At 47.5% G+C, this 70,566-nt stretch overlaps 2 protein-coding genes, 1 long non-coding RNA gene and 1 pseudogene across 8 annotated transcripts; all 4 read right to left on the bottom strand.

Moving 5' to 3' along the window:
• Nucleotides 1-22,388: 22,388 nt before the first annotated feature.
• LOC133043120 (apolipoprotein L3-like) lies at nt 22,389-27,164 on the bottom strand. Its single transcript, XM_061123979.1, has 2 exons — nt 27,140-27,164; nt 22,389-23,056 (listed from the first exon to the last, which is right to left on the bottom strand). The coding sequence occupies exons 1-2, from the start codon at nt 27,162-27,164 to the stop codon at nt 22,389-22,391; spliced, it is 693 nt and encodes a 230-aa protein (XP_060979962.1).
• A 10,221-nt stretch (nt 27,165-37,385) lies between these two features.
• LOC133043119 (apolipoprotein L3-like) lies at nt 37,386-40,722 on the bottom strand (annotated as a pseudogene).
• A 440-nt stretch (nt 40,723-41,162) lies between these two features.
• Nucleotides 41,163-45,993, bottom strand: LOC133043345 (uncharacterized). The gene is made up of 4 exons (XR_009689688.1): nt 45,926-45,993; nt 45,588-45,648; nt 45,190-45,309; nt 41,163-41,794 (listed from the first exon to the last, which is right to left on the bottom strand). It is a non-coding gene; the product is annotated as an uncharacterized LOC133043345 (long non-coding RNA).
• A 3,178-nt stretch (nt 45,994-49,171) lies between these two features.
• LOC133043933 (apolipoprotein L3-like) lies at nt 49,172-64,678 on the bottom strand. Of its 6 annotated transcripts, XM_061125386.1 has the most exons (6): nt 64,594-64,678; nt 59,430-59,627; nt 57,087-57,127; nt 56,797-56,904; nt 54,881-55,001; nt 49,172-52,208 (listed from the first exon to the last, which is right to left on the bottom strand). In XM_061125386.1, exons 4-6 carry the CDS (start codon nt 56,825-56,827, stop codon nt 51,338-51,340), a joined length of 1,023 nt encoding a protein of 340 aa, XP_060981369.1. In that variant the 5' UTR covers nt 56,828-56,904; nt 57,087-57,127; nt 59,430-59,627; nt 64,594-64,678; the 3' UTR covers nt 49,172-51,337. The 6 variants fall into 6 exon arrangements, with proteins under 6 accessions (XP_060981369.1, XP_060981368.1, XP_060981370.1 ...); XM_061125385.1 differs by lacking the exon at nt 59,430-59,627 and having other exon boundaries at nt 64,594-64,677; XM_061125387.1 differs by lacking the exon at nt 59,430-59,627 and having other exon boundaries at nt 64,487-64,665.
• Nucleotides 64,679-70,566: the final 5,888 nt, after the last annotated feature.

Raw genomic sequence — 70,566 nt, 5'->3', positions numbered from 1 at the left:
TTTAGAGAAAGACCCTGTGAAGCCTCTAGGAAAAAAAGAATAATTCCTTTTACAGTAGGCCACGCCTTCCTAACTTTAATATTTGGCAAGTTTGAATTTTCTTCTTCCAGGTTTTTCAACTCAGTTCAGTGACTGTTTATTATTAGTTATTGTACTATATTATTAATTTTTGAGTTCATCCCATCAGCCAGGCTTTGGGCTAAGCACAAAACAAGCATTGATTTATTTAATTTTCATAACAACTGTGTAAGATGGGTACTGCCATCATTCCCATTTTACAGATGAGAAAACTGAGGAAGACTGAGGTCAAGGAATTTGATCAAGCTCACGTGTACGGTGAATCAAACTCCAGAACCCATGCTCCTGATCACAACTAGTGCTGGGACTTATTTTGCGTGCAATATCTATCTACGAGGTACTGGTGATTTAACAATGAATGAGGCCTTTGATAAGTGAGAAGTTAAACAGACAATGATACATCTACACCATAGAATATGACTCAGCAATGAAAGGGAAGGGGTGGTTGGTACATGCAGCAATCTATGTGACTCTCCAGAGAATTATGCTGATTGTGAAAAGGCAGCCCCCCAAAGTTTCATACTACATGATTCCATTTATATAACATTCTCAAAAAGACAAAATTATGGACATAAAGAGGAGACTGGGTAATGCCAAAGACTATGGAGAGATGGAATTGACAAAGAAGTAGGCTATGAAAGGGCAACATGAGGGATCCTTGAGGAGATGAAAAGACTGTATCTTGATTCCATAAGTGTTGACCTGGCTGTGATATTGAACAGGAGGCAAAAGAAGCAGTATTTGGTACAATAAAAGACAGAAGCCTTTAGTCCCAAAGTAGAGAACTGTCCGGATGCATGCTAAATCTTTTTGAGTATGTGTGTTTGCACATATAGCATTTAAATGTTTATCTGCCAACATTTAAACATTTTGCAAGACGTTACCATTGAGCGAAACTGGGTAAAAGGTACATGGGATCTCCCTCTATTATGTTGTACAGATGTGAAATAGAGTTTCATTTTAAAAAAGAATGAGTGCATTCCTGCCTGCAAGGAGCGCTCCTGTGTAGGGAGTGAGATCCCATGCCACATGCCCAGGTAAATTCTGTATATCATGGTGGGGTGATATGGCGGGCCCAAGAGGGCTTCCAATGCAGCGACGGTGGAGCTGAGTTCTCAAGCATCAGCAGCTCAGAGGGGAGAGCAAGGGCGTTCGAGGCAGGCAGGAGAGCATGAACAAGCAGGGCACCTGGGTCTTCTTTCCCCAAAGTCCCCTCTGGGGGCCACAAGATCTCAGACCATCATTGCAAAAACGCATACAGTGGGCTAGTTGCCACCTTGTATGTACAAATGTGAAGTGATGGACAGAATTATCACCTTAAATTTTTTGTTCAGCCTTTCGTGCCTGCTGAATTATTATCCAGTAGAACCCAATCACAGGAGAAAATGACTCCCTTGTCAAACATCACACCAGAGAGCAAGCATCTTTGTTCAGCCTGTCAAGATCAGCTTTCGCGTTCAATTCAGTAAAAAAGCAGATGTTAATGTTCTTCCTATTAAGAGATAATTTCTTTGTTAAATGCATGGTTTTTTTTTTTTTTGACTTGATAGATCTAATTCTACTTTACATGTAGTAGCAACTGGGTGGTGGAAAGAGTGAGGGCTTTGGGGTCAGAGGACCCTGCATTTGAATCTCAATTCTGCCACTTACTAGCTCTGGTCTTGACCTTCATTCTCCCTGAACCTCTGTCCCCTGATCTCTGCAGTGAGACTAATTATACTAAACAGCCCTTGCAGTACCGAATCCATAGTGAGGATTGATGAGGAAACATTTGCCAAAGAGCCTAGTATAACGCCTGACACATGGTAAGCACTCTATAAATGACACTCATTACTACTAATAATTCTACTTTATGTAGAAATTTAAAAATTGGTACCTTTTACGGTGCTCTGCAAATAATACTATATCTCCAGGGTTTTGTTTGCATCAGTCAGGATAGTCAAGGTTATGCTGTAGTAACAAACAACCCACAGATCTCAGGGGTTTACAACAACAACATTTATTTCTTGCTCACACTACATATCCACCGTGGGTCAGGTGCAATTCTGCTCCTGTAGTCTTCTCTCCTGGACCCAGGATAAGGGAGCAGCCAGTTGCTGGCACATCAGTGGTGGTCATAGTAGAGGAAAATGGTCTTCTAATCAGCATTAAATGCTGTGTGGTTTAGAAATGACACATATCATTTGCATTCAAAACTCATAGGTCAGGGACTTCCCTTGCAGTTAAGTGGTTAAGACTTTATCTTCCAATGCAGGGGGTGTGGGTTTCATCCCTGATTCAGGGAACTAAGATGCCATATGCCTGGGGGCCCAAAAAACCAAAACATAAAGCAGAAGCAATACTGTAACAAATTCAATAATACTTTAAAATATGGCCCACATTAAAAGAAAAATCTTAAAAAAGAACTCATTGGTTAGAACTGGTGACACATTCCCACCGCACTATAAGGCAGGAAGTAGAATCCTGTCTTGTGTCTGGAAGGCAGGGGAGTAATCACAAGAATGTAGCCAACAGCTCTCTGACAACCACAAAGCTTTTGAGAACCACCGCCCTGCCCAGAGGGACAGCTGAACTGGGAAGGAGGCAGGAACCACAAAGAGAAGGTGGAAATACACAGAAGGGTCTTACTCAGCAGGGGGTAGGGGGTGGCTGGCGGCCTCAGGTCAGTGGGCAGGTCTGAGGCCAGAGGAGCTCTGGATGCCTTTCTCATCTGGACCCAACCCAAACGGAACGTGGCCTGTTCTCATCTCTGGGCAAACCAGCCCACCCTGCTGGCAGGTGCGAGTCCCACATGCCCAACACGATGATAAAGCTGCATGCAACCTGCTTCTCTGGCTGTCCAGGACTTCCCTGGTGGCTCAGATAGTAAAGAATCTGCCTGCAACGCAGGAAGCCAGAATTTGATCCTTGGATCGGGAAGATCCCCTGCAGAAGCGCATGGCAACCCCCTCCAGTAGTCTTGCCTGGGAAATTCCACGGACAGAGGAGCCTGGTGGCCTACAGTCCATGGGTCGCAGAGTCGGAAACGACTGAGCGACTAACACTTCACACTTCACTTCCAGTTGTGGGCAAGACGGAGTCACAAAGCAGTATTTCTCTGACTCCACTTCTCCTGTTTTGCTGGGTTCCAGGACCTATTGGATTCTTCTAAGAGTTTGGGGGAGCCCCCAGACAGGGTCTCTTGTGTGCCCGCATCCTGCCCCTGGGGCTCCTTCCCGATACCACCCTGGGTCCCTCCCTGCCCCACCTCTCCTGTAACGGCTAGCGTCAGAAGCAGCCACTCAGCCGGCTTTGTCCTCCTGGTCCCCGGGGGCTGCAGACAAGCGGCTGCATCAGCAACGATGTTTGTGCCGACAGCGCCACCTCCTGTCCCTTCAGAGGCTGCTGGCAAAGTCCGGCGCTCACAAGGCAGCCCCTGCAGGGGGTTCGGCACGAGTCCTGCTATAGGGAAGCTGGGGTGGCCTGCATGGCAGCCCCATCCATTCCCTTTCCGACCCCCATCAACTGTCTTCCAGATTCCTTATCTCGGTCTTCTTCTGATCTTAACGGGTGCCGGGCCTCTGCCTTGAAACCTCTAACCACCACTTTCTTCTTCATCCTCCTCTACCCTTGCTCAGTCTTCAAATGTGAGCCCAAATGCCATTTCTTCAGGGAAGACTTCCTTGATTTCTCAAACTAAATGGAGTCCCCCAGCATGAGATCTTTCCCCTACATGTTGGATTGGCAGGTAATAATGGAGGGACCAAAAGAAGGGACACCCGTTGGTCAAAAGTATTTCCAGACAGCAGATTCTCCATATTGCTCGTGAGACTTGACACCTCGCCAGTGACAAGCTGCTCACACGTCCTTTGCAATCTTCAGGGGAGAGGGGTAGACCTGTCAGATGCATTGGCCTTGGTGAGAAGCCTCTGTGGGTTTCTAGTTTGCCCCCATACCCTAATGCAGGTACATGGACGTGTTGACCTGACCAGCTGGGAAAGGAAACTTCTGTGTCCTGTTTGCCATGGATGACTCACAGCTTCCCTGGATGAGGGACAGCAGCTATTTTCTTGCCAACGGGGAATCTGGCGGAGGCCAGGAAAGGCAAACCCAGTGCTCTGGGGCATGGCAGTTTCCCAAGAGGCCCAAGGTCTCCCAAAGCTGATTGTCATTCCAGCATTGTTCCTACTGTATTTTTAAAAATTGAGGAAACTCGGTAACAATACCCACATTCAGGCATAGGTAGGTAAATTAGGTGTGGGCTGCCCTGGTGGCTCAGCGGTAAAGAATCCACCTGCCAATGCAAGAGACGCAGTTTCGAGCCCTGGGTTGGGAAGGTTCCCTGAAGAAGGAAATGGCAACCCACACCAGTATCCTTGCCTGGGAAATCCCATGGACAGAGGAGCCTGGTGGGCTACAATCCATGGGGTCCCAAAGAGTCAGACACAGCTGAGTGACTAAACAACAACAGGTAAATTAGGGTCCATCCTTACTAGGGAATACTGGTGCCTGGAGGAAAGCATGCATCCCATGGTTGCATGGTTGTCTCCTGGGATCACCTGTCCATGCCCTAGGTGGTCTGGGAACCCATGCAGAGCCTGGGCATCTCTTAGTCACCCCTACCCCTTTACCCTCCAGAGGAATGTTCCTGTGTTTAGTGGCTTAGTCACATCTGACTCTGCAACCCCATGGACTGTAGCCCACCAGGCTCCTCTGTCCCTGGGATTTTTTCAGGCAAGTATACTGGTGTGGGTTTTCCTGCCCTCCTCCAGGGATCTTCCAGACCCAGAGATCAAACCCGTGTTCCCTGTGTCTCCTGCATTGCAGGTGGATTCTTTTACCTGCTGAGCTGTCGGGGGTATGGAAAGAGCAGTTCTGAATCCAGGCTCAGCTATCTTCGACCTGTTATCCAATCTTTCTGTGCCTCAGTTTCTCCATTTGTCAAATGGGGACAATAATCCTGTTTTCAAAGGCCATGTTCCTCCTCCCCCTGTCCCCATGTCCCCAGGATCACTAATCAGTGAGGCCTGGCTGTTATCACCTCTGTAGATCCCAGTCCCCAGTCTGAGATCATGGGTCACTGAGTTATAACCCCACCCTCCCTCCAGTATCCAAGATACGCCCGAAAGGGAAACTGAGCTCACACAGAGTAAGTCCCTGGGCACCAGCCTCAAAGTCAGCCCCACCCCTAGGCTGGCCAACACAGAGGACAGTCCAGGTTCAGAACTGCTGTTCAGACCCAGTTTCAGAGGGTTCAGATCAGCTGGGGTTGCACAGGCCCTGGCACTTCGTGACTGTGCGACCTTAGTTTCTTGTTCACTCTGGGCTCGTTTCCTGCTGCCCCTTCTCCAACCCCAAACCCACTTCATCCCTGGCTCTTGGCTTGCAGCCTGGGATGTAAGAGGTCCTCAGTGATACCATGCATGACCTTTGTTGTTTGGGCTTTTTGTTTGTTTTTGTGGTTTTTTTACTCAAGCACCTCTAGTAGAATGATGCTGGTATAAAGTGGGTTTCCCAGTGCTCAGTGACGATCTAGAGAGGTGGGATTGTATCTAGGTTGGGGTGGGAAGAAGGTTCATGAGGGAGAGGACATACGTATACCTATGGCTGACTCATGTTGATGTATGGCAGAAACCAACAAAACATTGTAAAGCAATCATCTTCTAATTAAACATACTTTTTTTTTTTTTTTAAAGAAAAAGGAATAAAGCTTATTTTATACCCAGGGAAAACAATAAAGTGGGTTTACCCAGCACATTCAAGTTTTGAAAGCAGTCTGGGGCAAGTTTTCACACGATCAAACAGAAAGACTTGGGAAAAGCTGACGGTCTGCGGGACATGCCAGACCATCTTTTCCTGTCACCCTGCAGACCTGAATGGTTCCTGGCTGCCCCGTTCTGTACAAGTCGTGGCTGGTTGAGTGGCTGCAGACACTGAGGTTTCTATGACTTAAACTCTTTGGTGAAGCTGTGAGTACAGATTGAGAGGCTGAGTAGTCATTTCCCACTGCAGTAAAATGATGGGTTAATCCAGAAGGCTACACCCAGTATCTGATTTTTATTTTGGAAGAAATAGTCTCCATGAGAAGCAAAACTCACCAGTACTTACATCCGGAAGAAAAAAATCAGGAGCCCCAGGACCCAAGGCTGCAAAGCGTTGCTGGGCGGTGATGTTAGACACATGTTTATGCGGAGGTTTAACCAGGGAGGAATTTTTAGCAGGATTGTTATGATTTTGGTTAGTGTGTGTCTTGCTGTATCTCGCTGTTCACTTGACCCAGGGTAGGCAAGGCGTGAGCAGGGAAGCTGGAGGGAGAGAGGAGCGGTAGGAACGGCAGACGTATTTGTTTGAAGCAGAAGGTAGACATGCTTTGCTGTAATGGCTGAGAGTAGCAATGACGATGATGACAACTCCACAGAACTCCAGGCGCCTCGACCCGCCTCTCCTCACCTACAAGAGCATTTCAGGTGGTGCTTACATGGGACCACACCGTGATGTGCGTGTGCAATGCCAGAAATGATCCCAGCTGTAGGACAGGAGTGGGGTGGGGCGGGAGAGCCTGACCACCGCCACCTGGCCAAGTGCTCTCTCCCTCCAGTGTGCCAGTCATGAAATTTCATAGGTTTGGAGGCATCTTTCCCAACCCCTCTTTTTCATAAGCCCTGTTAGCTGTGGTGTAGGAACACATGTGGGTGTCTGACCAGAAACAGCTGTACTGATGGTTGTGTCGGATACTCTTTACTGACTGAGTGCATCCAGGTGTTTGCTCATATGCCATTTCCTCCGCTGGAAAAATGTCTGTAACCTGGAAAGATCTAGGTCTTCCTCCAAAGCCCAAAGCAGACAAAACCTACTTAAAGAAACCTTCCAGAGTCCTCCCCGGAGGGTTCCTCCTGGCCAGTATCCTTCTACTAGATTCTGATGACTAGACTGTGGCTTTCCCAAGTACATCCACGTATCCTCAGTGTCCTGAGCAAGACCTAGGCTTGAGTGGGAAGAGGTGAATTGCGTTTTGAATGAAACTAGAAACTAAAAAGCAGGGGTTGTTGGAGAGTGGTGCTCAAATGCACACCGAGGCTCCTGGGAGCCTGTTTACAGGAAACTTGGATTTTTCTGCAGTGGCTTATCCCTGTTTGAACACACATCCTTTTCTCAAGAAACAGAGGAAGCTGAGGGAGTGGTAAGGATTCAACTTGGAAGGGACCAGAGGAAGGAAAGCAAATCCTGTTTCCTGCCTGCTGATTGTGGAGAGCAGTGATTCACTGTGGAAGGCTTGTGATGCTAATTTTTTTTTTTTTTTTTTTGGTCACTTTGCAGCATGTAGGATCTTAGTTCCCTGACTGACGATCGAACCCTTGCTCCCTGCACTGGAAGTGCAGAGACTTAACCACTGGGTCACCAGAGAAGTTCACTCAGGTCTTTATAAGCAGTTACAAATTTAATTTTCTCATCCACTGCAGGAGGGAGGTACCCATTTCAGAAATGAAGACATCAAGGCTCAGGGACTTCACTGGACAAGCCACAGGTGGTCCAGTGGCTAAAACTCTGTGCTCGCAATGCTGGGGGGCCAGGGTTCAATTCCTGGACAGGGAGCTAGATCCCACATACTCCAACTAAGAGTTCACAGGCCATGGCTAAAAATCCCCCATGCAACTAAGACCCAGAGCAGCCAAGTAAATATATAAAAAAAGACAGAAATCAAGGCTCAGAGGAGAAATAACTTATCTAAGATCTCAGAGATAAAAAGAAAAATAGAAGCCCAGGTCTGACCCTAAAGTCCTTTCTTCACCATTCTGATTTATGTCCAAGGGGAAGGGGATGGGAGGGGGGGCTGAAACACCAAGGTCCTAGGTCTCCCTCCCCATAAGGGCCTGCTTCCCTAGGATGGAGGTCATGGGGCACCCTGGACCCTGGAGAGCCTGTGGAAGGACAGGAGGAGCGAAGGATATGATTCTATCAGAAGAGCACTTGGCCATTTGCAATACATTTACTTTTTTATCATGTGATTCTCCTGAGGAGGGGCAGAATTATTATTTTATTATGTAGATAGGGATATAGGCAAAGGCAGGGACGAGACTTGTTCAGATCACACAACAAGTCAGCGAAAGAAGTAAGGCTCAAAAATCATTTCAGACAGGCTCCTGACAATCAGACTCTCTTGCAGGCAACAACCACACACTCTAGACCTGGTACAAAGTACAAAACACAGAAGTACAGAGCTCAAAACCGCCATGCGAGGGCTCAGGAGAAGGAGCAGAGAAGGAAGATTTTGAGGGGAGTCAATAACCATAAATATTCATTGGAGGAATAGTACTGAAGCTGAAGCTCCAATACTTGGTTACCTGTTGCGAAGAACAGACTCACTGGAAAAGACTCTGACACTGGGAAAGAGTGAAGGCAAGAGGAGAAGGGGGCAACAGAGGATGAGCTGGTTGGATGACATCATTGACTCAATGGGCTTGAGTCTGAGCAAACTCTGGGAGACAGTGAAGGACAGGGAAACTTGGTGTGCTGTATTTCACAGGGTCACAAAGAGTTGAACACGACTTAGAGGTTGAACAATGAACAACAACAAAATATGGATTGAGCAATGGGAAGAGGACAAGTTTGTCATTTTTTTGTGTGCTTTCCCTTGAAGGAAGCTGCAGTTCTGAGACAGATAGAAGGGAATGAAACTATGATAGAAAGCCTACTATTTTTCTGGCCCAAAAACAGCCCCAGAGGGCAGAACCCAGAGCAACCAGGACTGTGGGAGGAGGAGAAATGGTTAAAGGAGAAAAAGAAAGGCAAGGCCAAATTCTGTGCACAATTTCTACACTGTGTCTGATGGATCCTTACCACATAGCATTCTACAGACTAAAAGAAGTCTGAGCTAAGATGATAGTTGTCTCTCATCACAGACAAGACAGATTTGCAATTTCAGTCTAACCAAGTGAACTGCCTGCCAAAGGGGAAAAAATTATTATTGGAGGAATATAATTGGCTTGGCCAAAAAGTTTATTCAGGGTTTTTCCATATCATCCAGTGGAAAAATCCAAGCTAACATTTTAGCCAACCCAATTAAAGAATAGGGCTACCCAGGTGACTCAGTGGTGAAGAATCTTCCTGGCAAAGTGGGAGTCACAGGAGACACAGATTCCATCCCTGGGTTGGGAAGATCCCCTGGAGAAGGAAATGGCAACCCATTCCAGTATTCTTGCCTGGGAAATCCCATGGACAGAGGAACTGGTGGGCTACAGTCCATGGGGTTTCCAAGAGTAAGACACGACTAAGCAACTGAGCACACACATGCACACACACACACACTAAAAGAATCCATGGCCTCTTCAAGATAATATTCATAACATCCAGGATATTTAAAAAAATTACTTGACCTAAAGCAAGGAATGAAAACGGACCTTTTCCAGCCATGTGGCCACTGCTGAGTTTTCCAAATTTGCCGGCATATTGAGTGCAACACTTTCACAGCATCATCTTTCAGGATTTGAAATAGCTCAACTGGAATTCCATCACATCCACTAGCTTTGTTCATAGTGATACTTTCTAAGGCCCACTTGACTTCACAGTCCGGGATGTCTGGCTCTAGGTGAGTGATCACACCATTGTGATTATCTGGGTCATGAAGATCTTTTTTGTACAATTCTTCTGTGTATTCTTGCCACCTCTTCTTAATATCTTCTGCTTCTGTTAGGTCCATACAATTTCTGTCCTTTATTGAGCCCATTTTTGTATGAAATGTTCCTTTGGCATCTCTAATTTTCTTGACGAGATCTCTAGTCTTTCCCATTCTGTTGTTTTCCTCTATTTCTTTGCATTGATCACTGAGGAAGGCTTTCTTATCTCTCCTGGCTATTCCTTGGAACTCTGCATTCAAATGGGAATATCTTTCCTTTTCTCCTTTGCTTTTAGCTTCTCTTCATTTCACAGCTATTTGTAAGGCCTCCTCGGTTAACCTTTTTGCATTTCTTTTTCATGGGGATGGTCTTGATCCCTGCCTCCTGTACAATGTCACGAACCTCTGTCAATAGTTCATCAGGCTCTCTGTCTATCAGATCTAGTCCCTTAAGTCTATTTCTCACTTCCACTGAATATTCATAAGGGATTTGATTTAGGTCATACCTGAATGGTCTAGTGGTTATCCCTACCTTCTTCAGTTTAAGTCTGAATTTGGCAATAAGGAGTTCATGATCTGAGCCACAGTCAGCTTCCGATCTTGTTTTTGCTGACTGTATAGAGCTTCTCCATCTTTGGCTGCAAAGAATATAATCATTCTGATTTCGGTGTTGACCATATTGCACTCATCTCACATTTTAGTAAAGTAATGCTCAAAATTCTCCAAGCCAGGCTTCAGCAACACGTGAACCGAGAACTTCCAGATGTTCAAGCTGGTTTTAGAAAAGGCAGAGGAACCAGAGATCAAATGGCCATATCCGCTGGATCATTGAAAAAGCAAGAGAGTTCCAGAAAAACATCTATTTCTGCTTTATTGACTACACCAAAGCCTTCGACTGTGTGGATCACAATAAACTGTGGAAAATTCTGAAGGAGATGGGAATACCAGACCACCTGACCTGCCTCTTGAGAAACCTGTATGCAGATCAAGAAGCAACAGTTAGAACTGGACATGGAACAACAGACTGGTTCCAAATAGGAAAAGGAGTACGTCAAGGCTGCATATTGTCACCCTGCTTATTTAACTTATATTCAGAGTACATCATGAGAAACACTGGGCTGGAAGAAGCACAAGCTGGAATCAAGATTGCTGGGAGAAATATCAATAACCTCAGATATGCAGATTACACCACCCTTATGGCAGAAAGTGAGGAGGAACTAAAAAGCCTCTTGTTGAAAGTGAAAGAGGAGGGTGAAAAAGTTGGCTTAAAGCTCAACATTCAGAAAACTAAGATCATGGCATCTGGTCCCATCACTTCATGGCAAATAGATGGGGAAACAGTGGAAACAGTGTCAGACTTTATTTTGGGGGGCTCCAAAATCACTGCAGATGGTGATTGCAGCCATGAAATTAAAAGACGCTTACTCCTTGGAAGGAAAGTTATGACCAACCTAGACAGCATATTGAAAAGCAGAGACATTACTTTGCCAACAAAGGTCTGTCTAGTCAAGGTTATGGTTTTTCCAGTGGTCATGCGTGAACATGAGAGTTGGACTGTGAAGAAAGCTGAGTGCTGAAAAATTGATGCTTTTGAACTGTGGTGTTGGAGAAGACTCTTGAGAGTCCCTTGGACTGCAAGGAGATCCAACCAGTCCATCCTGAAGGAGATCAGTCCTGGGTGTTCATTGGAAGGACTGATGCTGAAGCTGAAACTCCAATACTTTGGCCACCTTATGCGAAGAGTTGACTCATTGGAAAAGACCCTGATGCTGGGAGGGATTGGGGGCAGAAGGAGAAGGGGACGACAGAGGATGAGATGACTGGATGGCATCACCGACTCGATGGGCATGAGTTTGAGTAAACTCCAGGAGTCTGTGATGGACAGGGAGTCCTGGCATGCAGCGATTCATGGGGTCGCAAAGAGTTGGACACGACTGAGCGACTGAACCAGAAGCAAGGAAAATGTAATCCATTCTCAAAAGAAAAGACTATCAACAGAGTTCAACACTGAATGATCCAGATGTGGGAATGAATAAAGAAAAATTTAAAGGCAGTTATTATAACTATGCTTGATGAGATAAAGAAAATTACACGTGTGTGAAAAGATAGAAATCTCAACAGAAGAATAGAAAATACCAAAGGACAAAAAAAGAGCAAGAGAAAATTTTAGAACTGAAGTATACGGTACCTGAAATTCTAAAATTTAATGTTTGCACTTAATAACAGAATGAAGATGGCAAAGAAAGAGTGAGTTTAAACATAGATTTTAAAAGAAATTATCCAATCTGAGGAAACAAAAGAAAAAAGTTTAAAAAAAAAAAGCCTCACGGACTTGTAGGAAAACATTAAAAGGTATAAAGTTAATAGGTAATTGAGGAATTGGGTTCCCAACTGGAGAGAAGAACAAAAGGAGTGGGGGAAGATATTTGAAGAAATAACGGCTGAAAACTTTTCAAGTTTGGTGAAAGAGCTAAATTTACATGTTCAAGAACGGACTTGTGGACACAACTGAGAAAGGAGAGGGTGGGATGAATGAAGAAAGTAGCATTGACATAGTTACACTCTCATGTGTGAAACTGGAGGTGGAAATGGCAACTCACTCCAGTCTTCTTACCTGGAGAATCCCATGGACAGAGGAGCCTGATGGGCTACAGGCCATGGGGTTGCAAAGAGTCAGACATGACTGAGCGTGCACACACACGTGTGTAAAACAGATACTAGGTGGGAAGGTGCTGTGTAACACAGGGAGCTCTGCCTGGGCCTCTGTGAGGACCCTAGAGGGATGGGATGGGAGCACGGAAGGTCGCCCACAAGGGAGGGGATCTATGTACAGTTAAGCCTGATTCTCGTTGTTGTAAGGCAGAAACCAACTGAACATTGTAAAGCAATTATCCTCCCACTAAAAAAAAAAAATAAATGAAAGCATTGGAGGTGCACTTTACAGAAAAAAACAGAAGAAGAATTTCTGTGAGGGACTTCCCTGGTGGACTCTGGTTAGGACTCTGCACTTTCACTGTCGAGGGTGCAGGTTCAATCCCTCGTTTGGATCTAAGATCCCCAAAGCAGTGTGGTATGGCTAAAAAAACAGTTGTGTGAACCCCAAAAAATATAAGACAGTCCTTCCCCAGACAGTCTAACATTTTCAAACTGGGCTGTGTAACAAAGTGGCTGGTAGTCAGACTACGTCTAACCATACATCATGGGCTGCCCTTCATCAAAGTTGACTTGGAGCCTAATGAATTTAGCCCTCAGAAGCAGTGGCCTGAGATATCACTGAACTGTCCTGAAGGGGACTCAGGGCCATGTGTCCTGAAGAAATATCTTGAACGCTTGGGTTGTGGTCTCATGGAATGTGTCATGCTCTGAATCCACATCCAGTATTTAGTGCATTTGCTCCCATGTCCATGTTTTATGGATCTAGGAATTAAGAAGTTAAGACAAGATGGTAAATTTCATGGTTACACATTATTCAGTTCAGTTCAGTCCAGTCGCTCAGTCATGTCCAACTCTTTGTGACCCCATGAATCGCAGCATGCCAGGCCTCCCTGTCCATCACCAACTCCCAGAGTTTACTCAAACTCATGCCCGTTGGGTCGGTGATGCCATCCAGCCATCTCATCCTCTGTTGTTCCCTTCTCCTCCTGCCCCCAATCCCTCCCAGCATCAGGGTCTTTTCCAATGAGTCAACTCTTCGCATGAGGTGGACAAAGTACTGGAGTTTCATTATAAGCCCATCTCCATTTTTGTTTTCAATGCTCATGATTCTGGATCTTTCTGGGCTAGAGGTTTTAGTACTAAAGAGGGGAATACCTCTGCGAAGGCAGAATAGAAAGTTTTGTTGAAATGCCATATCTGATTCCTCATGCCCCTTGATTTGCAGATAACAATGAGGTTATGGGTCAGATGTGGTAATGACCTTGGTTATCAAGAGAGATTTATACAGTTGCTACACAGGAGGGTGGTAGGAATATGAGTAGAACTCCAGGGATTCCTTCTACTCATGGGTCTCTTCTAGGAATCCTTCTTGGATGACCAGGACAGATGATACAGGTTAACAGAAAACTCCACAGTCTTACTGAACTGGGACCAACAAAGGGCTCAGGCTCCACAGGAGTGAATTTTCCCACAGGAAAGAGGAACACTGAGTGAGATCACCCTTAAGGACTGGTATCAAGGGAGCAGTGCTCCTGGAGACCGGGGTCTCTATAGCACCTCCCTGTTGCCTGCACATATATAATATACATGCAAACTACTGAGAAAGGAGCCCAATGGAGCAGGAGAAGCACTGGAATCGTCCTTCACCCCTGACATCACTGCAAGATGCAGCAAGTGGAGGTGATTCGTGTTTATCTCCAGATGGGGAAGTGAGCAGTGTACTTACTGTTGTGTGTGGGGTGCTTGGACCCAGAACAGGGTGAGGAGAGTCACTTCTGTTGATCTAAGAGGGCACGTGTACATCCAGGAAGCACTAGATCTGGAGCCTCTTGACCTGAGAATTTCTCTCAAGGGTTCAGGTCCCTATTACACATTCCTCTTCCTCATCCTTCAGCCTGACCTATTGGTCCAAGAATACAATCCTCTGACCCAAGTTATTCTGTGTTGTGGGAACTTGACACTGGGATTCCGGGTGCTTGGACCTAAGACCCTGCTGGCAGGGACCTCTGGGACAGACCGTGAGCTCCTGCAGGGGGACCTGTCCTGCTTCCTCTCCTTCCTGAACTGTGCAGGTTTGGGGCTTCTGTCCATTCTCTGACCTGGCCTGCATCCCTCCAGTGCACGCTCTTCTGTGCTCACTTAGCCAGACTCAGTTTCTCTTGCTCAGACACAGGAATGGTTGTACCACTCAGTGCCTGAAACCCTGCCCGGGAGAAGGCTGTGCAGGATGGGAATTCTCCAGGAACTGATGAAGAATTGACAAGGAATGAACTCATATTTCTGAAGGTCGGGCAGGTGATGGCCATGACTGCTGATGTCTCCAGGAAGGAGTGGAAGGGCTGGTTGAAGCCTCGGGGTAACACTGGCTGAGAGGGAGTCAGAGGCACTGAGGAACGTCTTCCAAGGGAGGTTTGGACAAAAGTGTGGAGAAGGCTCTGCAGCACGTGCAGAGGGACTTAGGAGACGTCCTAGGATCAATTCCAGGTCCCGGGTCTCTGGCTTCCTGCCCTGGCTCCAGGTGTGGGAGCCTGTTAGGTGCTCACATGCTCCACACGTGGAAACCCAGAGAGTCAGTGCCCCGTGGAGCAGGCCCGTGGGCGTGAGAGCAACACCCAGATGCTCCCCTCTCCTCCCTGGAGAGGAGGAGCCTGAGGCATCCCATGAAGGATCCTCAGAAGGTCCAGGTAGGTGCAAGCCCAGATGGGTGACCAGGTCAGAACATGGCCTTGGATGGACATTCCCTCCTTCCTGCCCACTTCCCCCAGCCCTTCAGTCCTGCTCCTGGGGGTGGAGTGAGCCTGGCCTCCAGCTCTGCCCTCAGGGACCCCAGGACCCAGCAGAATACATTGGGCTGCATGTTTTATTGAAAGCACGTCCATTTGCCTGATGCACAGTGTGGTCAAGCAATAAGAGAATGTCAGAGTTTGGAGCAGAAAAAGTTTTATTGCAGGGTCATGCAAGCAGAGAGGCGGCTCATGTGTTAAAAACCCCAAACTCCCCAAAAGCTCTCAACAAAGCCCTTTTATAGAAAAGTGAGGGGGGAGGGCCTGGTTAGTGGCAAACTTCTCAGTGTCAGATTCTTGCTCTTGATATCAGGTCATGATGTTCCTATAAACCTCCAGCAAAGCAAATTCTCTGTTCTGACAAGAAAGGGCAAGGTTCCAAGGCTCAACTTTCACCCTGAGGTTCAGGTCCTAGCTAAGAGGTGGTTTTCCTTGCGAGGGCTGGTTACCCTGACAGGGACCCTTCCTCCAGCACTCAGGTCTAAGTCCTCTTGCCAGTACCCAAGCCCTGCTGAAAAGGCAGATCTCAGCTGCTCATGCCCTTTAGTCCCCAGAGCCTGCTCAGTCGTTACCACTGAGGGAGCCAGGCACCCAGCACCGAGCCAGCCCTCAGGCTTCTAGTTTAACCTGGAGAGATCATTGTATAGGATCCATAGGAACACGTGTTGAAGCAAACGCCCTTCAGGTTAATCCCTAGCTCCCAACTGTTGCCCTTCTTAGAGGACAGCCCCCACCATAGAATGGACTTGAAGCAATGCTGTGCAATGTCCTTACCACTTAACCCTGACCTCTGGCACCTCCTTGGGATCGACAACTGACCTCAGCTGGACCAGTTCGTGGAACTTGAATGGAGTGACTGAAGCTGGTTAAAGCTGTCACCTTAATGATGGTGACCAGTTACTCCAGTTGCTGAGGCCTCTGTGGAAGGGGACCCATGGAGACCTCCACCACCTCAGGTCTCAGAGGTGGGGATGAGGGAGAGGTTCACTGCCCCTCAAGGATGGTCCTGGCCAGCTGGGGGTCAAGCGAGGGTCTGGAACTCTGCCTGTCCCCCTCCCTTCAGCTCACCTTCAGGCCTGAGGCTGGAAGGCCTGGAGGGCTGGGGAGAAGGCCGCCATCCCCCTCTTCTAACACTCTACACTGTGAGGACACCACTGCCGGGCTGACTGTTGGAGGGAGGGATGCGCAACCACCTCCTCCTGGTCTCCTGCTGGCAGTCTCCTCCTAACTGTCTCCAGCTAACAGCTGTGCAGCCCCCGGCCCTTTTATGTGGAAGTTTTGGGCATCTGTGCTCAGAGTCATGGGTGCCAGGGAAGAGCTGGAAGCGGGTGTTGCTAAGGTCGATATTCTTAAGGGTCATTTTAGTCCCTTGTGGGGAATAGATGGGTGGAGGTAGGGCAGTGCCCCGAGATAAACACAGGAAGACTATTCTGGAAGGTCCTGCAGGAGTCCTGGTGACACGTGAAGGCAGCCTGGGTGAGGCATGTGCTGTCTCCCTCTGCCCCTCTGTTTACGGCTGGCCCTCTCTCACACTGCACACAAGCCCTCTGCTCTCAGTCACCCTTGGGGGCCCCGTGTCCATCCTGGTCCCTGTGGCTGGAGGAGGAGTATCCCCATGCTCAGCCCAAGTCAGATGACATGGGCTCCCCCGGGGGTCCCATGGGGCCTGCAGGGCTCCAGTGTCTGAGGGAAATGACTGAATGGGAGCCCAGTGGGCAGGCAGGAGGAGCCATGGAGGACGTGCTCCCTGAGACCCTGGGAGACAGGCTCATGGGGAAGGAGGTCAGGCATCCGGAGCCCAGGTGAGCCCATCAGTCAGTGCAAGGAAGCCTCAGTGAATCAGATCGTATTTATTGAACCAGAGTCTAGAGAACCCTAGGTGGGGAGAACCAGGCAGACCTGGAATATCTCATCAAGCACCAACCCCACCTGAGGAAGAAATGGAGGCTCTAAGAGGCTGTGTCCGTTGGCCCCAGGCTGGTTGACTTCCTTGACTCACTGCAAAGTTTGTGACCTGTTGCTGCCTACTGCTTTCATTTTTCTTCCTTTTTTTCTAATCAACCTCGGTTCCCATGCAACATTTGGAATTTCGTGGGAACTTCACTGGTCTGTTGCTTCTCCCTGGACCCAAAGAGTCCCTGCCAACTTGTCAAATGTTTTATCCACTGTGTTGTCATCATCATCATTGCTGCTGCTTCCATCATTACCATCATTATTATTTAGGAGTCACTGCCTGAAGACCTACATAGATGTTTCTTCAAAGAAGACATATAGGTGACCAGCAGGCACATGAACAGACTCAACCTCATTAAGAATTCAGTTCAGTTCAGTTGCTCAGTCATGTCCAACTCTTTGCGACCCCATGAATTGCAGCAGGCCAGGCCTCCCTGTCCATCACCAGCTCCCGGAGTTTACTCAAACTCATGTCCATCAAGTCGGAGACGCCATCCAGTCATCTCATCCTCTGTCGTCCCCTTCCCCTCCTGCCCCCAATCGCTCCCAGCATCAAGATCTTTTCCAATGAGTCAATTCTTCTCATGAGGTGGCCGAAGAATTGGAGTTTCAGCTTCAGCATCAGTCCTTCCAATGAACACCCAGGACTGATCTCCTTCAGGATGGACTGGTTGGATCTCCTTGCAGTCCAAGGGACTCTCAAGAGTCTTCTCCAACACCACAGTTCAAAAGCAACAGTTCTTTGGTGCTCAGCTTTCTTCACAGTCCAACTCTCACGTCCATGCATGACCACTGGAAAAACCATAGCCTTGACTAGATGAACCTTTGTGGGCAAAGTAAGGTCTCTGCTTTTCAATATGCTGTCTAGGTTGGTCATAACTTTCCTTTCAAGGAGTAAGCGTCTTTTAATTTCATGGCTGCAATCACCATCTGCAGTGATTTTGGAGCCCCCAAAAATAAAGTCTGACACTTTCCACTGTTTCCCCATCTATTTGCCATGAAGTGATGGGACCAGATGCCATGATCTTAGTTTTCTGAATGTTGAGCTTTAAGCCAACTTTTTCACTCTCCTCTTTCACTTTCATCAAGAGGCTTTTTAGTTCCTCTTCACTTTCTGCCATAAGGGTGGTGTAATCTGCATATCTGAAGTTATTGATATTTCTCCCAGCAATCTTGATTCCAGCTTGTGCTTCCTCCAGCCCAGCATTTCTCATGATGTCCTCTGCATATAAGTTAAATGAGCAGGGTGACAATATACAGCCTTGACGTACTCCTTTTCCTATTTGGAACCAGTCTGTTGTTCCATGTCCAGTTCTAACTGTTGCTTCCTGACCTGCATACAGGTTTCTCAAGAGGCAGGTCAGGTGGTCTGGTATTCCCATCCCTTTCAGAATTTTCCACAGTTTATTGTGATCCACACAGTCAAAGGCTTTGGTGTAGTCAATAAAGCAGAAATAGATGTTTTTCTGGAACTCTCTTGCTTTTTCAATGATCCAGCGAATGTTGGCAATTTGATCTCTGGTTCCTCTGCCTTTTCTAAAACCAGCTTGAACATCTAGAAATTCTCGGTTCACGTATTGCTGAAGCCTGGCTTGGAGAATTTTGAGCATTACTTTACTAGCTTGTGAGATGAATGCAATTGTGTGGTAGATTGAGCTTTCTTTGGGATTGCCTTTCTTTGGGATTGGAATGAAAACTGATCTTTTCCAGTTCTGTGGCCACTGCTGAGTTTTCCAAATTTGCTGGCATATTGAGTGCAGCACTTTGACAGCATCATCTTTCAGGATTTGAAATAGCTCAACTGGAATTCCATCACCTCCACTAGCTTTGTTTGTAGTGATGCTTTCTAAGGCCCACCTGACTTCACATTCCAGGATGTCTGGCCCTAGGTGAGTGATCACATCATCGTGATTATCTGGATCATGAAGATTTTTTTGTACAGTCCTTCTGTGTATTCTTGCCACCTCTTCTTAATATCTTTTGCTTCTGTTAGGTCCATACCATTTCTGTCCTTTATCAAATCCATCTTTGCATGAAATGTTCCCTTGATATCTCTAGTTTTCTTGACGAGATCTCTAGTCTTTCCCATTCTGTTGTTTTCCTCTATTTCTTTGCATTGATTGCTGAGGAAGGCTTTCTTACCTCTCCTTGCTATTCTTTGGAACTCTGCATTCAAATGGGAATATCTTTCCTTTTCTCCTTTGCTTTTAGCTTCTCTTCTTTTCACAGCTATTTGTAAGGCCTCCTCAGACAAACATTTTGCCTTTTTGCATTTCTTTTCCATGGGGATGGTCTTGATCCCTGTCTCCTGTACAATGTCACGTACCTCCGTCCATAGTTCATCAGGCACTCTATCAGATCTAGTCCCTTAAATCTATTTCTCACTTCCACTGTTTAGTCATACGGGATTTGATTTAGGTCATACCTGAATGGTCTAGTGGTTTTCCCTACTTTCTTCAATTTAAGTCTGCATTTGGCAATAAGGAGTTAATGATCTGAGCCACAGTCAGCTTCCGGTCTTGTTTTCGCTGACTGTATAGAGCTTCTCCATCTTTGGCTGCAAAGAATATAATCATTCTGATTTCAGTGTTGACCATCTGGTGATGTCCATGTGTAGAGTCTTCTCTTGTGTTGTTGGAAGAGGGTGTTTGCTATGACCAGTGTGTTCTCTTGGCAAAACTCTATTAGCCTTTGCTCTGCTTCATTCCGTACTCCAAGGCCAAATTTGCCTGTTACTCCAGGTGTTTCTTGACTTCCTGCTTTTGCATTCCAGTCCTCTACAATGAAAAGGATGTCTTTTTTGGGTGTTAGTTCTAACAGGTCTTGTAGGTCTTCATAGAACCATTCAACTTCAGCTTCTTCAGCGTTACTGGTTGGGGCATAGGCTTGGATTACTGTAATATTGAATGGTTTGCCTCGGAAATGAACAGAGAGCATTCTGTCATTTTTGAGATTGCATCCAAGTACTGCATTTTGGACTCTTTTATTGACCATGATGGCTACTCCATTTCTTCTAAGGGATTCCTGCCCACAGTAGTAGATAAAATGGTCATCTGAGTTAAATTCACCCATTCCCATCCATTTTAGTTCGCTGATTCCTAGAATGTCGACATTCACTCTTGCCATCTCATGTTTGACCACTTCCAATTTGCCTTGATTCATGGACCTAACATTCCAGGTTCCTATGCAATATTGCCCTTTACAGCATCAGACCTTGCTTCTATCACCAGTCACATCCACAACTGGGTATTGCTTTTGCTTTGGCTGCATCCCTTCATTCTTTCTGGAGTCATTTCTCCACTGATCTCCAGTAGCATATTGGGCACCTACAGACCTGGGGAGTTCCTCTTTCAGTATCTTATCATTTTGCCTTTTCATACTGTTCATGGGGTTCTCAAGGCAAGAATACTGAAGTGGTTTGCCATTCCCTTCTCCAGTGGACCACATTCTGTCAGACCTCTCCACCATGACCCGACCATCTTGGGTGGCCCCACATGGCATGGCTTAGTTTCATTGAGTTAGACAAGACTGAGGTCCATGTGATCAGATTGGCTCATTTTCTGTGATTATGGTTTCAGTGTGTCTGCCCCTTGATGCCCTCTTGCAACACCTACCGTCTTACTTGAGTTTCTCTTACCTTGGACGAGGAGTATCTCCTCATGGCTGCCCCTCCTGTCCTTGAACATGGAGTAGCTTCTCTCGGCCCTCCTGTGCCCACGCAGTCGCCGCTCCTTGGACGTGGGGTAGCTCCTCTCAGCTGCAGCCCCTGGCCTGGGGCGTGGGGTAGCTAGCTCCCCATGGCTACACTTCTGCGCGGCCGGTCACAGCCGGCGCACCTCTGCGTGGTCATTCATAGCCGGCACGCTTATCAAAACTACAATAAGGTATCAGCTCACACCAACTGGAGGGACCATTATCTAAATGTCTACAAATAATCAATGCTGGAGAAGATGTATAGAAAAGGGAATCCCCTTACACTGTTGGTGGGAATGTAAATTGGTACAGTCACTATAGGGGACAGTACGGAGGTTTCTCGAAAAACTAAAAATAGAGTTATCAGATGATCCAGCAATCCCACTTCAGGGTAAATATCTGATGAGGGGAAAGCTCAAATTTGAAAAGATACATACACCCCAATGTCCATAGAACACTATTGACAATAGTCTAGACATGGAAGTAATCTAAATGTCCATCGGCAGATGAATGGGTAAAGGCAATGTGGTACATATATACAATAGAATATTACTCAGCCATAAAAAGAATGAAATAATGCCCTTTGTAGCAACACGTATGGATTCAGAGCTGATGATACTAAGTGAAGTAAGTCAGACAAAGACAAATATATGAAATCACTTATTAGTGGAATATTAAAAATACTAAGGGAATTCCCTGGTGGTCTTTTGGTTAGGATTTGGTGTTTTCATAACTGTGGCCCAGGTTCATTCCTGGTTGGGAAAACTGAGAGCTCACAAATGGCTTAGCATGGCCAAAAGGAAAAAAAAAAAAAAAGAGTTCAAATGAACTTATTTACAAAACAGAAATACTTACAGAAAGCAACCTTATTGTTACCAAAGTGGGGAGGGATAAGTTAGTATGGGATTAACTGATGCATACTACCATACATAAAATAAACAACAAGGACCTGCTATATACTACAGGGGATGGTATTCAAAATTTTTAACCTGTGATGGAAAAAAATGAAAAAGAATATAGATATATACATAAATACGTGTATAACTGAATCACTTTGCTGTATACCCGAAACTAACAGAATATTGCAAATCAACTTTGCTTTAATAAAAAAACAAAAAAGAGTAGTCACTGCCTAATTAAGATAAGCCTGCTGGGATCAAAGGTGAGTTGATGCTGGAGAAGGAGGGCTAGAGACGATCTCCAGGAGGAAACTCTTCCTGCTGGGGCATCAGATCCTGGGGAGGGTGATAGAGGAGTCCTTGCTACTTCTCCTGGACCCCAGCAGTCCTAACTCTTGGGGTTTTCTCCATTTTCAACCCTTCTCTATTCCTGGTCTCTCATTGCTAGTTCCCATGTCCCTCCTGTTATTCTGCCCCCAGTGTCTTGTTTAGTCCAAAATAAGTGGTTTCTCCCCATACCTGCACCCCCCAGTTCAGGCTCCTTTCTACTCTCTCTCCATCTACCACCTGCATGCACCCCTCCCCTGCTGTGCTCAGCTACAGAAACGCCAAATTCCTAACACTCAGCTCCACCAATTTTGTTTTGCAATCTTACCCTCTAGCAAGTTGCCTCTGGGGCTTGGCCACTCACGTGTTCCTGGTCCCTGCACTGATCTGGGGTGCCTGAATTGGGGCCTACTTCAGACGCTCATAGATCTGGGTGAGCACCTCCAAATTCATCTCCAGTTTCTGGGCCTGTTCCCTCAGTCTCTCAGCAGACTCTGTCTTTGCCCTACCCTGCAAGTCCTGTGAATCTTTCACCAGGGACCATATGTCGAATGGGAGGAACAAACCTGCAGAGACTCCACCACAAATGCGGGCTCTTCTGGTCATTGCAAGAGCCGTGCCTCCAAAAGCTGCTCTCACTGGCTGGGTGCTTTGGCCAGAGACTCGCCCAGCTTCTAACTGAGGGCTGCTTTTGGCCATCCTGATGGCACGGATATGCTTCCTAAAATCTTTCGCTTTGTAGAGGCTTTTCCCACTGGAAATCTTCTGGGCTATGCTGTGGAAATCAAGTTGGGCTTCTACTGATGACGTGTTCACGAGTTCCACAATGCTGGTGGACACACCTGTCGCAGCAGCTGCTGCTCCCAGCCCTAATCCAGTGGCTGAGAGTCCCAGACTGATGCCCGCTGTAAAGGGTGCCAGAACCAGGCCAAGGAGGGTCAGGATGCCAGATGCAATGCTGGTGGAACTGGCTACCACATTGGAGATGGTACAGTCCCTGTGCACCTTGTCAACATTGTCTGCACATTCATGCAACTTTTTTATGCTCTTCTCCAGCTTCCGTTTAAAAACCTCTTCTTGTCCGGTTGGTCCGGATATTCATGTAGTACAACTGCCTCTTCCTTGTAACAATGAACATCAAAGGATGAAGAAAGACAATTTGCTTCTCTGTAAAATAGACTCAACAAGATCTACCTTGCATAAAACAGAGATTATGAATTAAGTGGAAAATTTATTGTATAAATTAAATGAAAATAATTTTGCAAATTAAAAAAAATTTCAACATTGAACCCATGTTTGGACATTGCTGATGCTCCATGTACTTATTCAATCATGGAAAAAATAAATAAAGAATCTTAGGATACTCTTGACTTCAAAGAGGCATTTGACAAAGACGTCTCAGAGGCAGGTCAACACCAACACTTACAAAGAGCTGGTAGAGTGGGAACTCCACAGATAAACTAAGAGAAGTGGGATTAGAGCAGAAAACCTTCACTGAAGGGCCTCAGCATGTGGTGAGGAGTCAACCTGTTCTTTGCCCTTGGCTATTGGGAAGTGGTTCCTAAGCCCCTAGATTAGTCTGGCCAATGCGAATGTCCTCATCTGCCTGGGCCTTTGGCCAGTGGGCAGTCTGGCAAAGTGACGTGATGGGGTCTTGTGTCACGTGGTATCAGTTCTGACCTCTGGAGGAGCTGGACTTTAGGGCACTTGTCTGACCTCAGGGAGGGGTTGGAGATGACAAGTCACGGTAACTTGTTTTTAAACAGGGTGAGCATTCCTGGTGAGCAGTGCTCTATGTGTCCTGCCACACACTGAATTCAGGAAAGTAACTCATCCTGAGGACAATGGAAGCTGTGTGTGAAACCCGCCCAGACTGCCCTGTGGCTGATGGGAACCTGAATCCTGTCTTGTCCCTTCAGCAATCTCGGAGCATCCTTCTAGGGAAAACTCAAACCTGAGGGTAGTTTTTTGGACCCCAGAAATTGACCGTTGGTGTCAAATGTAAGGACAGTCCGGGGGACTGTGCCCTCTGATTTTTGCAGACTGGTTACTTCAGTGTATGGAGAATTTTTTTAAAATCAAAACTTAGAGCTAGAAGGACCCTTAATGATCATTTTGGTTGGCATCTGCTCTCCCCTAAGCCTGATGACCTTGGCTTTCACAGAAGGTCACTGGGTCCACCCACTGCCCCAACTGACAGGGAAGCAGGAGATGTGCCCTGAGCCCTGGTTCCCCATGGCTCTCCAGCCCACCTCTCTGCCTCCTGACCCATCACCCAGCTCCCTGACCTCTCAGGGGTCACCAGCTTGCCACCTTAGCTGTAACTTGTCCTGAGCACAATGGAAGCTTCGTGTGTGAAACCCGTCCTGACTCTGTCCTGTGGCTGATGGGAACCTGAATCCCGCTCTGCATTAACTCTAACTGGAATTCTGACATCTTTCAGTGCTCAGCACCCCTGACCTCGCAGGTGTCACCAGCCTAACTCACACTTTACCTGTGACAGCTTCACCTGACTGTGCCCCAAGGCCATGTGCGACTTTATGGAACATCTAATTCAAAAGGCTTTTAGAAACACCCATCTGAATGGCTGAGCCTGAAGAGCCCAGCACTTGCACAGCTGGTGGAGGAAGTGTTTTCCTCTTGGGTGGGGATGCACGAGGCTCCTCAGAATGCCTCAAATGACACACAGTCACAGCCACTCACTGTGACCCTGGAGGGCCCCCTGAGCCACATGGCCTTCCACTGTCAGGGCGGCTCCATGCAGATTAGAAGAGGGTCCCAGATGGAGTGAGAACCCAGGTCCCAGGCAGGGTGTGCAGAAACGGTCACCCAGGGCCCTCTAGCTCAGCATGAGGGGATCCCATCAGGGAGGGAAGGAATGCCCCCCCTCCCACTCAGGGTACCTCTGCTAGGGTCATAGCCCCTTCTGTTTGTGTCCTTGAGGCCCACTCTCCTCACTCTAGTCTTGGTCCTGCTGCCCAAGCCTGCCTACTAGTCCTCCAACCTGGACCCTCTGCTCCACCCTGACCCTGGTCCAGGCCTCCCTGGGCCTTATGATTGCACTTGGTTCCCCACCTCTGACCTGCAGTTCACTCTGAGGCCATCACCACAATCCATTAGATTGAATTGCTATTCCCACTGGACACAGGACAGATCTGAGGCTCCAAGAAATAAAGTCAGAGCCCCAGAGCTGGGCAGGACTAGAGCCAGGACCCCACCAGCTCCACCCAGTTCCTCTCCAGCCTTTCTGTCTTATCAGCCAGCAGGATCCTGCAGGGTTGGTACAGTTCCTAAACAAAGGGCTCAAGTCAGAATCCCTGGGAATGCGAAGTGATGTTGATGTCAGGATTTCCTGACTTTTCACAAAGGAAGTTCTACTTGGTTCTCATCTCCTGGAAGAAGGCCATTGGCCTTCTTCCCAACAAGATTATTTTAAAAATTAATATTAACTGAGCACATACTCTGTGTCAGCCATGATGCAAGGCACTTTGCATGCACAATCTCAGTGTCCTCTGAATAAAACTGAAGTGATGAAGAAAGTAACGGCAAGTAGATCAGTAACTTGTCCAAGGCCACATAACCTGCTCCTTCCTTACAGGTTTCATCTCTTCTTAGTCCGAGGCCATTCACTGGCAGCGAATGACATGGAGGAAACACTCTTCATGGATTCTTGAGAAGGAACATCCTCAAGCCCACCACACCATAAGATCCTGCCAGGAGGAGGTGTGCCTGCCAGGAGGAAACCAGCCTGGGGCCTGAGGATCTGGGTGACCTTCCTGGTGCACAACTGACCTCAGTCACAAAACTCTCCCAGGCTTTGTCTTGAGCAAGCAGTTGTTGTTGCAGTTTAACCAAAAAATATTCTGAGTGCTAGACAGAAAAAAAGAAAATTGGAGAAATTATGGGGGAAGGTAAATAGCACTGAGGATCAAGTGATTAAAGTTCATCTTTCTAAGTAGCGATGACCTGGGGTACTCCTGGTAGAATCACCTGGGGTTACAGATGGAACTGTTTTCCCCCCACCCCTCAATTCATATGTTGAAACTTTACCCCCTGGTGACTGTATTTGAAGATAGGGCCTTTAAGGAGGTAATTATGGTAAAATGAGGTCATAAGTATGAGGCCCTAATCCAATAAGATTGGTGTCCTTATTAGACATCAGATCTCTCTCCCTTTCCTTCTGTCTTTCCTGCAACATGAAGTGTTCTTAGTTTTTCTCTTTTTCCTGGGTCACTAAGGGAGAAAGGAACCTAGGGCTCACAAGGTGGGAAGCCAGAGCACTAAATCTGTGTATTGATTGATTGGGGAGGGGGTGGGCAGGGGTAATAACTGAGCACCTGGGGATCTGCAGGGATATTTGATGCAATCACTTGGTAAGCAGGTGCTTATATAAGGGAGCACTGTACAGGTGCCCTAACATGGCTAGGGAAAGGGGTGATTCTGGGGGAGGGGAGAAATTTCCACCTGGAACTAACATATTCTAGGTAGAGGGGACAGCACCACACCTAAGCAGAACCTACTGTGTGGCAGGCACTGGCCCAGGCCATGAACACACATTACATTTCATCCTCATAATAATAAAGGGATATATTATTCCCATTTTATAGATGAGATCAGATAGCTGTGCTCCAGGTCACACAGGTGGGAGGCAGAAAAGACCAGATGGGGGTTCAGTTCAGGATCCACTGACCCTCGCAGAGCAGCTGGGTGGGTGGCAGGGCAGGAGTTGGAGGAAAGGCCTCTGTGTTGACTCCCCAGGGTCTGGGGAGAAGGAGGAGGCTGGGCCAGGGAGAGGGCAGGAGGAGCTCCAGGGACCCTGGGGGACCTCCCCTTGCTGCCCTGCCTGGCCCTGGGGACTCTCTCTGCTGTCCCCCTCCCCATGGGCTGTCCTGGCCTCACTTCTGAGTCACTTGCTAGAGGGCAGTGGGGGAGGAAGTGAGCACCTAGCAAGTGGCTCCCCAAGGAGAGGGCTGGGAAAGAGGATCTGTGGACACACCCCACATTGGGGGAAGTCCACGTGGCCCCTCTGGGGGGCTCCAGGACGCATATCCATCCCCTTCTTGGTTCTTGATTGTTCTGTATGTTAACTCTGCCTGGAGCCACCACCCTCAATTCTAGGTCACAAGTAGGAACCGTCCAGAGAAGAGGCAGCCAATTACCTGAGGGGTAGATGTTAAAGCTCATGGTGGCAGCAGCAGAGTTTCAGAGACGTCCCTTCAGCTCCTTGTCTGAATCAGGCTTGAAGGAGGTGTGGCTTCACCCTTGGGGATGAGAAAACGGGTGGTGGGCTCCATCACCAGTGAGCAGGGGCTGCAGGGAGCAGTGAGGGGCAATGTCTCTGGTGGGTTCCCCTGGGACGGCCGCCAGTGCCACCAGGGACTTAACCCAGCGTGGTTCTCTGTCTCCTGGGCTCTGCTGGCCACTAGTTAAGGAAAGCTACTCATCTCCCACCAGCTCTCTCCAAGTCAGAGTCCTACTCTCCTGTTGGGGCACAAGGAGAAGGTAGTCAGAGAGGAGACAGCCATCTGTGAAGTCATAGGAGCAATAAAATCAAAGACAAGAATCGATAGGAAGGAATACTCTGGAAATTCCATGAGGTTGGGAACATTTTCTTTAGTCTTTGGTAATAACTAGTACTGATCCAGAGTGTATGACATGCAGGCTCCTGAAATTCACCTAAATTTCAGTTAGTCCAAGTTTTCATGCTGGTGCCAGAGCCTGGACTTGAACTAAAGCCTTTCTCATCCAAATCCCAGGTTTGTGATGACTATGCTCTACTCCCTTTAATGTGGGCTTCCCAGGTGACCCAGTAGTAAACAATCTGCCTGGCAATGCAGAAGATGCAAGAGACTCAGATTATACCTGAGTTGAGAACTCAGATTCCCTGGAGAAGGAATTGGAACCCACTCCAGTATTCTTGCCTGGACAGAGGAGCCTGGTGGGCTACAGTCCACAGTTCACAAAAAGGGACTGAGCTTGCACTCCCTTTATTATTATTATTTTTTTGCACTCCCTTTAATGTAGAATAATATTTATTTGTGGATAGCTGTTAGTTGGCAAGTGACTCCTTTTATTCCCAAATGACATTTTCCTTCCTTTGCTTGAGTCTCCACCTTGATAAAGCTGGTGCCACAGCCCACACCCTCCTTGTTTCTGCAAAAGCCTTTATGCCACAAGGGCTTGGAGTCCACTCAGTCCTGGCCTGGATGGCCCCACACCTGTTTGAGGCCAAGTCCTCTCCACTGTCCTCTACTGACTATTGAACTTTAGGTTGTTTCTAATTCTTTATGTAAGTATTCGTGTAAGCAACACTCTTCTTATATAAAACTTTGCTTGCCTTTTTTTTTTTTCTGTGTCAGATTTTATTATTCCCAAATTAAATGAAAGGGAATATATTTCCTCAAGGGAAATTCAGTCCTTGTTTCATCTACTCTGATCTCTTAATTTTCTTCAGGCTCCTTTCTAGAAAGTTCCATGTGTGTTTAATTGGGTATGGGACTTAATCTTCACCACTCTCTCAGAGATTTGTACCTTCATCTTGCTTGATGGGAGGAAAACCCACCTAGCTCACAGGCCCTGGAGAGGGAAACGAGGCTCTCAAGGAAAAATGACTGAGATGGAGATGGGAGAGACAACAGGGCAGCTAAGCCAACAAGAAACAGGAGTCAGGGAAAAAAATAACAGAAAATGTATTTAAAAACAGACCTCTCCAGTTAGCATTTCAAATGAAATAGCCAACAGTTAACTCCAACCCGTTGTACTGTGTCTATGCTCTTGGAGTTCTCCTGAAGCTAAAACTCTAGCGGCAGCACCAGACATAAATCTGCTAACAGAGAGGTATTATTAAATCTTTTGGTGGTCATTTTTTTTCTCAACACAAATGGAAAAATTCTTAAGCCCTGTTACCCATTTCGGCTTCCCTGGGGCTCAGTCAGAAAAGAATCCACCTGCAATGCGGGAGACCTGGGTTTGATCTCTGGGTTGGGAAGATCCCCTGGAGGAGGGCATGGTAACCCACTCCAGTATTCTTACTTGGCGAACCCCCACGGACAGAGGAGACCGGTGGGCTGCAGTCCGTGGGGTCTCAAAGAGTGGGACCCTGTCTCTTCTCTGCTACTCCTCCTGTCCAGGACTGGCAGGGCACCCCCTGCCCTCCTAGATACAGCCTGGCTAAAATATGAGGTGTGGTGACCCCTTATGGGGACATGAAACAGCCAGCTTCTCAAAGACACAGCAGAATACCTGTTTTACCTGCAGTGCAGTAATTCCATCTGTTTTCTTGGTCTGTCTGGATGAAAAGCTCTTTCTGACAGACAGTATTATCAGATTTCTGAGTGTATTTCCTTTATAGGCATCCCCTGCTTTCCAAAAGATTAGCCTCTGCCAATAAACTGTGATGTGAGACCTAGATTGTCTATGCTCTATGCCATTTTGATTTGCAAAATTTTCATAGGAACCCTGTACATTCTGGTGGCACGAAACACCTTATTTCCTCATGTCTCCTTACTCCAGCTATGATAATATTACATGAGAAGAGAAAGAGAGAACTGTGGAAAAACATGGGACTTATCTAAAATCTGATACATGCCTGACCCTTGATTCAGACATTCCAAAGCCTGGGACAGGCTTCTCCAGAGTCCTCCTGTTTCCCAGAAACAGCCTTTCGAGGAAGCGGCCTATCAGAGACTAACAGAGGAGAACGCCCCATATTGTAATCCAGGGCCAAGCGTGGCTGTGGGGCCCAGCTCCCTCCAGCCTCTCGCTCTCTGTTCCCTAACTGCTGCTGCGGACGTCGGGGGGAGAGAGTGGAGTCATACCCAGACTGCCATGAGGCTGCTTTGAAGACCCAAGAAAGGGTGTGCTCCTTTTTGACTGAGCGCTGGAGTGGCTTGCCTTGTCCTTCATCAGGGGATCTTCCCTACCCAGTGATTGAACCCACGTCTCTCATATCTTCTGCATTTGCAGGCGGGTTCTTACCACAAGCGCCACCTGGGAAGACCTTGACTGAGAAAAGCACCCATTAAATATGTCCTGCTTGAAAGAGAAGAAGGAGAAAAGGAGAAAGGGGAAGGAGGAGGAGGAAGAGGAAGAAAGAGAAAGCTTCTAATCATTCCATCAGTGAATCCCAAAGAGATCTCAATGTAAGCCAGAGAGAAAACATTACAAAAGCCCTAGAAAAAAAATGTTCAAAATAAGATTGATTTGAGGAAACCTTTCTAGTTAAGACACATATCCTATAAGCCATAAAGAAAAGTCTGATTTATTTGTCCTCTAAATATTAAAACATGCAAAGGACACCATAAACCAGGTCAGATGCCAAGGAGAGACCAGCAGACACTTTGCAATACCTAGAGTCAACAAGGTGAAAATCCACAAGAGAGGGCCTAAAATCCACAGAAAAAGACTGAAACCAGTTTTTAAAAATTGAGTAACAGGGACTTCCGTGGTGGCTCAGTGGTTAAATCGCCTTGCAATGTAGGGCACGTGGGTTTGCTCTCTGGTCAAGGAACTAAGATCCCACATGCTGTGGAGCAACTCACCCCATTTGCTTCAACTAGACCTGACACACTCAAATTAAAAAAAAAAGTATATATATGTATTAAAAACTTGAGTAAGAAGCTGAGGAAACAATTCCCGGGGAGGTGACTTGCCCAGGGTCACACAGCTGTCCATGGGCAGAGTGGAGGCCAAGACCAGACTTTCTGACATGCATATGTGAGGGGGGAACATGGTTTTTGTAACCCTGAAGTTTCCAGCATTGTCTCTGCCTGTAAAACACATAGATCAAAGCCCATGTCCCTCCTGTTAGACTGATGTGTTCACAGCTTGACTTTTTGTCTTAAAATTATAAAACCGAGTTCATAATGTGGGCGTTGTATAGCAAGCCCTGCGTCTCCCCACTTGGGTCTCCTGTTCCTCCCCTCTCAGGCCTCAGTTCCCCCCGCAGGGGCTGGCACTGCGCAGGCATTCAAGAGACAAGGTGATGATACACCTGGATTCCTTGTATCTCAAGAGGAAGCCTTTGCTCCATCAGCTGCAGTGAAGCACCTGCGGGCAGCCTCAGGGTGGCCAGGCCGCAGCAGGGGGGACTCTGACTCCTCTTTCCTCCTCCACCCCTCCATTTCCTCCAGTTTCCCAAAGGGCTGAGCACCTGCAACTTACATCTTCCTTCTGGGGTGTCGGCTCTCGTCTCAGGAGCCCGTGTTCCAAGCTGAGCCCACTTGAGCAGGCGTCACCCTCCCTCTGCACTGTCCAGGGGCCCAGGTGGCAGGAGGAAGCTGCCAGACACACCTGCCTCCGCATGCAAGCTCTGCCCCTGCTTAACCTGCTGCCTTAGCCCTGACCTCACCTCTCTGAGCTTCCTTTCCTTCTTCTGTCAACTATTGACAATCATCCTTTTCTTAGTTGTGAGGATGGGGAGGTGGGCGGGGGCCCTACCTCCCTGCTTACCCAGGAATCTTCTCTGGCCGAGTGTGAACAAGATCCAGTTGTTCTCAGCTTTGCAAATGCAGCCAGAAGCTGTGTGTCTCTGCAATAAACCATACATCCTGTGGGTCCAGATAAACCTGGAGAACTGAAAGGGGAAATTGAACACACTCAATTCTGAGTCACTTTTGTCAAATATTCTGCCCACCAGGACCCACCCTGGGCTTTTCCCACCCTCCCACTGCTCCCCTTAGAGAAACAAGCCCAAGCTTGACATTCTAGGTCATTCTTGGCTCAGTTCATCCGGCTCTGCACTCCTTGAAAAAAGATCTGCCATCAGCGCACTGTCAGGCCCTTGGCCTCAGCCCATAGGCTTCTTCCCAGCCCCCTCTGCCTTCTCTACCCACCCACACTCACCAGCCTTCTTGCCTTATTCACTGTCATGCCACCATCATGAGACCCAGTCCCAGAAAATGCCACCTGCTCACTGCATACTGGTCATACGGCTGCTGCTGAGTGTCACGTCCATGAGGATTCTGGGCACTTACTTACAGAGGACCTTCTGCCAGGGTCACCTGCTGCAACCACCTGGGAGATCATGTTCATGCAGCAAAGCCCAAATCTGACATCACCTCCCTTGAGAAGCCCTCTAGGACCTTCCCCTGTAGAGTCCACAGTCCCCTGCTCTGCTCCCATGGTACCTGGGTGAGGGGCCTAAGGCCACTCCTCTGACACTCTGTCCATGCCCCTCCCACCCCTTCTGATCAGATCCCTCTAGACCTAGCCCTGCTGGCAGGGATGGAACTAGTGTTTTTGGTCCCAGTGACCCACAGGAAGAGGCCTGGTCTTTGTGGTCACTGCCATTAGGTGGATGCAGAAGTTCATGGCGGGGGCTGACAGCATGCTGTCCTTTTCTCCCCTGGTTTATCTCCACTTGACAACTTGATATTTTCTCTCCAAATGGAGGACTTTTATTAGAAAATCAGTGTCCTGGCGACTCAGAGAAGTCTACAACAGAGAGTTGGCCCTGTCTCCGTTTGGTTCCTGAGCAATAAGCCTCTGTGGATGGAGGGCTGAGCGTGTGCCAGGTGCTGTGCCTGCACCGTCCATGCCTTTCCTGTTGAACCCACATCAGCTCTAGGAACTACTGGCTCCATTTTACAGGGAAATGGAGAAGCAGAGGTAACTCAGCCTGAGAGTCTTGTAACTCAACTGCTGTTGGACTTTTTCTTTTAGCCCCCAAGCAGAAGAGGCTGCAATGGGCCTACGCCCTTCAGGGAGGCCAGCCTGACCTTCCATTGGGTTGCTTCATCCCAGGAAATGTCCCTAGGCCATCATGGTCACCTGCTCCCAGGTTGAGGGATGGACAGAAGAGTGATGGGTGTTATTCCATGAGGACCACACACTGCAATTTGGTCTTACAATCACCCATAACAAAGGCCAGAAATTTGATCTGATTTTGCAAATAAGGCAGCCTTGGTCGGGCAGAGGCGGGGCCTTTCTTCAAGCAACTCAGAAAACCACTGTTGTTGGGCAGAAGAATATCAGCAGCTCATGTCCTGCAAACGTCCATCTGTCCAAACACCACACGCTCACGCTCTCTCCCCAGTGCTCAGGGCTCAGACTGGAAGCACTGACACAGAGGTGTCAAGGGGTTAACTCACAGCTGCCCCTCCTGCAGTCCTGCACAAGCCTGCCCTGACCCCACAGGAGCAGTCAGGACTTAAGGGCGCCTCCTCACTGGAGCTCAGGGTCCTCTGGGGACAGCCGGCGCTGGGTGTCTCCCCTACAGGAGGGACACAAGGAAGAAAGGCGGTGGCCAGGGGCTTTCCTGGAAGGACAATCTGAGCACAGTCACTGCTCCTTCCTGCTCACTTTAAACCTCTGGCAGAAATCCAGGAAGCAGGGGACAGGGAAAGCTATGTGGGTCTCCCCAGGGGACACCTCCTGCCATGAGGGCACCCAGGCCTTGCTTCCTCAGTGCCCTCCACTGCAGGAGAGCTGGGGGGTCGCGAGCAAGGTGTGGGTGTCCCGGGACTCACTTCATGTCCAGGTAGCCCCTTCAGCAGTCCTATAAGCCGATGATGAAGTCTGTGATCTCAGGTCCCGCTCCTCCAGGTGGGCCAGCATGCCAGCCTGGAAGAAGACCTTGCTCTGGCTGATGCGGTACAGGCTGATGCAGAGCTCCAGGGCTTCGATCCAGAGGATGAGAGGCGGCTGCTGACCATGGGGCCACCACGGAGCCCTGGAACAACCAAGGCCAGGGGAGGGTCCTGGAGCCGGGGTTGGCCCTGCTGGTCTGTGGGCAGCCTCCTCCTGGTGCAGGGAGAGTGGGGGGTAGGGGGACGCCAAGAGGGGGCAGGTGGGGGCCAGCAAGGGGCAGGTCAGGAGTCAGACTCGCAGAGAAACGCAGAAACTCAGCCCTGAAGGGCCTTACCTGTGGACGTCTCTGCCCACGTGCATTTCTCACAAAGGGGGCAGCGGACATGGGCTCAGGTAACATTGCTTTAGGTGACCAGAGAAACAGGGTTGCTTTTTTAAAAGGGTAGTTCAAAGTCAAGAGTGACCTGACATACTTAGGAGCCAGAGGAGCAAAGCGCAGGAGGACAAGCGTTGCCAGGCCAGATATGGAAGCAGAGGGTGAGAACCACATGAGGCTTGAGAACGGCACTGTGTCAGCAGAAGGGTCTCCCCATCAGTGGGGAGGCAAAGGGCAGCCTTGCTCATTAGGGAAAGGGAAACGGCTTATCCGAGATGTCAGAGATGTAAAGAAAAATAGAAACCCAGGTCTGACTCTAAAGTTGGGATCTTCGCCATTCTGATTTATGTCCAAGGGGAAGGAGATGGGAGGGGGCCTGAAACACAGAGGAGAGGTCCAAGTTCTCCCTCCCCATAAGGGCCTGCTTCCCTGGTATAGAGATCATGGGGCGCCCTGGACCCTGGAGAGCCTGTGGAAGGACAGGAGGAGCAAAGGGTATGATTCTATCAGAAGAGCGCTTGGCTATTTGCAATTCATTTACTTTTTTATCATGTGATTCTCTTGAAGAGGGGCAGAATTATTATTTTATTATGTAGATAGGGATACAGGCAAAGGCAGTGACGCAACTTCTTCAGATCACACACCAAGTCAGAGAAAGAAGTAAGGCTCAAAAATCATTTCAGACAAGCTCCTGACAAGCAGACTCTCTTGCAGGCAACAACCACACACTGTAGACCTGGTACAAACTACAGAACACTAAAGTACAGAGTGCAAAACCGCCATGCGAGGGCTCAGGAGAAGGAGCAGAGAAGGAAGATTTTGAGGGGAGTCAAATACAGATTGAATGATGGGTAAAGGAAGAGATAGTCATTTTTTGTGGATTTCTCTTGAAGGCAGCTACAGTTCTTGGTTGGATAGAAGTGACTGAAATTCTAATAAGTCTGCTATCCTTCTGGCCTGAAAAAACCCCAAGGATAGAGCCCAGAGTAGCCAGTAATCCTCAGTCTTCCCCAGCATCAGGTTCTTTTCCAGTGACTCGTCTCTGCACATCAGGTGGCCAAAGTATTCTTGCCGCAAGAACCCTATGAACATGAACAGGACGAACCATATGAAAATGTGGTGCACTTGCTGTCGTGCATGGGGTGCTTGGACCCAGAACAGGGTGAGGAGGGTCATTTTGTTGGCCTGAGAAGAGGGCACATGTGCATCCAGGAAGCACTCAATCTGGAGCCTCTTGACCTGAGACTTTCCCCCAGGGTTCAGGTCTTTATTACCCACTCATCCTTCTCTTCCTTCAGCCTGACCTATTGAATCAAGAATACAGTCTCCCAACCCAAGCTCTTCTGTGCCCTGGGATTTTGACTCTGAATTCTAGGTGCCTGGACCTAAGCCCCCCTGCTGGCAGAGGCCTCAGGGGACAGACTGTGAGCTCCTGCAGGGGGACCTGTCCTGCTTCCTGTCCTTCCTGAAATGTGCAGGTTTGGGGGCTTCTTTCCATTCTCTTACCTGCTCCGGTTCCTTCCAGTGGGCCCTCTTCTGCCTCTTCTGTGCTCACTTAGTCAGACTCGGTGTCTGTTGCTCAGAACCACAGGGATCTCACCTGAGACAGGGGTCACCATGGGATGGGAGCCTGTTTGGTGCTCACATGCTCCACATGGAAACACAGACAGTTGGTGCCCCGTGGAGCAGGCCCATGGGGGTGAGAGCAACACCTAGATGCTCCCTTTTCCTCCCTGGAGTGGATGAGCCTGAGGCCATTCCATGAAGGTTCCTCAGAAGGCTGTGGCAGGTGCAATCCCAGATGGGTGACCGGGTCAGAACATGGTTTTGGATGGACTTTCCCTCCTTCCTGCCCACTTTCCCCAGCCCCTCAGTCCTGCCTCCATAGATGGAGTGAGCCAGGCGTCCACCTCTGCCTTCAAGGGACCTGAGGCTCCAGCAGAATACTTTGGGCTGCCTGTTTTATTGAATGCAAGTCCATGTTTCCAACACACAGTGAGACCAAACCACACCAAAATGTTGGAGTTTGGAACCAAAGAAGGTTCATTGCAGGGCCACACAAACAGACGAGTGGCTCATGCCTTAAAAATCCCAAACTCCTTGAAACTCTCAGCAAAGCCCTTTCATGAGAGAGGTAAGCGCGGGGCCTGGTTAGTGGTTGCAACCTTCTTGGTGTTAGAGACTTTTTTCTTGATGTCAGGTCATTATGTTCCTGTGAACTTCCAGCAAACAAATTATTCTCTTTTATGCTAAGAAAGAGCAAGGTCCCAAAGCTCAACCTTCACCCTTTGAGGTCCAGGCTCTGGCCAAGAGGAGAGGGGAAGCTCCTGCAGGAGTCCTGGTGAAACATGAAGGCAGCCTGGATGAGGTGTGTGCTGTCTCTCTCTGCCCCTCTGCTTACGGCTGGCCCTCTCTCACACCTGCACACAAGCCCTCTGCTCTCAGTCACCCTTGGATGCCCTGTGTCCATCCTGGTCCCCGGGGCTGGAGGAGGAGTATCCCCGTGCTCAGCCCAAGTCAGATGACACGGGCTCTCCTGGGTGTCCCGTGGGGCCTGGGGGCTCCAGGGTCTGAGGGAAACGACTGGATGGGAGCCCAGTGGGCGGGAAGGAGGAGCCATGGAGGACGTGCCCCCTGAGATCCTGGGAGACAGGCTCATGCAGAAGGAGGTCAGGCATCCGGAGCCCCGTGGAATGCATCAATCAATGCTAGGAAGCCTCACTGAACCAGCTCATATTTATTGAACCAGAGTCTGGAGAACAAAAGGTGGGGGGAGACAAAGGAGCCTGAGTGTCTTGCCCAGCTCCCCCCCCCCCCCCCCCCCACTGAAGAGGAAACCAAGGGTCTGAGAGGCGGCTTTTCCTCACCGCAGGCTGGTGATCTCCTTGACACACCGCACAGTTCCTTGGTCGGCTGTTGCCTTCTGGTGTCATTTCTTCTTTCTTTTGTGATTTTTTTTTTTAAATCAAGCTCTGTTTCACACAGCATTTGGAATTTCATAGGATCTTCATTAGTCACTCAGTGATCCTGGTCCCAAATATCACCTGCATCTCGACAAATGTCCCACCCACTGAGTAGTCATCACTGCCACCACCACCATCAACATCATCATCAAGAAGTCACTGCCATATTAAGGTAAACCTGCTGGGATCAAAGGTGAGCTGACGCTGGAGAAGGAGGGCTAGAGACCACCATCAGGGGGAGATTCTTCTTGCTGGGACAGCAAACCCTGGGGAGCGCGATAGAGGAGCCCGGGATGCTTCGATCCCAGCTATCGCTCCTCTTTGACTTTCTCCCATTTTAAACACTTTCATATTCCTGGCCACTCTTGCTAGTTCCCCTGCCTCTCTGTTCTGCCCCCAGTGTGTTCTTTAGTCCAAAATAAGTGGTATCTCCCCTCCCCTCACTCTCTTCCCTTAGTCCAGGCTCCAGGCTCCTTCCTTCTCTCTCCCATTTTCCAGTTGCATGCATTCCTCCCCTGCTGTGCTCAGCTACAGAAATGCCAGATTCCTAACACCCAGCTCCATCAGTGTTGTCTCCCCCTCCTTTCCCCTCTAACAAGGTGTTCTGATCCCTGGTCTCACATGTGTCCCTCGTTCCTGCACTGCTCTGGGGGTGGGGGAGTCAGGCCTTACTTCAGCCTCTCATAGGTCTGTATGACCTGCTTCAACTTCTTCTCCAGCTCCCTGGCCTGCTGCCTCAGCTTCTCAGCCAACTCTGTCTTTGCCCCCTCATGTAAGTGCATTGACTCTTTTACCAGGAAACCCACACCCACTAGAAGGAGATTCCTACAAAGCCTCCAGCAATGATCCGGGCCTTTTTGGTCATTGCCAGAGCCATGCCTTTGAAAGCTTTATTCACCTCCTTGCTGGTTTGGACAGAGACTTGCCCAGTGCTCGTGAAGCTTTTAGCATGGGCTGCTAACTGAGAGTTGTCTTTCACCAGCTTTGCAGCATGGACATTTTTCCTAAGCCCTTGCATGGATTTGTAGACTTTTGCTGTAGAAAAAGCCATCCCAAGTGCAGACAGACATCGAGATCCCACAGACACGTTTTCCTTGATGCTAGTTGACAAGAGGCCACTGGCTTCCGTTTCTGCTGATGACCTACTAAAGTGTTCCACGATGCTAGTGGACATGGTTGTCACAGCAGCTGCTGCTCCCAGCCCTAACCCAGTGGTCCAGACCGCCAAACTGGCCCCTGCTGTCACGGGTGCCAGAGCCAGGCCAAGGATGTTCAGAACACCAGACACAGTGCCGGTAGAGTTGGCCACCACCTTGAAGAGGGTACAGTCCCTGTGCGACTTGTCAACCCTGTCTGCAAGTGCATAGAGCTTTCTTATGCTCTCTTCTGGTTCCTTTTTCACCTGAGGAAACTCCTTTAAAAACCTCTCCCTGTCTAGCAGGTCCTGTTGGAATCTCTCTTGGTCTTCCATAGCCAAGTCTGTCTTCAACTCATTCAGAAATTCATGTAATGCCTCCACTTCTTTCCTGTAACAAGGAACATCAAGGGATTAAGAAAGACAATTTGCTTGTCCGTAAAATAAGCTCAATGGATCTATTCTGCATAAGCCACAGAGATTTTATTACAAATCACAAGGGAAGAGTTTTGCAAATGTAAATTATTTTCAACATTAAACACATGTTTGTACCTCATGGATACTCCATTATTCAATCATGAAATAAATAAGCAAAAGCCATTTTAAGATAGTCTTAAGAGAGGTATTTGATAAAGATGCCTCCGAGGCAGGTCAACACACATCACTTCCAAAGGACTGGTAGGGTGGAAAGTCCATAGAGAAACTAACAGAAGTGGGATTTGGGAAGAAAACCTTCATTCAAGGGCCTTAGTTTGTAGTGAGGAGTCAACCTGCTCTTTGCCCTTGGCAACTGGGAAGTGGTCCCTAAGCTCTTGGAATATTCTGGCTGATAGGAGTGTTCTTGTCTGCCTGGGCCTTTGGCCACTGGGCAGTCTGACAAAGTGACACATGATGGTGCCTTTGGGTCAAGTAATATCTGCACTGACCTCCAGAGGAGCTGGACACTAAGGCATTAGCATGACCTCTGGGAGTAGTCAGAGAAAACAGGTCAGGGTATTAATAATTTGTTTTTAATTTTTTAGCTTGGAAATAATAATAGTAATAGAGAAATAAAACGTCACCATAATAAATAAAAGATTGAAGCCTGGTCCTATTCTCATTCAACCTCACAAAAAGGTTTTTGTTGTCATGCATTTAAAATTCTTTAACATCTAATTAACTTACTGGCAACTAACAAAAAAGAAAGACTATCACAATACAAAGAGAGACACAAATTGAGAACTGTAGACATTACACAAATAAGTAAAAAACATAGTCCACATATTCAGAACTTTCTAGAAATCTCATCCTATGATAACTCACCAATTTATTTGATGTTATATTTCAGGCAAAATGAACAGTTTTTTAAAAACGTTATAATTTGCTTTTAAGCAGGTGAGCATCCCTAGGGGCCGGGCTCTGTGTGTCCTGCCACACACTGAATCCAGGACAGTAAGTCGTCCTGAGGACAATGGAAGCTTCGCGTGTGAAACCTGCCCAGACTGTCCTGGAGCTGCTGGGAACCTGAAGTCCGCTCTGCAATAAACTGTAACTGGAATCCTGACATCTTTTAGTGCCCAGCATCCCTGACCTCTCGGGGGTCACCAGCCTAACTCACAACTTACCTGGCGACAGCTTCACATACCTGCACCCTAAGGCCGTATGCAACTTTATGGAACCTCTAAAGATTCAAGAGACTTTAGGAAACATCTATCTGAATTGCTGAGCCTGAAGAGACCGGCACTTGCACAGCTGGTGGAGGAAGTGTGTCCTCTTGGGTGGGGATGCGGGAGGCTCCTCAGAATCCCTCAAATGACACACAATCACAGGCACTCACTGTGACCCTGGAGGGCTCACTGAGCCACACGGCCTTCTCACTGTCAGGGCAGCTCCATGCAGACCAGAAGAGGGTCCCAGATGGAGGGAGAACCCAGGTCCCAGGCAGGGTGTGGAGGACACAGTCACCCAGGGCCCTCTAGCACAGCTTGAGGGGATCCCATCAGGGAGGGAAGAAATGTCCCCCCTCCCACTCAGGGGACCTCTGCTAGGGTCACAGACCCTTCAGTCTGTGTCCTCGGGGCCCACTCTGCTCACTCTAATCCTGGTCCTGCTGCCCAAGCCTGCCTTCTAGTCCTCCAGCCTGGACCCTCTGCTCTACCCTGACCCCTGGAAGAGGCCTGCCAAGAGGAAGCTAGCCTGAGTGGCAGGGATGTGGGTAGCATTCCCGATGCACCCGTGAAGGTTATCTGGGCAAACCAGCCTCAGGCACAAAATTCTCCCGGGTTTTGCCTTCAGTGAGCAGGTTTTGCCTTCAGTGAGCAGGTTTTGCCTTCAGTGAGGAGGTTTTGCAGCTATTGGTTGCTTACTCTCTTCTGGATATACTCAATGATATCCTCAAAAAAAGTTTTTACCCTAGGTGGATAAAAGACTAAGATGAGAAGAAATTATGCTGTAATGTAAATGGTAAATGGTAATGAGTATGAAGTGGTTAAATTAATCTTCCTGAGCAGCAGTCATCTGGGGATACTGTTGATGGATTCACCTGGGGTTATGGGTGGACTGTGTCCAACTGCCCCAATCATATGTTGAAGCCATAGCCTCACCCCCACCTCAATGAGTCTATTTGAAGATAGAGCCTTTAAGGTGGAAATTATAGTGAAATGAGGTCATAAATGTGGGGCCCTAACCCAAGAAGATTTGTGTCCTTATTTGAAGAGGAAGAGATATCAGCTCACTCGCTCTCTGTCTATCCTGCAGCATGAAGGGTTGTTAATTTTTTTTCTTTTTCCCGTTTTAGTAAGAGTGAAAGGAACCCAGGTCTCATATGGAGGGAACCCAGAACACTAAATCTGTGTATTTATTGATTGGGGTGTTGGTGGGTGGGGGAAATAATAGAGTACATGGGTGTCTGCAGGGGTGTTTGAGATCAGTAGAGCCAGAACCTGCCTGAGGTGTCAGACCTGGTAAGCACATGCTTATATATGAGACCCCTGGGCAGGTGTGGTGACACAGCATGCAGGGAGAGGTGATTCTGGGGGCGGGGGAGTTTTCCACCTGGATCTAACACTTTCTAGGTAGAGCGGACAGCACCATACTCGGCAGGACCTGCTGTGTGGCCCAGGACACAGAGCACATTACATTTCATCCTCTTAACACTATAAGGAAATATTCTTCTCATTTTACAGGTGAGGTCAGGTAACTGTGCTCCAGGTCACATGAGGGGGAGACGACAAAGGCCAGACTGGGGTTCAGTTCAGGGTCTGCTGATCCTTGCAGAGCAGCTGGGTAGGCTGCAGGGCGAGATTTGGAGGAAACAGCCGCTGTGGTGATGCCCCAGGGTTTGGGAACAGGAGGAGGCTCGGACAAGAGAGGGGCAGGAGAAGTTTCAGGGATGCTGCAGGACCTCCTCTCCCTGCCCTGTCTGGTCTCGGGGACTCCCTCTGCTGTCCCCTCTGTCCTTGGGCTATTCTGGCCTCACTCCTGAGTCATCAGCTAGGATCTGGGGGACCGGGAGGGAGAAACTGACCACCTTGGCCATGGCTTCCAGAGAAGAGGGCCAGAAAGGAGGGGATGGGGACAGACCCCAGTGTAGGGGAAGTCCCCTTGGACTCCATGGGACTTGAGGATGCTTATCTATTCCCTTCTTGATTCTTCTCTAGGTTAATTCAGATAGTTGGCAGCATCTCAGTTCTGGGTCTTAAGTAGGAACTATCCAGACAAGAGACAGCTGACTACCTGAGCAGTCCCAGAGGTCTTTTGTGCTCATGGCAGCAGCAGAGATCTCCTTTCAGCTCCTTGTCTGCGTCAGGTTGGAAGGAGGTGTGGCTTCATCCTTGGGAAGGAAAAACAGACTGTGGGCTCCATCATGAGTGAGCAGTGACTACAGGAAGTAGTGAGGGGTTTGGTCTCCAGGAGTTTCCACTAGGACGGCCACCAGTGCCACCATGGACTTAACCCAGCATGATTCTCTGTCCCCTGGGCTCTGCAGGCCACTAGTTAAGGAAAGTCACTCATCCTCCCACTGCTCTCTGCACCCTGAGTTAGAGTCCTGCTCTCCTTTTCGGGCCCAAGGAGAAGGTAATCAGACAGGAGACAGTAATCTGCGAAGTTATAGGAGCAATAAAACCAGAGACAGAAGAACAGATAGGAAGGATACTCTGGAAATTACGTGAGGGAATACTTGTGTGTACTAATTGGTAATAACTAATATTGATTCATTGACATGCAGGCTCCTGAAACTCACTTAAAATTAGGTCAGCCCAAGTTTTCATGCTGGTGCCAGAGTCTGGTCTTTCCGATCTACATCCCACATTTGTGATGACTATGCCTTATGCCTTTTTTAATATAAAAATATGTGTTCGTAGATATGTTTATTAACAAACGAGTGTTTTCATTCTGAAATGATGTCTCGCTCCCTGTGTGCCAGTCTCTGCTTTGGTAAATTTCCCGATGCTGCAGCTCCTACAGCCCACAGCCTCCTAGCTTCTGCAACAGCCTTTATCCCACAAGGGCCTGAAGTCCCTCTGACCCCGCCCAATCCCTGAAGCTCTGCCCTGGGTGGCTGAGGACCACTGATGGTGCCCAGTTCTCTCTGCTGTCATCCCCTGACTGTTGAACTTTTAGGCTGTTTCTAATTATTTATGTAAATAATAGTGCAAAGAAACCTTTCTTGTAGAAAAGTTTGCCTTCATTTGATAATATTTCTTTAAGCTACTTCTGGAAGTAGAATGACTGGGTCTGAGGGTATCAACACCTAAAGATTTTTCATGCATAGAGCCACACTGTTATGCAACAAACTACCAATTTATATTCATCCTCATGAAGTAGGAGAGTGCCATCCTTTCAATCTTGTCAGTTCTCAGTTGTCTTTTTTTTTTTAAAGCAGATCTTTATATTGAGAGGTTTTCTTTTGGTTCTGGATGTGACTATCATGTGCTGGGAGGTAAAGAAAGAAAGCAAATATTGATTATGTTTAACCCCTTTTTAGAAGGCAAAAGAGCATTTATCAACTATCCCTCTTGAGACCTGACTGAAATGATAGTAAAGATCCTTATTGATATAGCAACAGCTATTGATGAGAGCCTCAAGTGTGTCTGATTTTGCTCTACACTCAGTTGCTCTAAGATTTTATAAATTAAAATGTATATTATTCCAATAACCCTGAGGTGTGTACTATTGTATTCCCACTTGAAGATAAGGAAACTGAATCATAAATGTTATGTGATTTACCCAAGGTCAGAAATCTTGTTCATGGTAGACTGGGTTCCAGTTCACTCTATGGGCTCAAGATCCCATACCTGGCCTCTCCTCAGTTCAGTTCAGTCCTTCAGTCCTGTCTGACTCTTTGCAACCCCATGGACTGCAGCATTCCAGGCTTCCCTGTTCATCACTAACTTCCAGAGCTTGCTCAAACTCATGTCCATCGAGTTGGTGATACCACCAACCAGCTCATCCTCTGTTGTCCCCTTCACCTCCTGCCTTCAATCTTTCCTAGCATCAGGGTCTTTTCCAATGAGTCAGTTCTTTGCATCAGGTGGTCAAAGTGTTAGAGCTTCAGCTTCAGCATAAGTCCTTCCAATAAATATTCAGGACTGATTTCCTTTAGGATTAACTGGTGTGAACTCCTTGCAGTCCAAGGGACTCTCAAGAGTCTTTTCCAGCACCATAGTTTGAAACAATCAATTCTTCAGTGCTCAACTTGCTTTATGGTCCAACTCTCACATTCATTCATGACTACTGGAAAAACCATAGCTTTGACTCGATGGACCTTTGCTGGCAAATTAATGTCTCTGCTTTTTAATATGCTGTCTAGATTGGTCACAGCTTTTCTTCCAAGGAGCAAACGTCTTTTAATTTCATGGCTGCAGTCACCATCTGCAGTGATTTTGGAGCCCAGGAAAATAAAGTCTGTCACCATTTCCATTGTTTCCCCATCTATTTGCCTTGAAGTGATGAGACGGGATGCCACAATCTTAGTTTTTTGAACATTGAGTTTTAAGTCAACTTTTTCACTCTCTTCTTTCACTTTAATCAAAAGGTTCTTTAGTTCTTCTTTGCTTTCTGCCATAAGGGTGGTGTTATCTGCATATTTAAGGTTACTGATATTTCTCCCGACAATCTAGATTCCATCTTGTGCTTCATCCAGTCCGGCATTTCTCATGATGTACTCTGCATATAAGTTAAATAAGCAGGGTGACAATATACAACCTTGATGTACTCCTTTCCCAATTTATAACCTGTCTGTTGTTCCATGTCTGGATCTAGCTGTTGCTTCCTTACTTACATACGGATTTCTCAGGAGGCAGGTCAGGTGGTCTGGTATTCCCACCTCTTGAAGAATTTTCCAGTTTGTTGTGATCCACACAGTCAAAGGCTTTAGCGCAGTCAATGAAGCAGAAGTAGATGTTTTCTGGAATTCTCATGCTTTTTCTATGATCCAATGAATGTTGTCAACTTGATCTCTGGTTCCTCTGCCTTTTCTAAATCCAGCTTGAACATCTGGAATTTCTCTGTTCACATACTGTTGAAGGCTAGATTGGAGAATTTTGAGCATTACCTTGCTAGTGTGTGAGATGAGTGTAATTGTGTTGTAGGTGGAACATTCTTTGACATTGCCTTTCTTTCAGATTGGAATGAAAAATAACCTTTTCCAGTCCTGTGGCCACTGCTGAATTTTCCAAATTTGCTGGTATATTGAGTGCAGCACTTTGACCGCATCATCTTTTACGATTTGAAATAGCTCAGCTGGAATTCCATCACCTCCACTAACTTTGTTTCTAGTGATGCTTCTTAAGGCTCACTTGACTTCACACTCCAAGATGTCTGGCTCTAGGTGAGTGACCACACCATCGTGGTCATCTGGGTCATTAAGACCTTTTTTGTGTAGTTCTTCTGTGTGTTCTAGGCCAAAGGACTAGAGCCCCCCACCAAATTCCCTTCCTTCTCGGGTCTCCAGTCACGTCTCAGGAGTCCACATCCTGAGCTGAGCCCACCGGAATGGGTGCCGCCCTCCCTCTGCTCTGTTCAGGGGCCCAGGTGGTGGGAGGAAGCCCTCAGACACACCTGCCCCACATCCAGGCTCTGCCCCTGCTTCACCTGCTGCCGCGGCCATGACCTCACCTCTCTGAGCTTCCATTTCCTTCTTCTGTCAGTTAGTGACAACCATCCTTTTCTCAGACATTCATCCTGAGGATGGGGAGTTAGGCGGAGTCTTAACCCCCTGCTTACCCAGGAGTCTTCCTCTGCCCGAGTGTGAACAAGATCCAGTTGTTCTCAGCTCTGCAGATGCAGCCACCAGCTGTGCATCTCTTCAGTAAACCACACACACCCTCTGGGCCCAGATATACACTGGGAAGCAAAAGTGAAAGTGAAAACCCTATGTCTGAGTCACTCAGGCCTGACCACCCACCAGGCCCCACCCTGGGCTCTTGCCCCCTCCCTGTTGACCCTTTAGAGAAACAAGTTCAGCTCTGACATGCCAGGGCCTTCTTGGCTCAGCACATCCTACCCGGGATCTGTGAAGGAAGACCTGCCACCAACAAACTGTGAGGCCCTTGGCAAATCACTCTCCCACCTCATGGGCTTCTTCCCAACCCCTCCCTCTCTCCCTCTTTCCCACTTGATACCTGCCTGCCTTGCTGATGTTGCTCTGGCCAAGGGGTAAAGGCTGCTGTCCAGGTCTGTGATCTAGAAGAGGAGAGCTGGATGCTTATCCCATACCGCACCCCACTCCCCACACCAGCACCCACCCCTGCGCTCTGGAGCAAGGCCAAGGCTGGGCGAGGAGACTGAGCCAGGGTCAGTCCTGCTGCGCTGTGAGCAGGCTTTTCCAGATACAGGGGAAGCAGGAGCTGGGGCTCTAGTGGAGAAAGGTTGGGAAGGGGACAAGTTGGGGTCAGCAAAGGGGAAGTCATGAGTTAGACTTGCAGACAAACACAGAACCTCAGCCCTGAAGGAATCTCACATCTGGATGTCTCTGCCCACGTGCACTTCTACCAAAGGTCTCAGTGGACATCAGGATTCAGGCAGCTTTACCTTAGGTAAATAGAGAAAAAGCTTTTTTAATTTTTTTATGTTTAACAGGTAATGTAAAGAGTGGGTTTAGCAGCCTTAGGAGACAGAGGAGCTAAGCAGTGGAGCTGAGCAGGGTGCAGCCACAGGCAGGAGCCGGCTAGGACTACGCGTGGTTTGGAAGCAGGGCTGTGACAGAACAAGTCTCTTATCACCGATTGTCATTGACAGGGAGATGGGGCCCAGCCCAGCTCATCACGCATCTGAGTGTAAACTCTTGGTAGATATTCTGTGCAAGCAACACAACTTGCCGAAAAGAAGCAGCTTTAGTGTAAATTCTGACCTCTGCAGACTTAGCACAACACTGCTCAGTTAGGTTTAAGCCCCAGGAACAAGTCAACAGGAGGTTGTGTGCAGCTGGTGTGAAGGCGGCTCTGCGAATTGCAAGGTACCTTTGAGACATGGGAGCAGCAGCTTAAAACCACCCAGTGCCGGGGCCTGCAGAGAAACTAGAAACCACCACCAGAGGCCCTGCTGGGAGGGACTCAGGTCCTGGGTGGTGGGCACGTGCGTGCAGCACAACCCCTGCCCTTCTCTACCCACGTGGGACAGGACAGCAGGTGATGACAGACAGCCGAGTGACCTGGGCTCCAAGAAAGCAGGTACACTGCCCCGGACCCAGGACATTTGTGCTACAGACATACCACGTTCTTGCTTCACTTCCTCCTGGGACAGGACACCCTGTGTCCTCCCGACCAATCAGCTCAACCTGGATGCAGGAAAGAGGCTGGAAACACACAGAGGCCCCATCCAGGACAGTCCTTCCCAGGCAGGGGCCGGGGCCACATTCCTGGACCCTGGGCCCAGCTTCCTCCTGTTCTCCATGGGGGTGATACCACCTGCTCTCAGAGGAGCAGTGAGGATCTGATGAGGACCCACGTGACGGTGCTGACACAGCGATGGCCCAGCCCAGCCTCAGCAGGTGTGAATTTCCCTGCAGGAAAGAGGAACAGGGAGTGGGATCCCAGTGAAGACTGGTGTCAGGGGAGCAATGTTCCTGGAGGTCAGGGTCCACTGCACGTCCCTGTTGCCTGTACATATGTAACACACATGCAGAACACAGAGAAAGGGGCTCAACAGAGCAGGAGAGGCACTGGCATCACCTGGGGCCTTTCACCTCTGACATCACTGCAAGATGCAGCAGGTGGAGGTGATGCGTGTTTGTCTCCAGCTGGGGAAGTCAGCGGTGCCCTTGCTGTCATGTGTGGGGTGCTTGGACCCAGAACAGGGTGAGGAGAGTCATTTCTGTTGGTCTGAGAAGAGGGCACATGTGCATCTAGGAAGCACTCAATCTGGAGCCTCTTGACCTGAGACTTTACCCCAGGGTTCAGGGTCGCTGTTACTCATCCATCTTCCTTATCCTTCAGCCTGACCTACTGGTCCGAAAATATAGTCCCTGTATCCCAGCTATTCTGTGTCCTGAGAATTTGACACTGGGATTCCTGGTGCCTGGACCTAAGCTCCCTGCTGGCAGGGGCCTCAGGGGACAGACTGTGAGCTCCTGCAGGGGGACCTGTCCTTCCTGACCTGCGCGAGTTTTGGGGCTTCTTTCCTTTCTCTGACCTGCCCTGCTTCCCCCAGCACCTCTTCTGTGTCACTTAGTCAGACTCAGTCTCTGTTGCTCAGAATCACAGGGCTCTCACGTGACCTAGGGGTCACCGTGGAATTGCATCAACCACACACTGAGCTAAGTGGGGTCCAGCTCTGAGGGTTCAGGGAGACATGGGGGTGGACACTGAATGGCTCTGTACCCAGCACCTGAATCCCTGCCCAGAAGTCTGTGCACGATGGGAATTCTCCAGGAACTGATGAAGAACTGATGAAGGAATGAACTCCTATTTCTGAAGGTCAGGCAGGCGATGGGCATGACTGCTGATGGTTCGATCCCTGAGTCGATCCTTCTCCAGATCCCCTGGAGAAGGAACTGGCAACCCACTCCAGTATTCTTGACTGGAAAATCCCATGGATGGGAGAGGCCAGCAGGCTACAGTCCATAGGGTCACAAAGAATCAGACATGACTGAGCAACTTCACTTTGCTTTTATTTTTTCTGACGTCTTCAGGAAGGAATGGAATGGCCGACTGAAGTCTCAGGGAAACACTGGCTGAGAGGGAGTCAGAGGCACTGAGGAAAGTCTTCCGAGGGAGGTTTGGACAAAAGTGTGGAGAAGGCTCTGCAGCACGTGGGGAGGGATGTAGGAGACGTCTTGGGATCTTTTCCAGGTCCAAGGTCTCTGGCTTCCTACACTGGGCTCCAGGTGTGGGAACCTGTTAGGTGCTCACATGCTCCACACATGGAAACACAGAGAGTCGGTCTCCCATGATGCAGACGCGTGGGGGTGAGAGGAACACGCAGATGCCCCCCTCTCCTCCCTGGAGAGGAGGAGCCTGAGGCCTCCCATGAAGGCTTCTCAGAAGGTCCAGGCAGGTGCAATCCCAGATGGGTGACCAGGTCAGAACATGGCCTTGGATGGACTTTCTCTCCATCCGTGCTCCCATCCCCCAGCCCCTCAGTCCTGCTCCTGGGGATCGAGTAAGCCTGGCCCCAGCTCTGCCCTCAGGGGACCCCAGGCTCCTGAATGCTGCCTTGGTCTGCAATTAGGATTCGGCATCTGTGCTCGGAGTCACGGGTAGCCGTGGAGGAGGTGAAAGCAATTGTCGCTCAGGTCGATGTTCTTCTGGGTCATTCTAGGCAGTGCGGGAAATAGACGGGTGGGGCAGGGCAGTGCCCCAAGGTAAACACAGGAGGACTGTTCTGGAAGCTCCTGCAGGAGTCCTGGTGTGAGGCAGCCTGGGTGAGGTGTGTACTGTCTTTCTCCGCCCCTCTGTTTATGGCTGACCCCGCCCCCCACCTGCACACAAGCCCTCTGCTCTCAGTCACCCTTGGGTGTCCACCCTGGTCCCCAGGTCTGGAGGAGGAGTATCCCCGTGCTCAGCCCAAGTCAGATGACACGGGCTCCCCGGGGCGTCCCACGGGCCCTGCGGGGCTCCAGGGTCTGAGGGAAATGATTGGATGGGAGGCCAGCAGGAGGCGCTATGGAGGACATGCTCCCTGAGATCCTGGGAGACAGGCTCACGGGGAAGGAAGTCAGGCATCCGGAGCCCAGGTGAACCCATCAGTCAACGCAAGGAAGTGTCAGTGAATCAGCTCATATTTATTGAACCAGAGTCTAGACAACGCAAGGTGGAGGGAAGCAGAGCAACCTGAAATACCTTCTCCAGCCTCACCCGCAGCTGAAGAAGAAAGCGAGGGTCAGAGAGTCGTGTCTGTTGGCCCCAGGCTGTTTCATCTCCTCACACACCGCAAAGTTCCTTGGCCTGTTTCTGCCTCCTTGTTTCATCTTTCTTTCTTTCTTTCTTTTAATCAACCTCTGTTCCTACTCCACATTTGGATATTCATGGAAACGTCAGCAGTCTCTCAGTCACTCTGGACCCAAAGAGCACCTGGTGACGTGTCACCTGTTCCCCCCAAGGTGCTGTCACCAGTGCTGTCACCAACGTCAGCATCATCATTGTCATCAAGAGTCACTGCCTGATATCTATATAGGCAATTCTCCATGCAGACGTACAGATGGCCACAGGTACATGAAAACATACGCAACATCACTAATCATTAGAGAAATTCAAGTCACACTACAGTAAGTTATCCCCCCTACAGCATCAGAGGGGCCGTCCTCTACATCTACAATGCTCTGAGGCTGTGGAGAAAAGGGAAGTCTCCTCCACTGTTGGTGGGAATGTAAATTGGTACAGCCGCCATAGAAGACTATATGGAGTTTTCTTAAACAACTAAAAATAGAGCTACTGTATGATTTAGCAATCCCACTTCTGGACATATATCTAGAAAAAATTAAAGCTTTAATTTGAAAAGATACATGTACCCTGATGTTCATGGCAGTACTATTCATAATGGCCAAGTTATTATGTTAACCTAAAGGTCTGTTGACAGATTAATGAATAAAGCAAATGTGGTATATGTATACACACCATAGAATACTACTCAGCCATAAAGAGAATGAAATAATATTATCTGCAACAATATGTATGGATCTACAGATTATCATACTGAGTGAAGTAAATCAGACAAATATGTGATATTAACTTATATGTAGAATCTAGAAAATAATACAAGTGAACAAATGAATAGAAATAGACTCATAGACATAGAAAAGGAACTTTTTACCAAAGCTTTGGGGCTACAGATAAATTAGGAAATGGGATTATCAGATACACACCAGATAAACAAGGGCCTGCCTACTGTAGTAGCATAGGAACAGTATTCAATATCTTGTAATAAACTATAATGGAAATGAATAAAATAGAATATAGATATACACATGCTCAGATGTTCTGTCGTGTCTGACTCTCTGCAAACACATAGACTGTAGCATGCCAGACTCCACTGTCTATGGGATTTCCCAGACAAGAATATTGCAGTGGGGTGTCATTTCCTTCTCCAGGGAATCTTCTCTACCCAGGAATCAAACCTGTGTCTCTGCTTAGCAGACACATTCTTTACCACCTGGGAAGCCTAGATAAATACATAGATACCTGTATGATGGAATCACTTTGCTGTATACCTCAAATTAACAGAATATTGTAAATCAATTATCCTTCAATAAAGCAAACAAACAAAAGAAGTCACTGCCTAAGTAAGATACATCAGCTAGGGCCACAGGTGAGTTGATGTTGGAGGAGAGGTCCAGAGACCACCAGCAGGGGAAGACTCTTTTTGCTGGGACATCACAGCCTGGGGAGGGCGATAGAGGAGCCCTGGCTCCTTCTGGATCCGAACAATCCTAACTCTCTGACTTTCTCCCATTGTCAACCCGTTCGTATACCTGGCCTTTCATAGCTAGTTCACCTGCCTCTCCCTTTATTCTGCCTCCAGGGTTATCATTAGTCCAAAGGAAGTGGTTTCTGATGGGAGTGGAATTTGGGGGAAAATGGATGCATGTATGTGTATGGCTGAGTCCCTTTGCTGTTACCTGAAACTATCACAACACTGTTAATCGGCTATACTCCAACACAAAATAAAATGTTCTTAGTATGAAAAGAAAAGTCGTTTCTCCCCGCCTCTTATTCTCTGGTGCCCCCTCCTCCCTTAATCCAGGCTCCAGGCCCCTTCCTTCTCTCTCCTCATCCATCAACTACATCCATCCCTTCCCTGCTGTGCTCAACCACAGAAATGCCAAATTCATAACCCCCAGCTTCATTAATGTGGTCTCCCTCTCTTTCCCTCTAACAAAGTACCTCTGCACGTTAGCCCCTCACGTGTCCCTGGACCCCTACTGCTCTGGGGATGGCTAAATCAGGTCCTCCTGAAGATTCTCATAGATCTGGGTGAGCTCCTCCAACTTCCTCTCCAACTCCAATGCCCGCTGCCTCAGGCTTTCAGCTGCTACTGTCTTAGCACCATTGTGCAAGTGCTTTGACTCCTTCACCAGGAAGCCCACATCCACCAGAAGGAAGACCCCTGCAGTGGCCAAACCTGCGATCCGGACTCCTTTGGTGATTGTTACAGCTGTGGCTTTGAAACCTGCCTGCATCTGCTGGATGGCCGGGCCTGAGATCCTCCCAGGGCTCATGTAGATGTTTGCACTGGGTGCAGAGTCAGGGTTGACATTGCCTGTTTCCATGTCTTGGATGTTCGTTTCAATGCATTGCACAGCTTCTCTGAATTTCTCTCTTGTGTCAACAATGTGGGGGTTGCTCTTGAGTACCTCTAGGAGAACCTTCCATTTCTTGACATCACTTGACATCATGTGACTGGCTTCGGTTTCTGCTGATGACCTCTTCACATGTTCGATGATAGTGGTGGACACACTGGTCACAGCCGCTGCTGCTCCAAACCCTATCCCAGTGGCCAAGAGCACCACACTGGCCCCCGCTGTCACGGGTGCCAGAGCCAGGCCAACAATGGTCAGAATACTAGACACAGCACCGGTGCTGTGGGCCACCACGTTGGAGATGGTACATCCCTTATGCACCTTGTCAACCTTGTCTGCGAGCTCGTGGAACTTGCCTATGAACTCCTCCAGCTGCCGTTTCACCCGAGGAAACTTAATCAGAAATCTCCTCCTGTCCAGCTGCTCTTTGGTGAGTCTTTCCTGGTCCTCCTCAACCAAGGCTCTGTTCAATTCCTTCAGATATTTGTGTAGTTCCTTGGCGTCTTTCCTGTAACAATGAAGGTCAAGGGATTAGAAAGGCAGTTTGCTTGTCTGTGAAATTGGCTCCATAGTATCTATTCTGCATAAACACAGATATGTTACTATCAATCAATTAGAGAAGAATTTTATAAATGTAAACTTTTCTCTTTCAACCTTAAACACATTTCATACTTTAGATGCTCCATCTTGACATAGCTAAACTTGGAATAGGTAAACAAAAGTCACCTTAGGATTCTTGCAACTTAAGAGAGGTATTTGAGAGAAATCCCAGGTGGTCCAGAGGTTACAACTCTGCACTCCCACTGCTGGGCTTGACTCAATCCCTGGTTGGGGAATGAGGATCCCCAGGCCATATGGCTCAGCCAGAGAAAAGGTATGTGGTAAAGATGTCTCACAGGTAGGTCAACACTATCACTTTGAAAGAGTTTTTGGAGTGGGAACTCCAGAGATAAACAAAGACACGTAGCACTGGAGGAGAAAACCTTCATTTGAGGGCCTCGGTGTGTAGTGAGAAGTCTCCCTGCTCTTTGTCCTTGACTACTGGGAAGTGGTCCTGAAGCCCCTAGAATTCCAGCTGATAGACATGTCCTTGCCTGCCTGGGCCTTTGGCCACTGGTCAGTCTGACAAGGTGATGACTGACCCAGGGTCTCTGGGTCTCATGGTGTCAGTTCTGCCATCTGGGAGAGCTGGACACCAGGGCACGAGTCTGACCTCCAGGAGGGGCTGGAGATGACAGGTCAGGGTAATCTGGCTTTTAAGCAAGGTGAGTGTCCCTGATGGGCAGTACTCGGTGCATCTTGTCATACACTGAATCCAGATCAGTAATGTGTCCTGAGGACAATGGAAGCTTCGTCTGTGAAACCTGCCCAGACTCTGCCCTCTGACTGGTGGGCACTTTTCTCCTTCCCTGTAGTAAACTGTAGCTGGGATCATGAAGCTTTCAGTGAGTCCTGTCCATTCTATAGGGAATTCTTGAACCTGAGAGTTGTTTTGGGGATCCCCTAAATTTGCCATTGAAGTCAAAGTAAGGGCAGTCCTGGGCACTGTGCCCTTACGCTTTGCAGATTGGCTGTCTCTATGACTTAGAATTTTTTAAACCCCAAAAGTCAGAGCTAGAAGGCAGCTTATAATCATTTGGTCTGCCATCTGCTGTCTTCTAAGCATTGTGCCCTTGTCCTTCTCAGTAGAAGGTCACGGGATCTACCCACTGCCCCCACTGACAGGGAAGCAGGAGATGTGCTATGAGTCCTGGTTTCCCTTGGACTCTCCAGCTCACCTCACTGACTCCTGACCCGTCACCCAGCACCCTCAACTGCTCAGAGCTCACCAACCTAACTCTCAATTTACCTGGCGATAGCTTCACCTGCCTGCAGCCCAAGGCCATGTGCAACTGTGAGGAACCTGTAAAGATTCAAGGGACTTGAGAAAACATCCTTCTGAACGCCTGAGCCTGAGGAGACCGGCACTTGCACAGCTGGTGGAGGAAGCATTTCCTCTTGGGTGGGGATGCATGAGACTTCTCAGAATCCCTCAAATGACACATAGTTGCAACCACTCATTGCGACTCTGGAGGGCTCACTGAGCCACACGGCCTTCCCACTGTCAGGGGGACTCCACGTAGACTAGAAGAGGGTCCCAGATGGAATGAGAACCCAGGTCCAAGGCAGGGTGTGCAGACACGGTCACCCAGGGCCCTCTAGCCCAGCATGAGGGGATCCCATCAGAGAGGGAAGAAATGTCCCCCCCTCTACTCAGGGGAACTCCGCTAGGGTCACAGTCCCTTCAGTTTTGTGTCCTTAAGGCCCACTCTCCTCACTCTAGTCCTGGCCCTGCTGCCCAAGCCTGCCTACTACTCCTCCAACCAGGACCCTCTGCTCCACCCTGACCCCTGGGTCTGACCCTGGTCCAGGCCTCCCTGGTCCTTTGGACAAGATGATTGCACTTGGTTTCCCACCTCTGACCCTGCAGTTCACTCTGAGGCCATCACCATAATCCATCAGACTGAACTGCTATTCCCATTGGACACAGGACAGATCTGAGATTCAAAGTCTTAAGCCCACAGACCCACAGTTGGGCAGGGCTAGATCCAGGATCCCACCAGCTCCTCCAGTTCCTCTGTAGCCTCTCTGCCTTATGGGCAAGCAGGACCCTGCAGGGTTGGTACAGTTCCTTACATGAGGAATAGAAAGACTGTAGGCAGAAGCCCAGGACACAGATGGTGGTACAGGATTTTCTAACTTGTCCCAAAGGAAATTCTGCTTGGTTCTCATTACCAGAAAGAAGACCCTTGAGCCCTGTCTCATCCCAACAAGTTTTTTAAATGTTAATATTGACTGAGTACTTACTCTGTGTCAGTCATTATGAGAAGCACTTTACATGCATGATCTCGGTGTCCTCACAATAAAATTGAAAAGATGAAGAAACTAAAGCAGAGAGTAGTTCAGTAACTTGTCCAAGGTCACATAACCTGCCCCTTCCTCACAGGTTTCATCTCTTTTCAACCCAGGATTATTCACTGTCAGCAAATGACATGGAGGAAACATTCCTGATGGGATCTTGAGAAGGAACATCCTAGACCCCAACAATAGGGTCCTACCTGGAGGATGTGTGTCTACCAGAGGGAGCTAGCCTGGTGCTGGGGGACATGGGAGACCTTCCTGTGCACCTGTGCAGGTTACCTGGACAAACTAGCCTCAGCCTCAATTCTCTCCAGGAATTCATTCAGCAGGTGGAGCAGTTCCTCTTTGCTCAGTTTGTCCCAGAGATATTCAATGACCTTCTCAAAAAAGATCTCAATATCTAGATGAAAGAAAAGGGAATAAGATTAGAAGAATTTGTGGTGGAACATAAACGTTATTGAGTATAAAGTAGTTAAAATTCATCTTGCTAAGCAGCAGTCACCTGGGGTGCTCTTGGTGAGGTCACCAGGGTTATGGATGGACTGTCCCCCCATCCCAATTTGTGTTGCAGAGTAAACCCCCAGGTGACCTTTTTGAAGATAGGGTTCCTAAGGAGGTTAGGTGAAATGAGGTCCTACATGGGATTCCCAGGTAAATTGAAGCCATAAGTGGGATTCCCAGGAAGTTCTAGTAGTAAAGAACCTGCCTGCCAAAGTGGGAGATATAAGAGATGCAGGTTTGATCCCTGAGTCAGGAAGATCCCTTGAAGGAGGGCATGGCAAGTCACTCCAAAATTCTTGTTTGGAGAATCCCATGGATAAAGGAGGCAGCCAGGCTGCAGCCCATGAGGTTGCAAACAGTTGGACATGACTGAGCAACTGAACACACACCCACAAAAAGAAGAAAGAGCAAGTGTGATCTGTTAGTTACCACTCCCAGAATAGACTGGCAGCACCCTATAAATGAATGCTTTCATGTTTGGGCAGTGAAACAATTGAATACTCAAGTTAAATGCGATAAAGAATGTAATGACTATAAATAGCCTCAGATCACTGCAGGGTAAGATTACTCCTCCATGAGTTATCAAAATCCCTGTGTGATTTCAGAGATCTGGAGGTTATGGAATTGCAGGTAAGATATTGGTGGCCAGGCTATATATATGCGTGTGGGCTGGGACGTGATATAAAATGTGTTTCTTGCTAAATCCACACAAAGAGGCATTATTCTTATTTCACAGAAGAGGAAAGTGAAACTCAGACAGGAGAATGGGCAGCCCAAGGCCACAGAGCCAAAAGCTCTGAGGTTGAATCCAAGGTCAAATGTCAGACATTTCTTGGACGTGACGTTGAATCCTCCTTACATTTAAAACTCCTGTGGTTTGTTCATTCTACTCTATAGCACACAATGGGGATTCTTTGCAACTCATTTTTGGTGGTGAGCATGCAGTAGTGTATATAGGAGTAGAAATATAATGTTGTACGCATGAAACTTTGAAAACATTACAAACTCATGTTACCTAATTTTAAAAAAGACTTTAGGACCACACACCATTGAGTAAAACTACCATGTGAGAGGATTCCTGCTTCTGACCACAGACTCTAGGATGGGCAGGGGAGGGGATCAACCAGGTGGAGGAGGGGTGGAGCCAATATGCTCCTCATCCCTCCTCCCCTCCAGGTGGGAGGCGGCAAAGCCCAGACTGGGGTTCAGTGCAGGGTCCACTGACTCTTGCAGAGTGGCTGGGCTGGTGGCTGGGCAAGAGCTGGAGGAAACAGCTTCTGTGGATTGCCCCAGGGTCTGGGAGCAGCAGGAGGTGAGGGTCAAGGGAAAGAGCAGCAGACGCTCCAGTGATTCTGGAGGACCTCCTCTCCCAGGCCTGCCTGGCCTTGGGAACTCCCATCTGCTTTCCATGCTCTGCATCTGCTCTCCCGGCCTCTCTTCTGAGTCACTTGCTGGGTGGTGGGAGAGGCAGGAAGTCAGCACCTTGGTCATGGATCCTGAGCAGAGGGCCGGGAAGGAGGCTGTGGGCAGACCCCAGGGTGAGGAGAATCTCCTGGTCTCTCTTGGAAGCTCAAAGATGTTTATCCACCCTCTTCATGGTTCTTGATTCCTCTGGAGTTTAACTCAGCCTGGAAACACCACCCTCACTTCTGGGTCAGAAGTATGAACCTTCCAGAGAAGAGGCAGCTGACTACCTGAGCAGTGTCCGAAGTTTTCTGAGCTCATGGTGGCAGCAGGGGCTCTCAGAGACCTCCCTTCAGCTCCTTGTCTGCATCAGGCTGGAAGGAGGTGTGACTTCACCCCTGGGGAAGAGAAAACAGACTGTGAGCTCCACTGTGAGGGCGCAGTGGCTTCAGGGAGCAGCAAGGGCCAAGTTATCTGGCGGGTTCCCCTTGGACGGTCACCAGTGCCTCCAGAGACTTAGTCCAGTGTGGTTCTCTGTCTCCTGGGCTCTGCTGGTTGTTAGTTCAGCTATGTCATTTACCTCCTACAGCTACTCCCAAGCCAAGTCAGAGTTCTGCTCTCCTGTTGGGGCACAAGAAGAAGGTAATCAGACAGGAGACATGCATCTGTGAAGTCATAGGAACGATCAAACAGAGACTAGAAGAACATATACGAGGTGATACTCTGGAAATGAAGTGAGGTTGGGACACCTGTGGTTTTGAATTGGTAATAACTAATATTAATGATAACATTGATCCAGTGTCTTTGACATGCAGTCTCCTGAAACTCACTTGAACTTAGCTCATTCCAAGTTTTCACGCTGGTGCCAGAGCCTGGACTAGAACCTGAGTCTTTCTGATCCAAATCACATGTTTGTGATGACTATGCTCTACTCCCTATAATATACAAAAATATTTATTTTTGGATATATGTTAATTGGTAATAAATGTCTCTTCATTCCAAAATGATGTCTTGCTCGTTATCAAATCTCTCCTTGATAAAGTTCCTGTTGATACAGCTGCCACAGCCCAGGTCCTCCTTGCTTCTGCAAGAGCCTTTTTTCCCACAAGGGCCTGGAGTCCCACCAGCCCTGCCCCAATTCCTGTCTCCCTGCTCTGAGTGGCTGAGAACCTCTGCAGGTGTTCTGTCCTCCTTGTTTTCCCCTGCTGATTATTGGACTTGATGTAGTTTCTAATCCTTTATGTAAATAATAGTGCAAAGAATATTCTCCTTGTATAAAACTTCACCTACATCTGAGACTGTATTCTTTTTTTTTCCCATTTATTTTTATTAGTTGAAGGCTAATTACTTTACAATATTGTAGTGGTTTTTGCCATACATTGACATGAATCAGCCATGGATTTACATGTGTTCTCCATCCTGACCACCCCTCCCACCTCCCTCACCACCCCATCTCTCTGGGTCTTCCCAGTGCACCAGCCCTGAGCACTTATCTCATGCATCCAACCTGGGCTTTTGATCTGTTTCACCCTTGAAAGTATACTTGTTTCAATGCTATTCTCTCAGAACATCCCACCCTCACCTTCGCCCAGAGTCCAGATTTTGTTCTGTACATCTGTGTCTCTCTTTCTCTTTTGCATATAGAGTTATCGTTACCATCTTTTAAAATTCCATATATATGCATTAGTATACTGTATTGGTGTTTATCTTTCTGGCTTACTTCACTGTGTATAATGGGCTCCAGTTTGAGACTGTATTCTTAAGCTATATCTAGAAGTAGAATTAAGATCAGAAGGCATCAACACCTAAAAAATTTCCATACCTAGAGCCACCATGCTATGCAAACAAACTGTATCAATTTATGTTCACACTTATAATATATAAGGGTGTCCATCCTTTCAAAAATACCCATCCTCAGCGGTCTTTCTTTAAAAAAAAATCAGATCTTTATAATTAAATAATTTATTTTGATTCTGCATGTGATTAACTTGCCGTGGGAGATGAGGGAGGAAAGCAAGTGTTGATGATGTGTAGCTACTATTTTTAAGAAGGCAAAAGAGCATCTGTCAACCACTCCTCCTGAGACTTGACTGAAATGATGGTAAAGGTATATATTGGTAAAATACCATCTACTGATAAGAGTGCGTGGTTTCTGTAGTGTAGTGGTTACCACGTTCATCTAACACGCAAAAGGTCCCTGGTTCAAAATCAAGTGGAAACAGCCTCTCTTGGGCTTCCCTTGTGGCTCAGTGGGTAAAGAATCCACCTGCAATTCAGGAGGCGTCGGTTCGATCCCTGGGTTGGGAAGATCCCCTAGAGAAGGGAACGGCTACCCACTCCAGTATTCTGGCCTGGAGATTTCCATGGACTGTGTAATGCAAGGGGTCACAAAGCGTCAGACATGACTGAGCAACTTTCACTTTCACTGATAAGAGCACCTTGTGTTTGTGATCGTTGCTCTGCATTGGTATCGGCTCTGAAACTTTACCAATGGTACCTCATATGTTTTTCCATTAGCTTTTGAGATGTGTACCATTGTATCCTCATTTACAAATAAGGAAGCTGACACATAGATGTTACCTGACTTACCTAAGTTCAGAAGTCTTGCCCTTGGTACCCTGGTTCCACCCCACTCACTGGGTCAAGAACCCATAGCTTGCCTCTCCTCCCTCTGCTGTTAATAAAAACAAGCATGGGAGCAATTGGAGACCAGAGTCTTTAACAAATATTTGAAGACTCACTGAACGGAAAAGTGATAGGTGAATAAAGAGGAGTGCAGTAGAGGGATACAAACAAGGAGTTTGTTCAGAGGAGAGAAGACTGGTCTGCTGGGCAGAGCCCCAGAGAGGGAGCAAGATGAGAGGGAGGCCAAGGGGAGAGCAGGGGACAAGCTGACCAACCCCACATCCCATCCCATACTCACAGAAGCCTTCACTCTTCACCAGACATTTAGAAGGTTACTTGAGAATGAGATGCAGGAAAATAAACAGATTACGTCTCTGTTTAATTATGGAGGAAGGTAAAGGATACCCATGAGAGAGATAGACGTGGGATCCAGGAATCAGGAACATCAACCCAATGGGAAAGGAATCCAAGGATCCCAGATGGGCGTGCAGCAGACCTAGAGAGAAACAAGTCCAGAATGGGATAAGAAGTCCAGAGTCTGTGGGGATAGGGGGCTTGGTATCCCATGAGGCAAAGTTGGAAAGAAATGGAGGAAATATTGAAGAGAAACAGTGCAAGGGGTCAAGATGAAGCCAGTTAGAAACATCAGGAAAAACTAAAGCGCAGGAGGAGACGGGGATGACAGAGGATGAGATGGTTGGATGGCATCACCGACTCAATGGACATGAGTTTGGGTAGGCTCCGGGAGTTGGTGATGGACAGGGACTCCTAGTGTGCTGCAGTTCATGGGGTCACAGAGTCGGACACGACTGAGTGACTAATCTGAACTGAACGGAACAGCTGAGAAGCATGTGCAGGTATATGGTACAAGTTAGCTCTTAAAAAATGTATTAAAATATCACAAAAAATGTAAACTCTTTTCTTTGATTTTTTAAAAATATCTAAAGTAAATATACCTATGTCCAGGTCCTTTGGAGACTATTTTAAAACTGAAGTAATATTAATATACATAATATGATATAACTCACAGATGTATAACATAGTGATTCAAAAATCTTAGTTTTACTTCATTTATAGTCATTATAAAATAACCTTTAAATTTTAAAATGAAAATTTAAATATGTGATGTAAATGTACTTGTTAATTTGAAAGTCAAAGTACACTTCTAGAACTTGGGAGCCGAAGCACTGAAGGGAGGATGAGGATTAATATCTTAGTTTACAAAGCTGTGAATCAAGAAATAGTAGGTCCAGTCGAGAGCATAAGAAACAAAGATGTAAATAAAGTGCTTACAAGTACAAAGCTTCCTAACGGAGGATATACAATTAGTGGAACTAGGATATAAGGAGAAGAAGGGGACAGGTATAATAGAAAGTATAAAAATAAGTGAAATCCTTATTTTTCCTAATAAGAAGTAAATAAATACTATCAAATTTAAGTCAAGAAAAAGCAAAATGCAATATCTACTACTTATTAGCGATTGCGGTTGATGACTTCCCACTTTGCACCAGGCACCTTCCCAATTGCTTGGTATGAATTCACTTCCTTTTAGTTCTCACAATGACCCTATCAGAAAGGAAACTGAAGTTTAGAGAGATTAAGTAATTTCCTCAAAGCACACAGCTAGTGCTAGAGCCAGAATCCAAATCCAGGTTCCTGTCTCCTGCGCACACATTTTCACATTATTCCACCTCCCAATGTAGTAATATCATTTAAAGAGATTGATTAACTATCTAAAGAAGAAGCTTTTCCTTGGGAAGGAATGAGCAAAACCCTCTGTACAAATTGATCTGTTTTAACCATATGCTTTTAGGACTGGATTGTTTGAACTCTAAGACAACAGAAGTCACTTTATAGCAGTCAGTAACCCACAAGAATGGGGTGGTTTCTAGTGCCATCACCTTAAAGATGATGGAAGTGGGTGAATTAAATGCCAACAGGAAATGTGTGACTCTTGCTGTGACACCTGTCAGTGTAGGGGACATGTTCATGTTGATGAAACCTAGTTCTCTAGAAAAGTAGGCATGAAAACAGAGCTAAACCAGAATAATGAGAGTGAACTGTGACCTTCAACAGATGTTGTCCAGCAGCATCTTGCCCACCCACACGTGTACCCTCGGGCTTCCGTCCACTCAAAAGAAGGAGTGAGTGGACCTTGCTGGGGAGGTGAATTTCAGAGACTGGCATCTCTGCTTCTGCAAAGACAAGCATGCTCTTGAAGATGATCAGGGAAGCGGTCATAACAGGGCACCCACATATAATAATAATAATGAAAGATAATGATTGCTATGAATATGTTTCATTGAGGCAGGCTGAGTGTGTGAAAGGCCATGATTTCATGATAATATTCAAATGAGAGGACTTTATAAAAGTGTGGCCAAAAAGAGAGACATAAAGGTTAAAAAGAATGCCAGTGGTTATGCAGGAGATGCAAGATGAAAGAAATATGGAATTGATCCTTGGGCAGGGAAGATCCCCTGGACGAAGAAATGGTTGCCCACTCCAGTACTCTTGCTGGGAAACCCATGGACAGAGGAGCTGGGAGGGCTGCAGTCCTGAGGCTGCGAAGAGCTGGACACACCTGAGCGGGTGCCTTTCTTTTGTCTCTATGGTGCAAAGAAGAGTGAATGTGATGGGAATATTCTGTGTTAATTGAATTTAATAAAAAGAGGAGTGTTGAAGTCCATGGGTATATTCCTCTCTGTTTATTTACACAAATGTTTGCCAAGGATTGAGAAAGAAAGAACCCCTGACATCCCGAGGCTGGCCTGGTGTCACAACAGGGTGATGCTCTTCTCCTGTTGGATGTAAAGGCTCTCACAGAACTCCAGCCTCACACAGGGTCACCCTCAGAGCAGGAGTGAAGGGGACAGCAAACACCCATCACTGTGCCCTCACCCACACCTCGCCCCCTCCCTTGGCTGAAAAGCATGACTGCTCCTTCTTTACCCATTACACCTTTATCCTCGCTCTGGTCTCCCCTTTCCATAGATGGAGTTACTGAGACCCCATGGTAGTGCTGCCCCCCCATTCTCTGCAGCACCCAACCTAGAGCAACCCCATTTCCTTAGAGCTCCCCCCAAATCCCCTTACCTAAGCTCCACTCCTAGAATCTTTCCTTCTACCCACTCCTCCGTGATGCGCACATCTCTCCCTCAGGAAGAGTGACCACCAGCTTGTGTTTAGGGGGTGTGCCTGGTGGCGAAGGCTGGAGGCAGTGTCATGTGGATGGGAGAGAATTCACAAAGGCCCACCCTCCTCCAAGAGGATGGGAGAGGAGAGCTGGCTGGCCCCCTGCCTCCTTCTCTGCCCCAAAGCTGCAGGACCCCAGAGTCAAGTCAGAAAAAAGAGGCGGGCTCGGGCAGAAGTGCCGGCTCCTGGATGACAACAAACAATTGTAAATGCATTGAATACTGGACTCATCCTTTGGTCCTTCCCTCCCATTCTTGGCCTGGTCCTGACCATTGTCTGGGGCCTCAGCTGGGTGTGGATATGGGCAGTGCTTCCTCTGCCAGATTCCTATCCAGGGATTCCTCCTCTGTTAGTTCTGATCGGTCCCTTTCTGGAAGGGCTATTGGTGGGAGAAGGGAGGACCCCGGAGAAGCCTGTCCCTGCCCAGCTACATGGCCAGTTATGCATCCCTCCCCTCCTCATGGGCAGACAGATTCTCCCCAACCATCTCCCTAATGTGCCTGCAGTCATGCTCCCTGGGAAGGGACAGGGGTGTTAAGAACGTCCCTAGCCCAGCACCCAGACCCTCCCGACTGCCCCAGCTCCTGTCTTCCTCACACTCTCTGTCTCCACGGGGCCTGCTGCAGGAGCCTGACACCTCACTTGGCACAGGCTGCCCCTCCCCATGAAATGTGTTTCCGCACTGGCCTCACTATGTGGCGGGTTACTTGACCCTGGAGGCCCAGCTCCAAGCCTCCCTCTGCCCCACTGCTCCAGTTCCTCTCCAGCTCCTCTTGAAGGTCACACTTTCCTGGTCGTGTTCTCTTATTGCTCAGTTCCTCCAGGTCTGAGAACCCTACCCACATCATTAGCGGCCCTGTCTGTTCTCTGCTGCTCCTCCTGTCCAGTACCTCTGGGCACCCTCTGTCCTCCTGGGCACAGTCTGGCCAAAATATGAGGGGTGGGACCCCTTCTAGGGACATGAAACAACCAGCTTCTTGGTGACACAGCACAACCCCAGTTCCCCCTGTGAAAGTTAGAAAGGAAGGGAGGGTAGAAGAGGGAGAAAGAGGAAGAGAAAGAGGTGGAGAAGAAACTAAAGATCCTAAGCAATCAATCATTCAAAAGGATCCAATGTAAACCAGAGAGAAAATACTGAAGGGACTGAAGAAAGCATTAAAAATAACATTGATTTGAGGAAACCTTTCTAAATACACACATTCCACAGGATATAAAGCAAATTCTGACCTACTGGACTCTTGGAAATTAAAATTGCCAAGGATCCCATAAACCAGGTCAGAAAAAACATCTTCACCCACAGGGAAAAATGGAAATCAGCTTTTAAAACCTTAGTTAGAGAATAGAACAACCAATTTCCCAGGAGGTAGCTTGCCCAGGGTCACATAGCTCTCTGTGGGCAGAGAGGAGGCCAAGACCAGGCCTTTGGACATGGGTACGAAGGAGGGGTGGGAATGTAGTTTTAATAACCCAAAGTTTCTAGGGTTGTCTGTGCCAGTAAATAAAAAGATCTAAGCTCATGTCCCTCCTGTTATACTGATGTCTGAAGAGTCTGGCTATTTATCTTAATATTGCAACAGAGGGATTATATGTGGACCTTGTGCAGTGAGCCCTTCCCACTTCTTCCAGCAGGGCCATCTTCCCCACACAGAACCTCCCATCACCCACAACCTGAGCAGAGGGCCCGGCGAACATAGGAAGCCAATGCCCTTTGACTCCCCGCTTGGTGTCCTGTCCATATCCAGGCTGCAGTCTCCCCCAGGGACTGGCACTGAGCCTGGCACTCAGAGGCAGGGTTTTCAACAAATCCCGATTCCTTGTAACTAAAAAGATCCCCTTTCCCCCATCAGCCCCACCCTAGCTCCCTGGGGGCAGCTTCAAGGAGGCCAGGCCATAGCAGGCTAGGCTCTGACTCCCCTGACCTCCTCCACCTGCTCTGCTTCCTCCAGTTTCCCAAAGTACTAAGCACCCCCAATACCCCCCTTCCTCCTGGGCTCACCGCTCACATCTCAGGGGTCCACGTCCTGAGCTGAGCCCACCTGAATGGGTGCCACTCTCCCTCTGCTCTGTTCAGGGGCCCTCAGCTGGGAAGAAGCCCTCAGACACACCTGCCTCCACATCCAGGCTCTGCCCCTGCTTCATCTGTTGCCTCAGCCATGGCCTCACCTCTCTGAGCTTCCAGTTCCCTTCTTCTGTCAAGTAGTGACATCATCCTTTCTCAGACATTCATCCTGAGGATGGGGAGATGGGCAGGGTCCCTCCCCGCTGCTTACCCAGGAATCCTCCCCTGGCTGAGTGTCAACAAGATCCAGATGTTCTCAGATGTGCAGATGCAGCCGCCGGCTGTGCATCTCTGCAATGACCACACATACCCTGCTCAGATATACTCTGGAAAACAAAACTGAAAGCAAAGCCCTCACTTCTGAGTGGTTCAAATCAAACAAACACCCTGCCCACCAGGCCCCACCCTGAGACTATTTCCACCTCCAGCTGACCCCCTTAGAGAAAGAAGCCCAGTCCTGACATTTAAGATCCTTCTTGATACAGTCCATTACGTCTCAGGCTCCATGAAGGAAGACCTGCCACCAACGCACCGTGGGTCCCTTGGCAAATTGCCCCCCCCCCCGATTTCCATCTTCTCACCCCTCCAACCTCACACTCACCAGCCTGCCTGCCTCATTCACCTTCATGCCTCCAACATGTGGTACAGTCCTAGAACAGACCAGTTGCTCAGTGCATACTGGTCATACTCTGCTGCTAGGGCCACATCCAGGTGGCTTCTAGGATTCACTCACACTTCTAGATTTTCTGCCAAGGAACCTGCTGCATCCAACCGGGAGAAATGCTTTCTGCAAAGCCCAAATCTGGCATCACCTCCTCTGAGAAGCCCTCCGTGATCTCACCTGTAGACCCAGTCTTTCCTGTTCCCTTGGTACCTGGAAGATGGGCCTAAGGCCACCCCTCAGCCATTCTGTCCATGCCCTTCTCCCCATCCCTTTTGATCAGGTCCCTCTAGATTAAGCCCTGATGGCAGGGACAGAACTAGTGCATTTAGTCCACATGAGGAGGGCTGGCCTTGGTGGTCACTGCCATAAGGTAGATGCAGAAGTGCTTGGGAAGGGCTGAGAGCATGCTGCCCTTTTCTACCTCGGCTTATCTCCACCTGACAACAGATTTTTTTTCTCTCCAAATGGAGGACTTTTATCAGAAAACCAGTGTCCTAGCAACTCAGAGAAGTATAAAATGGAGAGCTGGCCCTGTCTCTTGTTTGGTTCCTGACTAAACAGCCTCTGTGGACAGAGAGGTCAGCGTGTGCCAGGCGCTGTGCTCGCACCGCCCACGCCTTTCCTATTGAACTCTCACATCAGCTCTAAGAGTGTTGGCTCCATTTCACGGATGAAGAAATGGAGAATCAAGTTCCCACAGTTTGAGAGTCCTGCAGCTGGACTGCTGGTGAACTTATAGGTTTGCCTCAAGCAGAAGTGACTGCAGTGGACCTGGATGCCCCATGGAGGCCGACTTGCCCTTCCCTCAGGGCTGCTTCACCCCAGGATGTGTCCCTGGGCCATTATGGTCCCCTCCCCCCAGGTTTGAGGGAGGGACAGAAGGTTATTCCATGAGGATAGCCAACCATAATTTGATCTTAAAGCTTACTGTTATGTATCTGATGTGTTTCACAGGTAAGGGAGCTGAGAGGAGGGGGTGTTCTTCCAGGAACTCAGGGACTTGTGTTTGGTGGGAGAGTGTCAGCAGCTCACGTCCTGCAAACATTCATTTGACACCCTGTTCCCAGGGCTCAGGGCTCAGGCCAGGACAGCCCCTGAGCCCAGACACAGAGTCTTGGTCCTTTATTGGACTGGAACCTGGTGGTCTGGAGTCGACTGAGAAAGTGAAAGAAGGAAAGAGGCTAATATTCCCTGGGTTATGCAGCTGGCTTTCGCGTTCCAGGAAGTCAGCCAGAAATAGAGATATGTATATATATATAGAGAGAGAGAGAGAAAGAGAGAAGGAAAGAAAGACACGGGGACTCAAGCTCTGATGAAGCAAAGGTGTTTTAATCAACATGGTGTAGGCATATATACTGTCTTACAAGGTAGTTATTCTCAGCAAATTTAAGGATTAAGATTTCAGACTTATAAACATAAGGTGATACAAATTATTATTTTTTTCCATTTATTTTTATTAGTTGAAGGCTAATTACTTTACAATATTGTAGTGGTTTTTGCCATACACTGACATGAATCAGCCATGGATTTACATGTGTTCCCCATCCCGATCCCCCCACCCGCCTCCCTCTCCATCCCATCTCTCTGGGTCTTCCCAGTGCACCAGACCTGAGCACCTGTCTCATGCATCCAACCTGGGCAGGTGATCTGTTTCACCATTGAGAGTATACTTGTTTCAATGCTATTCTCTCAGAAAATCCCATCCTGGCCTTCTCCCACAGAGTCTAAAAGTCTGTTCTGTACATCTGTGTCTCTTTTTCTGTTTTGCATATAGGGTTATCATTACCATCTTATTAAATTCCATATATATGCGTTAGTATACTGTATTGGTCTTTATCTTTCTGGCTTACTTCACTCTATAAAATGGGCTCCAGCTTCATCCATCTCATTAAAACTGATTCAAATTAATTCTTTTTAATGGCTGAGTAATATTCCATTGTGTATATGTACCACAGCTTCCTTATGCATTCGTCTGCTGATGGACATCTAGGTTGCTTCCATGTCCTGGCTATTATAAACAGTGCTGTGATGAACATTGGGGTGCATATGTCTCTTTCAGATCTAGTTTTCTCGGTGTGTATGCCCAGGAGTGGGATTGCTGGGTCATATGGCAGTTCTATTTCCAGCTTTTTAAGGAGTCTCCACACTGTTCTCTATAGTGGCTGTACTAGTTTGCATTCCCACCAACAGTGTAAGAGGGTTCCCTTTTCTCCACACTCTCTCCAGCATTTATCGCTTGCAGACTTTTGGATAGCAGCCATCCTGACTGGCGTGTAATGGTACCTCATTGAAGTTTTGATTTGCATTTCTCTAATAATGAGTGACATTGAGCATCTTTTCATGTGTTTGTTAGCCATCTGTATGTCTTCTTTGGAGAAATGTCTGGTTAGGTCTTTGGCCCATTTTTTGACTGGGTCATTTATTTTTCTGGAATTGTGCTGCAGGATTTGCTTGTGTATTTTTGAGATTAATCCTTTGTCTGTTTCTTCATTTGCTATTATTTTCTCCCATTCTGAAGGCTGTCTTTTCACCTTGCTTATAGTTTCCTTTGTTGTGCAAAAGCTTTTAAGTTTAGTTAGGTCCCATTTGTTTATTTTTGCTTTTATTTCAATGTTCTGGGAGGTGGGCCATAGAGGATCTTGCTATGATTTTTGTCGGAGAGTGTTTTGCCTATGTTCTTCTCTAGGAGTTTTATAGTTTCTGGTCTTACATTTAGATCTTTAATCCATTTTGAGTTTATTTTTGTGTGTGGTGTTAGGAAGTGTTCTCATTTCATTCTTTTACAAGTGGTTGACCAGTTTTCCCAGCACCACTTGTTAAAGAGGTTGTCTTTTTTCCATTGTATATCCTTGCCTCCTTTTTCTAATATAAGATGTCCATAGGTACATGGATTATTCTCTGGGCTTTCTATTTTGTTCCATTGATCTATATTTCTGTCTTTGTGCCAGTCCCATACTGTCTTGATGACTGTGGCTTTGTAGTAGAGCCTGAAGTCATGCAGGTTGATTCCTCCAATTCCATTCTTTCTCAAGATCGCTTTGGCTATTTGAGGTTTTTTGTATTTCCATACAAATTGTAAAATTATTTGTTCTAGTACTGTGAAGAGTACCATTGGTAGCTTGATAGGGAGTGCATTGAATCTATAGATTGCTTTGGCTAGTATACTCATTTTCACAATATTGATTCTTCCAATCCATGAACACGATATATTTCTCCATCTATTTGTGTCCTCTTTGATTTCTTTCATCAGTGTTTTATAGTTTTCTATGTATAGGTCTTTTGTTTCTTTAGGTAGATATACTCCTAAGTATTTTATTCTTTTTGTTGCAATGGTGAATGGTATTATTTCCTTAATTTCTCTTTCTGTTTTCTCATTGTCAGTGTATAGGAATGCAAGGGATTTCTGTGTGTTAATTTTACAGCCTGCATCTTTACTATATTCATTGATTAGCTCTAGTAATTTTCTGGTAGAGTCTTTAGGGTTTTCTATGTAGAGGATCATGTCATCTGCAAACAGTGAGAGTTTTACTTCTTCTTTTCCTATCTGGATTCCTTTGATTTCTTTTTCTGCTCTGACTGCTGTGGCCAAAATTTCCAAAACTATGTTGAATAGTAGTGGTGAGAGTGGGCACCCTTGCCTTGTTCCTGACTTTAGGGGAAATGCTTTCAATGTTTCACCATTGAGGATAATGTTTGCTGTGGGGTTGTCCTATATAGCTTTTATTATGTTGAGGTATGTTCCTTGTATTCCTGCTTTCTGGAGAGTTTTTATCATAAATGGATATTGAATTTTGTCAAAGGCTTTTTCTGCATCTATTGAGATAATCATATGGTTTTTATCTTTCAATTTGTTAATGTGGTGTATTACATCAATTGATTTGCAGATATTAAAGAATCCTTGCATTCCTGGGATAAAGCCCACTTGGTCATGATGTATGATCTTTTTAATATGCTGTTGGATTCTGTTTGCTAGAATTTTGTTAAGGATTTTTGCATCTATGTTCATCAGTGATATTGGCCTGTAGTTTTCTTTTTTTATGGCATCTTTGTCTGGTTTTGGATTTAAGGAGATGGTGGCCTCATAGAATGAGTTTTGAAGTTTACCTTCTTCTGCAATTTTCTAGAAGAGTTTGAGTAAGATAGGTGTTAGCTCTTCTCTAAACTTTTGGTCGAATTCAGCTGCGAAGCCATCTGGTCCTGGGCTTTTGTTTGCTGGAAGATTTCTGGTTACAGTTTTGATTTCCATGCTTGTGATGGGTCTGTTAAGATCTTCTATTTCTTCCTGGTTCAGTTTTGGAAAGTTACACTTTTCTAGGAATTTGTCCATTTCTTCCAAATTGTCCATTTTTTTGGCATAGAGCTGCTGGTATTAATCTCTTATGATCCTTTGTATTTCAGTGTTGTCTGTTGTGATCTTTCCACTTTCATTTCTAATTTTGTTGATTTGGTTCTTCTCCCTTTGTTTCTTAACAAGTCTTGCTAACAGTTTGTCAATTTTGTTTATCTTTTCAAAAAACCAGCTTTTAGCTTTGTTGATTTTTGGTATTGTCTCTTTTGTTTCTTTTGCATTTATTTCTGCCCTAAAATTAAGATTTATTTCCTTCTACTAACCCTGGGGTTCTTCATTTCTTCCTTTTCTAGTTGCTTTAGATGTAGAGTTAGGTTATTTATTTGACTTTTTTTCTTGTTTCTTGAGATAGGCCTGTAATGCTATGAGCCTTCCCCTTAGCACTGCTTTTACAGTGTCCCATAGGTTTTGGGTTGTTGTGTTTTCACTTTCATTCGTTTCTATGCATATTTTGATTTCTTTTTAAACTTCTTCTATGATTTGTAGGTTATTCAGAAGCGTGTTATTTAGCCTCCATATGTTTGAATTTTAAATAGTTTTTTTTTTTTTCCCCCTGCAATTGAGATCTAGTCTTACTGCATTGTGATCCCAAAAGATGACTGGAATGATTTCAATTTTTTTGAATTTACCAAGGCTAGATTTATGGCCCAGGATGTGATCTATTCTGGAGAAGGTTCTGTGTGCGCTTGATAAAAAGGTGAAATCGATTGTTTGGGGGTGAAATGTCCTATAGATATCAGTTAGCTCTAGGTGGTCCATTGTGTCATTTAAAGTTTGTGTTTCCTTGTTAATTTTCTGTTTAGTTGATCTATCCATAGGTGTGAGTGGGGTATTAAAGTCTCCCACTATTATTGTGTTATTGTTAATTTGCCCTTTCATACTTGTTAGCATTTGCCTTACACATTGCAGTGTTCCTATGTTGGGTGCATATATATTTATAATTGTTATATCTTCTTCTTGGATTGATCCTTTGATCATTATGTAGTGTCCTTCTTTGTCTCTTTTGACAGCATTTATTTTAAAGTCTATTTTATCTAATATGAGTATTGTGACTCCTGCTTTCTTTTGGTCTCCGTTTGCATGAAATATTTTTTTTCAAGCCCTTCCCTTTCAGTCTGTATGTGTCCCTTGTTTTGAGGTGGGTCTCTTGTAGACAGCATATATAGGGGTCT

The sequence above is a fragment of the Dama dama genome, chromosome 22 (genome assembly GCF_033118175.1).
Source record: "Dama dama isolate Ldn47 chromosome 22, ASM3311817v1, whole genome shotgun sequence".
Taxonomy (NCBI): Eukaryota; Metazoa; Chordata; class Mammalia; order Artiodactyla; family Cervidae; genus Dama; species Dama dama.
This window is presented reverse-complemented; position numbering and strand designations above follow the sequence as displayed.

Excerpts from the sequence above, each read along its gene's own strand:
- LOC133043933 (XM_061125386.1), bottom strand. The coding sequence starts at position 56,827 with ATGAGCTCAGAAAACTTCGGACACTGCTCAG. Across the intron at positions 55,002-56,796 it reads AAACTTCGGACACTGCTCAG|ATATTGAGATCTTTTTTGAG; the intron begins GTAGTCAGCTGC and ends TCTTTCATCTAG. Across the intron at positions 52,209-54,880 it reads GCTGAGGCTAGTTTGTCCAG|GAAAGACGCCAAGGAACTAC; the intron begins GTAACCTGCACA and ends TCATTGTTACAG.
- LOC133043120 (XM_061123979.1), bottom strand. The coding sequence starts at position 27,164 with ATGAGCTTTAACATCTACCCCTCAG. Across the intron at positions 23,057-27,139 it reads CTTTAACATCTACCCCTCAG|AAGAGGTTTTTAAACGGAAG; the intron begins GTAATTGGCTGC and ends CAACCGGACAAG.